The following is a 72089-nucleotide window of genomic DNA, read 5'->3' as shown; positions in this document are numbered from 1 at the left end:
AGGCCTATACCTGGTCTTGTCCTCGGTAAATGGTCATCCCACCAGTCAGCCTAAGCCACATGGGAACGGGCTTCTTGCAGTAAAAGTGGGGGCGCAGTTGTGGGGAAGGGGAATGTCTTAACCATCACTGTTTTGCAGGATCACAGGGCTCAGGCAATGTTCAGTATTATCACACACCAAGGTTTTTACAGTCTGAAGAAAACTACAGTCCTAAGGTGTCAGTTCTCAAAGTCCTTAAGTTCCTCCTGCTAAGATTCCCAGAGGGTCTCCACTTCTTGCACCGAACCCCAACTTGCACAGGCACCTGCGTCCTTCTCCTGCAGCAAATGCAGATAAGAAGCTGTGGCTCTGCTGCAGTAATGATGCCATGCAGCCCTAACACCACAGCAGAGCAATGGCTCTGGCCTGAATGTCCCCAAAACCTCATGCTGAAACCATCTCCGAAGGGATACATTAAGAGGTGTGGCCTTTGGGAGGTCCTGCTCTCAGGACTAGGGTTGGTGTCCTTCTTGGGAGGCCTGGAGGAGCCCTCCTGCTCCTCCACCACGTGAGTTCTGACGAGATGACCGCTGCCACGCAAGACCCGGCGAGATGCTGCCGTCTGTGAGCCACAGGCCCTGGGGCACCAGATGTGCAGGTGCCTTGACCTTGGACTGCCTTGACCTTGGACTTTCCAGCTTCCAGAGCTGTGAGCAATAAATGTCTCTTTACAAATCACCCAATCGACAGCAGCCGGACAGAGACAGTAATGTCACAACATGAGTCACTTTCTCAGTGGGCCAGAGGACTCCCCATGAGCCACCACTGTAAAGCAAGAACTCCCTGGAGGATGGAAAGGGGTTCACAAGGAATTCTACCCAGCACCAGGGTGTCTGTCCTTTCTTGCAGGAAGACAGCTGAGCCATGGCAGGAAACTACAGGGTGGGTGGGGCTGGACAGTAATGTGTCACCTGCTCATCTAAGCCTCAGTCTCCTGCCTCTCATCACGACAGTGGGGGTAACACCCCCCTCACCTGAGCTGTTGGGGGAGGTAAGAGTGCTGGGTGATTAACAATTGTTAGTTCCACAGAAATAAGGCAAAGAATCTGCCCCATGTCTTATAAAACCAAATCAGCCCAGGAATTCCACATCACTACTAATTTGCATGGGAAAATACCAGATTCTCCTAAGTTCTGGCATGTCATTTTTATTAATAAAGTTTGCAGAGTTTTCACATACTAAGTATATAAAACAGGAAAATAAATCATGCAATTTGGAGGCTGAAGCAGGAGACTCACTTGAGCACAGGCGGCGGAGGTTGCAGTGAGCCGAGGCCTCGCCCCTGTACTCCAGTCTGGGTGACAGAACGAGACTCCATCTCAAAAAATAAAAAAAAAAAAAAGATTTTGCTTCTTCATACTAGTAAAGTGGGCAGACTCTACATGCCAACTCTTATTCAAAGGTCGCCTAACACTGACTCAGGAACTCTGGCCCTGATGTGCTTGGAGTTTTAATCCTAACAGTGTTAAAGACCACTCCCCCAGGAGCTCTGAACAAGTACTCCAGGTATACGCTGAACAAGACCACACACTCTGACCGAAATCTAACTTCCCAGACCCAAACTACAGAACCACAGAAGACACTGCTTCTGTCCAACTTTTTGTTCTGCCATCGTTTGTGTCCATTATTTCCTACAAACCAACTCATTAGAATTTAGGGCACACAAAAGGCCAATACTACAGGGTTACTTTTCAAAGGTTTGGAGGTGAAGAACAGATACAATGCATTAGCTTCCTATTGCTGCTGCAACAAATTACCACAAATGCAAACCTCCTCTCAGCCCTGGAAGTCAGGAGTCCCAGGGCTGAAGTCAAGGGGTCAGTAGCTTGTATTCCTGCCTGGAGTCTCCCAATTCACAGAAGCCACCATGCAGCTTGACTCACAGCCCCACACCCCTCCTACCACTGCCCCGGCCTCAGCCCTGCACCCCTCCGGACCCTGCCCCTGCCCCACACTTGCCCTCACCCCCACAGCCCTCTGGCCTCTATCTCGTCTTCAGGTCTCCTCCTCTGAGACAGACCCTCGTACTGCCTTCTCAAAAGGCACATGTGAAGACACTGGACCCGCCTGGACAACCCAGGGTCCTCCCCCATCTCACTGTCCGTTACACTCACATCTGCAAAGCCTCTTTTGCCATGGAAACTTCATTATACTAACAATCATTTAACAAGTCCATTCTAATGATGTGAAAATTGGCATTGTTTTCCTCCTAATGAACAGATCAGTCACCCATGTAACCTATAAATATTTGACTATTAAATATACAATACTGTAGGAGACAGAGATGAGGAAGACGGTTCCTCCCTGAAAGACGACTGGACCCTAGACGGAGGGATAAACATTCTGAACAGAATCAACATAACTCAACATTTGAGTCGGAGAGGTCAAGCAATAAGACGTTCAAAAAAGCAACCAGAAAGTATGTACTGTGCCTGTAGTTCACATCTGCGCCTGGCGTCATGAGCACGAGCATGCGGACACGCACACAGGGCCCAAGTGTAAGATCAAATATAAGGAGCTTTCCACTGTAGTATTTAACTAGATCTTATTACAAAATAGCCTCCTGATTTTTATCCAAAAAGTTCTCTCTAATTAAGGAAATTAATTTTCCCCTAAAAGGCATTTCTCTAGCTATCATTCCATATAAACTAAATGGGCATATTAAAGAAAAAAGACAAATGTTTGACTTCGGGGGTTTGCCTACGACTTGAATAAGCATGATTTTCTTCTGGCCAAGCAGGGAGCAGCTGGACCAGACTGGAGGGAAGGAAGAACAAATTTCCACTCTGACCTCAGTTGGGCACCAGAGTCTTCCCTGTCAGAATGTGGGTGTGGTGCTTCCCACACACCAGCCTCTGACGAAACTCAGCCCAAGGGTGTGGGAAAAGGCTGTCTACTTCTGAAAAATCTACGAAGTGCAGACACATCAAAAGCTTCAGAAGACTGTAAAGGGCCAAGGAGACCACTACAACCTTGGAGTTTACAGAAAATGGTCAGCATCACACGTGCCTGAGGTCCAGGGTCAGCTCCCGGCTGCCGCGACGCCGTGAACGCAGCCCTGGCTTCCCCTCTGATGCAGAGAGCTGGTCACTCTGCCGGCAGCACTCAGAGCTCAGAACATTCTAGAGGAAAGCAACGTGTTCCTTTTAAAATGGGGAACCGGGGCAGCACAACTGAAGCTCTACGACTGTCTCAACTACTGGGTTTCGGGGTAGCATTAGGAAATCGTGAGAATCCAAATCTCAATTTCATACAGATTCCAGATTCACTGCAGGTTCCAGAATTTCCTGAGACATTCTTCCAATTTATCACTCAGGATTCCCTTGCCAAAGCTAATAAAGTCTACATTCCTTACGGAAAACCCACCATAAGCACCACCACAAATAAGATCAACTGACTGACGCCCGCCCTTCGCACCAAACATAGAAACTGTTACTCACACAAGACTGTGCTGGAGGCAGCTCTCAGCTGAAGCCGAATCCGTGAGACTTCATTATCCCCCATTTTGGATCGAGTGTGAAGACTGTCAGCAAACCAGGGCCCCAGTGTAAAGCAGAGAACAGATCCTCTGATGCCTGCCTGAACATTTCCTTCCCACCTCTGTCTTGGATATTGAACACCCTCAGAGCTACTGAGTCATCCACATTTGCAGGTCATTTATCCAGCCACCAGGATAACACAATTATGCGATAAAAATGCCTTCTCAGGGCTTTGCCATACTCAACAAAGAAGCTCAGAAGGCTAGGTAAGCGCAAGAAAGGGGGAAGCGTCCTCCAAACAGACAAAAACCAAGGAAAACCGTGCAGAGACTCGAGAGAGAGAGCAGAAACACAGCCCGCTGTAGCCTTTCAGGTCCTGCTGGCCGCAGCCCTGCGTTAGGTGGCACCATTTCCACAGATGCATCCTGCTGGGCCCACTTGAAAGGTCCCGCTTGCGAGACACTCACCCCCACTTCCAGCTCCTGCAAGACCCGCTGCAGCCCCACTCCATCCTGGGGGCCGACTGTGCAAGTCTTCCCGGCGAGACCCCTCAGAGCCTACTCAGTGTCTGAGACTGGGAAGCACCAAGGATCCAGAAAGGCACAATCCCGTTTCTCCTCGTGCTGCTTTCTGGGTTCCAAGTTGTCTAACGAGTCCTGCATAAACCCCGGGCTGGGGAGCCAGCCAGGGCCCAGCAGCACCCAGCTCATGTGCTCCACTCATCCCACAGAGGACCACGGAGGCCCCAGCATGCTCTGTCCGCGGGGCAAGACACCAGAAACAGCCACAGTTCAGGGTTCTGCCACCCGCCCCGCTGCCGTCATTACCTCCTGGGATCTGAATTCTCATTGGTTGCAAAGGCGATCCCACAGCTCCGCTGCCTTAATTACCTGCTGGGATCTGAAATTGTATTGGTTGGAAAGGGGACCTCATTGCTCAAGCACTCCCTGCTGCCTCCTTGCAAACAACATAAAAAATCCAAAACCCCTTGTAAAGAACGTTTACTATAACCTCAAAACAAGACACATCCCGAGACCAAGGAAGATACACACGCACATCTGACACCTGGTGGACATCAGTGACCGATGCCACGGCTTCCGTGTGGCGTGTGAAGCAGGAGGCCTGTCACGGTGACGCAGGCTGGGGTCTGAATGGGGGTCTTCCAAGCAACTAGGCAACCCCAAAACCCAAGTCCCCGCACTCATGTACCTGGCAGAAATGCTGCGTGGCCATCGACACCAGTTGTGAACCAAGACCGATCTGTGTCCTGTGGCCCTCACAACGTCCGTACATGCCTGGGCCCAGCAGAGGCCCGCACGGCACCCTGCTCGCCTCCAGTGGGGCTCTCTCCTGCCAAAGGGGATGGCCCTGAAGTCCGTTGAGATTTCCAAAGCTCTACAAAGTCGTGCTTCCTCCTGCTTGTTCAGAAGGCCTAAAGCCCTGAAGACACCAGTGAGAATTGACCTAGCCTCTTAAGGCAGCTCAAATACCTAAACACAGGAACGCTGGACCTCTCTGCCCTCGAGAGCAGCCGATAACACACTGGGCTAAGCAGAAGGTACAGATGTCACATCCAGAAGCCAGTGGCGCTCAAGATTGCATTCCAGCAGCCGCCCATGTGAGTCCCTCCAAGGCTTCCAAGTCCCACTTGATTGTTTTCATCGTATCTCTATAACATCAGAGACATTATATCTCACGGTATCTATGAGATCGTCTCCACTTTTATGAGCACATATGCTCCCCGACTTACCATGGGATGAAACTGTTCCAATAAACCCAGCGTAAGCTGAAAATATCCTAAATAGAAAGTGCATTTGACATCATAGTTTCAACTTACAACGGGTTCATCCAGAGGCAGCCCATCTTGGGCCAAACAATGCACTGAGTGTGACTAGTTCACACCATCACAAGGTTGAAAAAAAAAAATCAGAAATGTAACAATTGGGAGCCAGGGACCATCTGTATTGGGGCTCCTGTCTTCAGAGACAACAGAAACCTCTTCTTAGACAAGAATCACAATTTATAATCCTCAAAATGTTAAACTTAGTTTAACAATCTAGACGTTCAAACAAAGCCAAAGTAGGCCCACAAGGCCGTTTGTGCCCTTCACTAAGACGCACGACTCTGTAATAACCCTCACCACAGCCCCTCAGGGTGGGTCCCAGAGGCAGTTGACGCTTGTGGCTACGGACACTAACGAAACCAAAATCAGAGTACGCAGGTGCAGTCAAGTCATATGACTTCTCCACTAGCATATGCACAAATGTTCATCAGCAAATCTCATCTTCGCTTTACCTCCCTCCCATGACCTAAAAAGGAGTCCACCACACACACCCATACACACACACACCACTTCAAAAACATAATTAGTACTTGCATTCAATTCTGGGCATTCGAAGTAGACCTAATGGGTGATTAAATCTCTCCTCCAACCCATTGCTTAGTCTTCTTAGAGGATGAAGGATTTTGCATAACACAAGTCAACATATAAAAGATCTGCTATAGAAACAGACTTTCAAGTGGTCCTCATTAGAGTGATTCAACTAATATACAAAGGACCCAACACACAGCACAGTGTATATTAGAAGAATGATTAATTTGTTCCCCTAAAAATCCTAATATCTACACAGAAAAAATACCCAATACACATTTTATCATTCTTTACCAGTATAGTCATACAAAGGAGTATCACAAAAGCAAAAGAACACATTTGGTTTGACTCGCAGTTCTAAGTTTAATATAAAATTGCTAAAACCACCAAGACAAACATGACTATGAAATATTTAACGATCTTCACCTAAATTCAAGTCACCATTCAACCACCAATACCTCTGCTCTCCTTACGGGAACTTTCCAAAAGTAAATTCCGGAATTAACAGGACAAAATTTTCTGGTGATAGAAATTAGGAAGAAATTGGTTGAAGGCCGTTCCTTGGCTGTCAAACTTTTTCTCAATAATCTTTTGTAAAATAAAAGCGTCAAACAGATCTTGACATTAACTTACAATCTATCAAGCAATACTGGAGCAAGCTTTAAATATTAGCCACATTCTGTCAGGGCTGACTAACATTAAATCAGTATCAGTCTCATGTCTTGTAGGATCCACAGCTCATCTTCTTAAAACCACTTAAGATTTCATAATTAACTCAATTAAACAATGTAAGTCATCTCCTTGATCTTTGACATGAAGGGGTAATTTTCCCCCAAAATAGTACCTCTTTCCTTGACATGATTTAATCTGTGGTTAGAGTATTTAACAGGATTTCTTTCCTTCTTAGAAAATAAAATATACACCTTTCCAATATGAAAAACTCTAACTGATAATGCCATAGCTTACCCAGGTCAAAAGCATTTTTTTTTAAGTTAAAAAAAAGAACCTAACTGCATCTTTGGACCTTATGTGAGGTAGTGTCCAGGGTCACTGGGACCCCTACTTGGCCAGTGTAGCTGGGTACCAATTAAAGACAGAAACCCAAGCATTCACTCAAAGCCCCTTCCCAGCTGTTCATCCTAGTGGAAGAAGCCATGAGTACAAACGAATGCGGCTTTCTACGGAGGGCTTTGGGGATAGGCTGCTTGAGAACATCAAAGTGGCTCACGTCCCCCGAGTATAAAGCCAGTGACTGCTCTCAGCTTCCATCCACAGTAGCCAAGGTCTGGAATCACCTGAGTGCCCGTCAACAGGGGATGAAGGGAACGTGGCCCGAACACACACAGGAGCAATACTCCACCACACAGCGGAGAGCCCTGTCATCCGCGGCAGCGTGGATGGAGTTGGAGGACATTACGTTAAGCAAACGAGTCAAGCAAGGAAACGGCACATGTTCTCACTCATAAACAGGAGCTGAGAGCAGACCTCATGGAGGCCAAAAGTAGGTGGTCAACAGGGCCCAGCAGAGCCCACTCATAAGTAGGATGGGCAGAGGCTGGTAATGTGCACAAACACACAGCCTAATGGGAACACGAGACCTACTATTGATAAATCAGCAGGGGGATGGCAGTGGGTCATCTACTGTGTATTTCAAAACAGCTAGGAGAGAGTAACTTAACATAACCAGCACAAGGAAAAGAAACTATTTAAAGTGAAAGACATCCCAAGTACACAGATTTCATCAATATAGGGGTGAATCAAGGTATCACATGCACTCTGAAAATATGTACATATATTATGTATCAACAGAAACAAAAACCAATGACAGAACCATTTGCGAAGCACGTGCAGGAGAAGAATGGGAAGCCTGACATGGTGTGGCTGTGTGTCCCCACCCAAATCTCATGCTGAACTCTAACCCTATGTTGGAGGTGAGCCCTGGTGGGAGGTGATTGACTCATGGGGGTGGTTTCTAATGGTTTAGCATAATCCCCCAAGTGCTGTCCTCATGATAGTTCTCCTGAGATCTGGTTGTTTGGAGGTGCATGGCACCTTCCCCTTCACTCTCTCTCCCCTTCCAGCCATGTGAAGACATACCGGCCTCCCCTTCACCTTCCACTCTGATTGTAAGTTTCCCCAGATGTAGAAGCCTGTACAACCCACAGAACTGTATGCCGATTAAACATTTTTTTCCTTATTACCCAGCCTCAGATAGTTCCTTATAGCAGTGGAACAACAGTACAGCCCTCAGGACCAGCAATGTTTTCCTTCTACCCAGCGGCCAACAAGGTCCTACACCGTAGCTGGTTTTCCAAAGCTTTGCCAGAATGCTGAAGCTGTTTTGGGGATACTAACTTTCCCCATCTCTGGCAAACCAGATGGGGCATCGTATTTGGCTCTTACCACCTTTCTCAGAGAAACCCCACCTCTGAAACAGCCTCCACCAGGGGCCTCCTTCAGCAGCAACAAAGCTGAGTGTTCCTTGCACTTCCCTTCTTCTGAACAAGTAAACATCTTAAGCTTGTTTTTCCATCTTCCCAGCTCATTGAAAAAAATATCTTATGCTTTCTATTTTCCTAACACACACACATGGAAGAGAAGTGCCGTGAGGGCAGGGGCTCTTGTTTTCCCGGATCTGAGCCTGGCCCTCAAACACTAGCCTAATACTAACACGATACCCAGAGGCAGAAATGCAAATATCCATATGACTTCAAATACCCTAAGGACCTAACAGGCCGAGTGGCCCATGTAACTATGGTGTGCTGGGCCATTCAACTGGTGTCCAAATCCCTGTCCAAGTGAGCTCTTTAATTTCGAGACTTTTCAGACAGCTGTTTTGTTGTTGTTGTTGTTCTGTTTTGTTTTTATTAAAGGGATATGTTACAATTATAATCAAGAATATCCCAGGCCGAGTGTGGTGGCTCGTGCCTGTAATCCCAGCACTTTGGGAGGCCAAGGTGAGCGAATCATCTGAGGTCAGGAGTTCAAGACCAGCCTGGCCAACATGTTGAAACCCCGTCTCTACTAATACAAAAATGAACCGGCCATGGTGGCAGGCACTTATAATCCCAGCTACTCAGGAGGCTGAGGCAGGAGAATGGCGTGAACCAAGAGGTGAGGCTGCAGTGAGCCAAGATCGTGCCACTGCATTCCAGCCTGGGCAACACAGCAAGACTGTCTCAAAAAAATAAAAATAAACCAATACTCCCAGTTAGTTCTTCACCAATGTCAGATACATCAGTTTAAAGAAAAATATGAAAGCATGTTTTTAAATTTCAGTGTTGAATTTAACCATATCTTTTAAGAAGATATGAAGATAGAACTTCCTCAAGGATTGGGGGAGAAAAAAGCAGTTAAGAAAATCTTAAAACCTCAGGAGAAAAACAAGTATGGGTTAAGACCTCAAGGCAAAACTTTTTCTTTGCACTTTGATTTCAAAAGAACAGAGATGCCCAAATTATGAACTCTCCCATCTGCATTTTATATTCGTCTGTGTCCTTTGAAAGGCTGGAGATGGGATCCCAGGTTCCAAAGTGCCTGGCCGTGGCTCACATCAGGCGGCATCTTTCACAGCCGTTTACTCCCCTGACTGTGCCTAGAGAGCTCTGTGGCCCAATTTACCCAAAAAAAAAAAAAAAAAAAAAAAAAAAAAAGTCCTAATTTACTCACGTTCATCACTTTGAGCAGAGTCTCAAGAAATGAGACAAATATTGACACTCCACAGAAGCAAGTACTCTCTTCCAAAAAGTCAAGTGTCAGGTTCCCATGAGCCAGGTAGCTTGCTTACAGAAAGCACTGGCTGACTTGCTGGTTGAATGTTAAATGCATTTAAAATGTTAAGTGATCAAACGCCCCTCCTAGTGGGTGTGCGCGTTGAGCTGGCTGCAGTAGTGATGCAGACCACGTTCTTTCCTTTGGTTTTGCTTCAAGCAGAGCACCCCACACCCAGGAAGAGGCCGAAGGATGGCATCGAGGTCTAGGACAGATTTAAGGAGAGCTGCAGGCTGACTGCCTCATCTGCAAATAGTCTCTCATTTCAGAGAAAATCACTGAACAGAGTTCATAACACGTGAATTTTTAAAATTCATATTTCTAATTTCATCCCATTAGAACTTTTGAACCTCCACCTCCCACCTAGAGAACGTCAGCTCAAGCCGATCACAGCGCAGTGCGATTTTCTATAAATAATGTGCACGCCTGCATCTGAGCGGAGATGTGAATGTCTGGAATGTGCCTGCCAGGCCCAGGAGGAACTGCAGCAAGTGTGGGGACACAAGCCGCTAAGGAATCTGATTTGGAGGGAACTGGAGGCAACTAAAACTAGGTCCACTGGTTTTTCTTGGTAAGGTTTGACCAGGCAAACTGTTATCACTGTTGCTAATTTATGGTAATTGGGATGGGGACTTAACAGTAAGTAATTAGAGCAATTACAGAATTTGCTACTCAATTACAATGGCACAGATTCCTGAGAATGGAAGGACTGTTGCCCAGGAATAGAGTTCAAGAGGTCCTCCCCATGCTCCGAGGAGCATGGCATTTCCACGCACCCCTGCTTTGGTCCCTGGCCACCACCATCCTGATCTCGGCCATCTGATGGCATCAGTCCCCAAAGCTGGAAACACCTGACACCTCTTGTCACCCTCCCATCTGCCCTGCCTTCCTCCAGTCCAGGATATTCAGGGATGCCCACATACAGGACCAGGAAACCAGGGTTATCCCAAACCAGTGTCTGCATTCAAAGTCCTCCACGGCAGCACAATCACCAATGGCCAATACTCCCAGAACCTTCCACCTCAAAACGGGAGCACATCTGGATTCAAGCTGACAATGCTGCATTCTCTTTGCCATGTACACATGGAGGCATGTCAGGTTCCACCTAAAGGTATCAGGTTCCACGCTGGTCAGGAGCCCAAACCTAGTCACTCTGCATGATCTCAATTCACCACCCATAGAGAAGCCTGCAGTTTTCCTCTGGTGCACAGTGTGGATGCATTTCCCCTGAAGACTCGGAAACAGGAGCCTGGCCAAGGAGGCCAGTCACCCCAGCCCCTGCAAGGCCCGGACGTGACCCTCTGCTGTCTGCACACAGTACCCAAGTCTAGCAGTGCTGGCTCTGTGGTGGGATCCATCTGGGCCTGCAGAGGACCCGGGGCACAGGAACCGTGCAGCCTGGCTGCAGCCAGAGGCCTAAGGGATCCCCACGAGGCTCTCCAGCCTAGGTGCCCTCACCACAGGCAGAGCCATGCAAGAGAGTTGCCTGCTGAACTGGAAATGCCCCAATCTGCTCAGCCAACACAGAAAGACAACAGCCACCTACAGCTGCTGAGCCCCGAAACGTGGCCACTGGGCCTGAAGGGTTGAATCTGGAATTTAATCTGTGAAGTTCTTTTCAAATGTGTTTAGCTATGTAATCAAATCTTTATTCTAATTAAATTTAAAGGAGCCTCTGGCTATGGGCTCCCCTCTCGGGCTTCACAGCTCCAGGGAGTAAGAATGGGAGAGAGAGAGGCCCAGAGCCTCTCTGCATTCTCCACGTTAATTCAACAAGTCATCATAAGGAAAGGCACTCCAGCAGGAGAGGTGTACACGGGAAGAACTGGGTTGGCCCTGACAAGCATGACCCCCATGGCATCACAGCTGCCTCAGGCAACAGGCAAAAGACAATGATGCCCACCTGGACAGGCCACCGGATGTGATGATGCACCCCCAAGCCCTAGTCCCACAGCAGCCAGAGACCACCCGCTGCTCATCCCGGCTGAAACAGGCAGAGCTACCCGAGCTATCAAAAGCAGGAAGAATTAAGGAAGCGATTCCCACGACACACGTGACACTCCTTGGAGACAGACACAGGCTTCGCTGTGAAAGTGCAGAGGACAGTGGAGTCCCTAAGGCAGGCTGCTTCTTCCAACGATCGTGAAGAAACCAGGTCCATTTCCTTGTAGGAGAATCATCTGTACCGTGATTAGACAGAAGACAGAAGGTGGCTGATGTTATCAAATCATCAAGCACCTCACGGCTGCTTCTCCAAGGAAGGCCTGGAAACTTGCAGCCACCCGCGTAGGGGCCGCAGTGTTTACAATGGAGATACGGGTGACCGAGGTCTGGCTTCCTCAGGGAAGCTACATTTGAACTTTCACCACTGAGGAATCGGTCATTTACAGTCACTCACCCTCAATGCAGAAGAGGGCTCAAGACACTGCACCAGACTTCAACACTCAGGGTTGCGGTTAAGGTCAGGGTCAAATTCACAAGTTTTACAAGATGTATTTACTTGGGATGCCAGAAGAGATGCAGCTTCACACCCCCGACCTCCATGGTTTGCTTAGCCCCTTCACCAGTGGATCTCACCAACAGATGACACATCCACGCCTCATCCATGGCAGCACAGAAAACCACTTGGAAGACAGCCACTCCCACCAAGCTTCCTGATTTTGGTGTTTAAAATCTGCATCATTTAAAATCTGCATCTCATACGTGAGATTACACTCCTCCGAACAACGACATTGCCACTGTCATTTCACCCAAAAGGGCTTTAGGAAGTGACACGCGGTCCAGACGCCAGAGGTCGCCGGCCGCCTTACTCTAGCCTAATTCCTTTGTGCCTGTATGGAGGCTTCACAGCTACAGCCCATTAATGACCGGATGAGAAGCTCAGGGCACAGACGAACTCAGTGCTGAATTTTCTCCATTTATCACCCTTTGTTTTGTCCAGAAGACAGCTGAGAAAGGCGGGGACAGATCATCTCCTCGAGTGTAATGACTCTAGCCACTTCTCTTCACCCCAGGTCACCACTCAGTCAACACCCTTTTGAGAAACCAAAGCAATTCCGTTCCCTTCACTCTGGGTTCCAAGCACTAAATTCCTCCGTTTTATCAATTAGATTATCAAGCAGCTGTTTGTAATCTGGACTGCAATCTGATACGAAATTTAAAGCTAATTTAAGTTGCGGTAATAGCTCCTATTCACATTATAGATAAGGCATGAAAGAAAACTTTAATCTGTTCATAGGACCAACTTTGTAAACAAACCAATTATTCAAGCAATGATTGTCTTCAGTTAGATGCAAATTACTTTGCTCATAAAAGATTTTCCAGTAGGAATTTTTAAATCCATGGTCTGTCTTTTCTGAGCCTGTCTCTGCACCTTCCCCTGAGTGCACAGCAGGACTTCTCAGGGCATCCCATCAGCAGACCCACTGAAGAGAATAAGCCCGCAGCCCCCAGCCCAGGAATCAAGTCCGAGCCCCAGCAGCCCCTCGTCCAGCCGGGGCTTCCTCACCAGCACAGCACCCAGAGGTCTTCCAGGTTTAATCCCAGGTGTGCGTGGAAAGTAGAGTGCTGGAAGGAACACAATAGACATTCAACAATGCAAATTCCCCCCTGGAACAGCCCAGCAATCCTCTGTACCTTCCCCCAAAGTACCCATGCTAGGCAGGCGTAGAGTCCAATGGGGGTGCCTAGGAATCGGCATTTAACACTATTCTGATGAATAAAAGTTTGAGAGGTCGGTCAGCGAGAGGCTGTCGTGGCCTCCACTCATTTGCAGGCTCTGAAGAGACACAGATTCAGGTAACAGGCCAGACAGGACAGGACAAGGATGGGGAGGTGGAGGGCAAATTCCATGGACCACCATCCGCCCCGCCATCCCCACTGAGACTCCGTGATTTAAAGAGAGGCAAAGCCAGGGAGAAAAGATGCCCGCACCACACGAGCGACTGAGATTTCACCTAAAGCACGCAGCATGTGGCTGAGGGCCAAGGTTGGGCAAGCCAGGAACACAGAACGGGGTTCACTGGCCCAGAGGTGTCTCCCACACCCACACCCCGTGCAGACCTCCCAAGCACTGCCTGTGTCTCCTGCCTGGTTTAGTTCCTCCCCGCCTTCTACTGTGTTGGTTTCTCAGCCGCCACCCACCACCACACAACCCTATCTACAAGCTTGGTGGACTGAAAAGAGCGGGGGCGGGTAAGATCTGGGCTCTGGGGCCAACGTCCTGCCTGAGACATTAGTTCCAACCCACCTAGCTGTGATGTGAGCCCCCGAGATTTCTCAAATGTGAGATGGGAAGGTAACTGAACCCACTCACCAGGACGGCTGTGCAGACTGAGATTACATATAGCCACACCTCGGCATCCACCACACGTGGGACCCCAGTCGTGTTGCCCCTGATGGGAATCCCTCTATGCCCCTTCTGCTACCAGAGCCAACTCCCAGCAGTAGCTGTGGAGGGTGCATCCTCTATTCCCACTCCACTCACCTCCCATCGCTCCACGCAGTGACCTGCCACGCAGCGGCCACCAGCAAATCCGGCCCCACTGGATAACCGACCACCAGCCCCCCCTCACTTTGGGACGTCTTCCACTTGCAGTTCCGAAGTAGGCCGAGAAACCGCCCTCAAGGGCAGTCACCTGTTCCTTATTGCATGTAATGACCTGCCACGCAGGACCACCAGCAAACCCAGCTCCACCATCCAGGCTCCTGTGGATTAACCGAACCCCCACCCCCCACCTTGGAGCGTCTTCCACTTGCGGTTCTGAAGGGGGCCGAGAAACCGCTCTCAAGGGCACTCACCTGTTTCTTATTGCACGTAATGACCTGCCAAGCAGGGCCACCAGCAAACCCAGCTTCACCGTCCAGGTTCTGGTGGGTAACTGCCCCCGTCCCCCGCTTCCTCCTGGGGTGTCTGGGAGGCTCAGAAACTGCCCTCCACGGGCACTCATCTGTTTCTTATTGCACTAATACCTCATTTACAGAAATCCACTTTGACTTTCCAGCACTGCAGTTGTGACAATTTAGCAATCCTGCTTGCAAGCTACTAGAGCTTGAGGTCACGTCCACCTCACCAGTATCCCAGAGACCCAGCACTATCCCACTGTGTTTAAAATTCCAAAATACTCCTTCAAAATGCTACTGGCATTTGCTTTGCACATAAAATGTTAAAAACCTTCAAGTGAAACAAATATCTTCAACAGTTTGATACAACGACATGTGAGTTACACATCTGCCAAGTTGTAAAGCCTCATGCATTTATAACATTTTATGTACGGTGAAATGGTTCATTAATATAAATTATGAGAATCTCTAAGAAACAGGTTTTTTCTGGCATTAGATGACAAAAGGAAAACTGGGTTCTGGCTGGCTTGCGGGCCTGTAGAGGCAGACATATCTGCTGACACAACCAAGCTCCTTCCCACTGATGTGGCCTCATCCCAGGCCCCTCACCCGGATACCTGCAGGCCCCTGGAGGAGCAAGCTGACCTGTCCACATTTCTCAAATGCACAGCTGTTGCTCACACTGCAGATAGAGTTCAAGGCACGAGCAGGCCACCACGCTAAAAATACCACGCAGCGTCCACGCCAGGTGACGGTGGTTTTCACTCCATCCCAAAGCCCCAGGTATGAGTTTACAGCCATGATTACCACATGGATTTTTGGACCCTCAAGACATACTTTGTTTCCTTTTATGCAACAAAGTTCAAAGACTATCACTCAGATATAGTCTCTGAAACTGTGGAATAATTATTTGGGAACAGAGCCTCTGCCAGATCAGGATTAGCACTTGGGAAAACACCCCGTGACCTCGGTCCAAACCCATCCAGACCAGAAGCCTCCCACACTGTAATTTCTGTGGATTTCTGTAAACGAGGTATTACTGCAATAAGGAATAGATGAGTGCCCTTGGAGGGCAGTTTCTGAGCCTCCCAACCACACGGCCACGTTCAGGCTGAAGCCGCACCACCTCCAGAAACACTGTCCCTCGCCGAGGTGTGCCTGGCTTCTCCCTTTTTCCAAAACTTAACAAAACCTGAAAAGGATAGGTCTGTTTAGAAAAACACAAACTACTTGCGATTCCTCTTCCTAGTTCAGGCTGTAGGAAGCTCGTCTCGGCCCTCACCATGTTCTGACTGTGGCTTGGTTCCCATAAGAAATAAAGTCAGAATTCTAGTCCCTGTCTCCTGGGCAGTGCGGCAGGCATACATACCTTCAGTTATATGAGGAAAGGCGTGGCGAGCCCCCTTCCTTCAGTAAAACTGCACAGTTCCCAGAACCATGATGCCATCCCCCTCACACCACTGTGAACACCTGGACAGAGCACATTTCAATGCGTGCACCTTTGTGGGCTAGTTTTCTATTTCTCCACTAAATCACCCCAAATTTAGCGCCCTAAACACTGACTTATTTTCTCACATTTCTGGAAGCTGGATTCCAAAACAGGTCCCACCAGCTAACGTCGAAGTGGCGGCAAGGCTGGCTCTGGGGAAGCGACCGTCTCCTTGCCTCCCGCAGCCTCTAGAGGCTTCCGCATCCCCTGGTCCATATGGCACCCACTGTCTTCAGGACCCACAGCGGCTCTGGCGGCCCCTCAACTGGAAGACGCAGAAATGCCAGGAGACCGGGATCTAGTGCTAAGGCCAAGCCTCCCCACCCTCCCAGCTCCTCACACACTCCCGTGTGAGCTAATATAGATTCCACTTTAACTAGTGTCACCTGTGTAAGGGGTAAGTGACCAGCTGTGAACTGCTTAACCTCGCCCACACAAACCCCGAGAATAAACTCACAGGCCATGGACCACTCCACAAGCAATAAGTGACCACCTGCTCAGGGACCTCCATGCCCCAGCAGAGCCCTCCAGTACCTCCTTGTGAGCTCAGAATGGCGGCAGGGGTCTGCAGCGCCACAGGGCCCTGGATAAAAAAGACAGCTCCCATGTCGGGAGGCAACCGCCCGCGGTTGGGTTCCCAGTACTTTAATTGCCCAGGTGGACCAGCCGCGCCGCATGCAACCCCATCACCAGAATAACGGCTGCACGTGGCGAGTGCACGGGTGGCCACCACTCAGCCCAGCTGGCCGCGCTAAGCACATCACCACCGTGACGCCCAATCAGACTCAACTGCTGGAACAGTCCCGGCATCGGCCCCCAACAACATTCTGGATCACAATTCAGAGTAGTGATTGCGATCAGGGCCACACGTGGCTGAATGTTTTTACAGGAGCACGCCACAGCTGGACTGACGCCACAGCTGGATCTGGCTGTACTGAGAGCATTTCCCACTGGACATTCTTACAACACCATTTTATTTGCGCTTTATTAAACTTCTATGGCTTTTTTCTGCTTATCTACTTTATGGGAGTGTTTCTTGTTCTTATGACTGCGGTGATAGTTCAAGCTACAACTATCAATGTGTAAATTAGTTTGGAAGTCACCTTATCATTAAACATTTCACAAGCAAGCAGTCAGAGACACCTAACCCGGAGGCCTCTTTTCTTCTCTGAGCCAAACCTACCTTGGACTCAAAGAAAACGGCACATGGAGAGGGGCTGGATCTCCAGCGCCCATTCCTAGGGAGCCTCCTGGGGAGCAGATATGGAGGGAGAAGCCCTGGGTTATGGCACTGTCGTACTAAAGAAAAGTCTATTTGGGTAATGTAAGCACCAGACTTAAGAGATTAAGCAAACCATGAAAAGAAACCACTAACCACAGCTTCTCCAAAACAGAACTAAACTCCCTTTAGTTTGAATTGGAAAAGCAGAAGTGATGATCAGGATATTAAAAAAAAAAAAAAAAAAAAAAAAGACACAGTATCTGAACACAGGAGAATAATCAAGGGCCACTGTCTCTTCCTGTGTCAGTGGGAGCCTCGCATTTAAGCTGGATTTAGAAGGTTGCTACTTTGGACTGAAAGGTATCCCCAACCCTAGTTTGTAAGCAAGTGGAGCAGAATGCTTCGATTATTTCAAGGTTTAGCGGTAAAGCTCTGCAACTCTCACAACCATTTTAATTGGTGTGAATTTTAAAGTGACTCAATCTGTTGGCTGGAGTATCTAAAGGCTTAACCACGGGGTCACGTTGGAAAATTTTTCCAATTGCTTTTGTTTTTCCTACTGAAGATGCATTTGAACGTTCTTGTAGTTTGCAGTTGGCTGGTTCTGATGTTTGGTCCTGAGGAGGCCCAAGTATCCGTAGAGGAAGAATCTGAAACCTCAAGCCACTCGAGTGCTGTCTGGGCAGATGGAGACCCCAACCCAAGGGCCACTGACGGGCTCAGCATGGGCGCAGGGCCGCCCGACACAACGGGCCACGTATTTGCCGGTTACAAAACAACATAAGCACACACCCCCACGTGTGCATACACGCTCTGAACACATCTGTCCTTGTCAACACCAGCACACACCCCCAGGTGTGCACACACGCTCTGTACACGCTCACGTCTGTCCATGCCAACAACAGCACACACCCCGAGGTGTGCACACACGCTCTGTACACATCTGTCCCTGCCAATGCCAGCACACATCCCCAAGGTGTGCACACACATTCCATACGCGCTCACATCTGTCCCTGCCAACGCCGGCATACACCGCCAAGGTGTGCACACACGCTCTGTACACACTCACATCCCTCCCTGCCAATATGAGCACACATTCCCGGGGTTCACACAGGCTCTGCACATACTCATGTCTGTCCCTGCAGCCTGAGTCAAACAGTCACAGAGAGGCAGAAGAGAAGGAAGAAGGATGCGATGGGCACTAAGGTCCTGGGCCGATTCCCCTCCCGACCTCGGGAGAGACCCCTCATGTGATCCTGCCATCACTCACCCTTCCGCCTCCATCCTCCATCCTCCCACAGGGATCAGGAGGATGCCCACTGCACACAGCTGTGATGAGCATGAACAGAAGATGGCAAGAGCTCACGCCAAGGTGCTGAGCACGGGGCCTACGGAGTGCTTCTTTCTGCTGTGGCTGACATCATCAAACAAGAGACTGACACAGCTTCTGCAGAGAATGTCACTTGCTGAGAAACTGAAACGTGTGACCTAGGAGCCTGTGAAGGTCTAAGAACAAACCAACAAACCAAACGGTTTTGTTTGTTTTTCAAACACCATAGCCTGTTTTTTCTTTTTTTTCATGCTCTACCTTGGGTATCATTTAGTTAAATTTCAAAGTAAGACCAATAATTACACAAAGTCACAGGACTGAGCATGGAGCATTGTTTCACTTCATGTCCTCCAGCCTTTAGGACACATTAAGGAAAGACATGATTCCAGGATTCCCATTAGAAAGGCTGCCCTGAGGCACCTGCTGGGGCAGCCAAATTGCAGCTGTTGATGCTGCCCCCAAGCAGCTTGGATGAAGCAGAAGATTCCGGAGGTCTCCTCTCTTCTGCCCCTTGTCCAGGAGAGAAGGTGGGGGGAGAAAAGTGAGAGAAGATAGGAAGAAGGAGAGGGGAAGGAGGGAGAGAGGAGGGGAGAGGGAGGGAGAGAGGAGGGGGGAGGGAGGGATAGGGGGAGGGAGGGAGGAGGGGCATGTTCCATCCACCAAGGCAGCTACACTGCAGAGAGAATGGAGGGTGTGTTGTCTCTCAGGACAGCAAGTTCAAGCTGTTTATAATTGTTAGCGTAAACAGTGACCAGCTGAGGACAGGGCTGTCATTGGAGTTGACGTTTTATTTTCATAGTTGATATTGGGGACCTGGACCTAAAGCAGCGTGCCTTGCCCTTTTGCCAGATGGGCCTATGCTTCTCTATACTTGAGTCTATTTGACTAAATACCCGATATTGACTAGGAATTATGACGTGTGGGATACCCCTTACCGCAGTAACATCAAACTCATATTCTAAATGCAATTTATTCAGGGACTGGCTTCTAACTCTGGGTGGGAATGTTAAGCTCAGTCCAGTTCAATTCAGTAAGCATTTATCAAGAAACTCCTAGACCAAGAGCTCTGTTAGACACTGGGTATGGGGTGATGGGGATACGAAGATGTGGAATTAGAACTCGAGAAGCTTTATTGCTTCCATTTAATTCCCTAATGCAATTACTGAGCTTCAACCTGATGGCTGTAATGTCTAAATTCACTTTTTCTTTATTTCAGTTCTACATAACAAAGCATAAATAATCACAGAGGAGTGATTCTGTGTTGGACTATTCAGTGGACAGAGAAGAGCATTCTGACCGGCGTGAGACACTGTTTCCGTTCCCAGGGAGCCCGTGAGGTGGCTGCATGGAGAACACGCGTGAAGATTCAGGAGCACGAGCATCAGGTGATGGGAGGGGCACGGAGGCAGCACCAGAAAGATGCCTGCCGAGGGGCCGCTGCAGCCAGGCTGGCCGGGAAGGTCACGGGAGTGGGCGCAGGCATCTCCCTCCAGCCGCACTTGGTTTTCATGAGGACGCGTGCAGGGAAGGGGATGACACCGAAATGCTGTGGCGCTGAGGGGAGGAGGGGAGGGACACAGGGCCGACGGCTGGCCCTCACCACTTCCGTCCATGCCCCTATGAACGCTGCCAAAATCAGCCCCAACGGGGAGAAATGAATTGGCTGAAAGAGGTGGACAGACTTGGCTTCCATGGAATTCACAGATTCCAGTCATTAAAAATCCCTTCTGAGTTTTCATCTGGAAAACTTTGCAAATGTACTTAGGGACAAGAGGCAGAGGATGGGCTCAAACCGCAGCCCTTCTCCTTCTCTCTTCATCCACGACCCTCCCTGGGGCCCTGAGTGCAAGAACCCAGAGCTGCACAGCCCAAGGGCGCAGCCCCTGACCAGAGGAGGGAGCCGCACGGCAGGGCCTCCAGCACGCGGATGGCAGGATCTGTGCTATGTCAGTCCCAGGGCCCCAAGCAGAGAAGGCCTGGGGCTCCCAGCTGAAGTTTTGCTGTCTCCTCTCTCACCAAAGTCGAGAAGGATTGAGTGGGACTACTAACGCCGCACCTGGCGGCTCCTCGGTGGCTGCCGATGTGGTCCTCAGGCTGCGGGTGAGACCCTCTAGGGAAGCCCAGACAGTGGCGAGAATCACAGCCACGAGTGCTCCAGTTGCCCCAAAACTCAAGCATAGCCTGAGGAAGGCAGCGCCCGCTCAGATCCCCGTGCAGGCTTGTGTGGCACACTGGTGAGGCACACGGCACCAGAACATGGCACTTTAAGTGGCTTTGTGGGGTGTAGGAACACAAAGTGTGGTCTGGAGTGGCTCAGAAGTCACTCCCACCAGCCTGCGGGACCCGGACGGCCCCTTTGGACGTGGCTGTAGTCTCTCCAGGGCGGGCTCCAAAGTCCCAAGGATGAGGTGAGCGTCGGTCTTGCTCTGAGGAAGGCCCCTGACAAGTATCCTGAACATGCAGGTACACAGCTGGCTGACTCATCTGAAGGGACCTGCTGAGCTACGAGCCAGGGACGGCTAGAGAGAACTCAACTAACACACGAACCCTGCCCAGGCGCCCACCTGGGGCACCCACGAGAAAACTACGGAAGCTGTGAAGACGGAGGTGTGCACGGGGCTGGGAGAATCCTGGGAGGAGCCGCACTGGGGACCAGGAGGGACGGAGGGCTGGGCCCCACAAACAATCGAGGGAGGCGCTCGGTGCCCTGTAGACCCCTCTGCACCCACAGCTGCAGGCCTGGCTGGCAACACGACCTTGTCTGCAGGGGCCCAGGAGCACGTGTGTTTGGCAGGAGCTGCCCTCCTGGAGCCGCACTACGGGTACCGTCATTTTAGAGGCAGGTACCTGATATCAACGATGACAATCAACCATGCCAACCTAAATTACAGCCATGTCCTCAGCGGGTCACTCTTTATGCTGACAATCACAAAGAGCTTGAACTCGCTGTCCCAAGAGGCAACAAGCCCTTCATTATCACGGCAGCAAGCCTCTGTGCAGCCCTCCACCCACGCCGTTTCCTGTCGGGGCAACATGAAGTCCCATGACGGTGACTCAGAGCCAGCCCAGTAGTTTCAGTGCAGGAAAAATCACAAAAACTCAAACACATCCTAAACGTGGGCAGTTGGTAGGAGCCAATTCCTAAATTCAGCCTGTTCGGAGGCTTTCTGGGCTAGCACAGCTCTGATCACAGGCTTGAGCTTTCTGCTCCCAGTAAAGGGCGGCGAGGAAGCCAGGCTCTGCCATTCTGCAGGCTCCCCTACGTGGAGCCTGCCCTGTGGCCTCGGTGGCCTGTGCCAGACAGCTTGACCGTCACCCGCAGTGAACACTCGGCACAGCGCAGCAGGCTTGGGGAAGAACAGAAAGTGACCTCTAAGCCCGCAGAAGATGCTAAGCCACGCATGACCTCACGTGTACTGCGTGTCAATCACCACCGAAGCAGGAACAAGCTCTTAATAGTTCCAGTAAATGCAAAGGCCGCCCTGGAAAACTGCGTGAACCTTTCTGACTACTCACAGGTAGGTAGCTACTGCCTGAGACACAAAGGTAAAGAATTAACCTGAAACTGCATATTATAAAACTTATTTTTAAATGATGGCGCTTAATTGAAAAGACTCCCAAAGAATACTGTATTAGAAAGCGACAGAGTGAAACCGTGAGGCTGACCACAGGAGTCCCTGGAAATTTCACCAAATGTTGTGTCAAAACTGGGAAACAGAAGAACTGCACCTAATGAAACATTCGATTAATCACTCGAGTCCTCCCCACATACGAAGCTATGTAAAAAGTGTTCCCAGAAGGTAAAGTGAGCAGGAGGGCTGTGAACACACAAAGAGAGAGCCACTTCGTCCACGGACCACAACAAAAGAAACGCTAATGAGTGCTGACGACACGCTGGAGTCCAGGGCTCTGGGTGCAGCTGGGACGGGGACACTCAGGGTCCTACTGTCCAGATGGGAAACCAGGGTGGAAACACCAGGGAGCCTGTCCCAGGGTGCAGAGCTAGTGAACAGTGGTTCATACTGCGACAATCCCAGCTGCCAGGCTCTGGGGCTCCTCGGGACAGAATCCTGTTGACTTCACTCTGGGGTGCGAGAGGCAGCAGCATCCCCTAAAGGCACCTGGAGAAGTGGTGTTACCCTCCATCCCCTGTCCCCGGCGTTACCCACCATGCCCCTGTCTCCGGCGTTACCCTCCGTCCCCCTGTCCCTGGTGTTACCCTACGTCCTCTGTCCCCAGTGTTGCTCACCATCCTTCTCACCTCCAGGCCCCTCTCCCTGTCCTCCCTCATTTTCCTGTTCAGCCAGAGCACATCAATGTCTCTTCCCTTTTCAAGAGGCTCAGCTGCACCCAGAGGCATTCCAGCCTATTCGGGATGGGGCACACACCCTGGGGAAATGCCAGCACAGGGCCGGAAGGGCCTGAGACCCTCTCACTGTCGCCCAGGAAGGATGGAACAGCCCACAGTCACACTGATTGTCAGGCAGGATGAAAACTTCTGTGTCCGAAATGTTCTTTTCACTGGAACGGTTCGGACCATTCGTGAACGAATCAGTTAAATACCAGCAAGTGCCATTCCCACTTATTCTCTGGCTACAGTTTTCCACCCTCCAGCAACCACACTCCTAGGAATTCTCCCTAACGCAGAATCAGCGCCTTGTGCCTTTAGGAAAACCTCGTTCTCTCCAGCTTTGTCCTCCTTCCACAAAAGGTGCCTCTGACTGCCTCAATCGCCGTACCAGGATTTCACTCAGCTACGGAGGAAAATCTGCTTGGGGGTCAGAGGTGGGTGGTCCCTGCATGGGCAGCAGTCTGTGACATCCTCCGAGGAGCCTGGCCCAGGCTTGTCTCACACGCCAGGACTCTGCCTTCTGGCTCTCGGGCCCCCGAAGCTGCTTTCCCTCCAGGTGTCATGCCCCGGGCAACAAGGCCGGACAAGGGCCCAGGGCTGCTGTGGGGCGGGAAAGCCTCCTGACACCTCCCACTCCAGGAACCCCATCAGCATCCCAGCATCTGGACCTGTGTCACCAGCCGCTCCGCCGTGCAAGAGAATTGGATTTTCAGCTGGGTGTGCTGCTTCCCTAAACAAAGCAGGGTGTTGTTACTCAGGAAAAAGGAGAAAATTGGCATCTTCTTGGCAACCCCGCGACATCCAGCCACCGGTTCTCACCACCCCAGAGATGTCCATCCAGGGCAGATAGTGTCTTCAACCAAGCGCCACTGACCCAGAAGTACAGTAATTAGTACACTTTCACCAGAATCACCCACTCCTTCACCTTTACACCCAAGAAAAACATGTTTGCCAGGCAAATTAGATGTCCAGGAGGTGTAAGGAAACCCCAAGCCTGCTTTAAGCCTCAGACTTTTGAGACCGTTGAGGGCTGTGCGCACAAGAGCAAGGCTGCACCCGAAAGCTCTGCTCCTGCCGGACATCATGGACAGACCACATGGCTTAGCCACATGGACCCTTCCAGGACTTCACGAGAGGGACCTCCGTGGTACATGCAATGATGTGCGCTTCGTTCAGCCTCGAACAGACCACGCCCTCGTTACAGGGTCGGTGGTCCATCTCCTGCCTCAGCCCCCCACCTCACCGAGGGTCTGTGTCTGCATCTGAAAGAACTTTGCTGTTTTACCTGGGTACCAAAATGCGGCATCGCGATGTTTAAAGGTCTTTAAATATCAACACTCCGGGTGCAGTCCTTGTCACTTTAATGCAGTCACTCGATGCAGGCCTCACTCACAACTCTAAGGTAGCTCATACCTTCCCTACCTAACCAAGGAAGAAACGAAGGCATGGAAGGTGCAGCTCCTAAGGAGCAGATTAGGATTCAAACCAGTGATCTTCGTCACATGCTGACCTACCTCTCAAGGTGAGATAAGGTTGAAAATTAACCAGGTAGAACAGCGTTCCATAAATCAGCTGAAAATGGTCCTTGTGGATGGGCCTGTGGTTACTCCCTGAAGAACAAGACCATTAGCCCAAAAATCCACCTGTGTCACACTCAAATGTTTACATATACAATTATTTTTAAAATAACCCAATCAAGCATCTTCACAGTCATTTAGAGCCATAAAGATTGTCTGCTTCGCTGACAATCAACCCAAGACCTCTGTTGGCAAAGGGCACGGTGCCAGGTCCAGAGAAGGTGGGACAGAGACACAAGCAGGAACCTCTCCATCCCTGGGAGCCTCGCTCTGATGGGTCCGTGAGGACACGGTACAGACCACGTGGCACAGGCAGACGGCAGGCCAGGAGAAGGGGCTGCATTGCCGGGAGGCAGTGCTTTGAGCTCTAATGGATGGAACACTGCTAACCAGTGAAGGTGGAGAGTGGGCACCCGTCTGAGAGCATGTAGAGGCAGCAAAGCACAGCCAGCCTCGGGGAACCAGAAGCCACAGGGACATCAGGTTGGGTGCTGCTGTCTGCCGGCCACCAGCTGGGGGACTGTACTGGGCCTGGAGGGACATCCCTGACACTCCCCACCAGATGCCAGGGGCACCCACAGCCCCAGGTGAGAACCACGGATCCCATGGCGAATGAGGCCAGCCTGTGAAAAGTGGGGCTGGGACAGCTCTGTACAGCTTAATAGGAAAGTTGGGTTCTATTTTGTGGGGTTTTGGTCACGCCGATGGCTAGTCACGGCTGTCCGTCAGGAAGTGATTTGAGGACAGACTAGAGAAGGGGCTGCCAAGACCAGCGGAGCATTCGCTGCCTGGGTCCAAGGAAAAGGAAATAAAGGCTGGCGATGTCACAGTGGGGGGGGAGCACAGAGCGAAGGAACTGGTGGAGACACAGGGCTGGTCCCGCACAGGGCTTTGAGCAGCTACCCGGGGGTCGTCCTATCAATTGTCCTCATGGCCCCAAGAGGCGGCTGTGAGGATCCATCTCCTGAGGACAGAACTGCTCCAGAGCCACACAGCGAGGATCCACAGAACCAAGATCCGGGCCAGCTCCAAAGAGGGTGAACTTGACCCCTCAGCCATGGTCCTAAGACAGGGATCGGAGCCCCCTGGACACACAGACACAGGAACTGCAGGAAGGGGAAACGGATACCCCGGACCAGTGGCAGGACCCAGGGTTTCAGCCCTCCAGGGCCACTGGGACCAGCCACTGCACAGGTAGACACACGGTGCTTTAACCCGCGCTGGGGGAAGGAGCCCTCACTCTCAGGGTGGAGACCGCAGCTCGATCGGGCCAGCCTCCCTGCTGGGCACAGCCTGAGCCACACAGGATGCTGAGGTGCCCCAACGTTGGGGTGCTCAGAGCCACTCAGCTGAGATCGTGGTGCTTTCTGTAACCACCCTCGTTTCTTTATGGCATAGATCTGGACTCCATCCTTTGCAATGTGTGGGGTTCTAGGAAGAGGCTGGCCAGCCGGGGAAGTGTCCTGGGTTCTGTCCCAGTGATGACGAACTTGGCTCCCCACAAGGGCGGCCTGTTCACCACAGTGACCCCCGGGGACCACGCCCGCACCCACCTTGCTGAGGATAATTCACTTCTCATCCGTGAAAGAATAAAGCTAGACTAACTCAATTTCACGCTCACTTCCAACTTTAACAACTTGTGTTAGGAAATCAAAGACAAGGACTCTGACCACGTCACAAACCCAGGAAGCAAAATCCGAGACTAACGGAATGATGCCACCTTCGCAGGTCCGAGCTTTACTAGTTGTTTTTCTTTTCTGGTCTGTTTTTCTCTTTTGGTTTAAATAATTAAAGACTCTCGTTGACAAGAAAAAAAATTCTCTATGAAACTAAAAAAAGTGGTTCTAATTAAACATTTAAACATTCTTCCATATGCTTTATAAACAGTTGAAATTACAGCTCTACTTACTGTTAAGTACTTTAACCAAATGAAAGGTTAATTATACAGACTGGCAATTATAAAAAATAAGGCTACATATTCATGGTATCATGAATAATTAATAAGAACCGTTTGATTTCATTCAGACCAGGGATTCTGTGCTAATAGGCTCTCAGCTGTCTTGAAATAATGGTGAAATTTTAAAATTACTTTTGTACTTAAACATGTCCCCAAAGTGAAGCACAGCGGCTAACATCCATCATGGTGCCCTGCAGAGCGACCCACCCTACTATGGCCGACACCCTGATTCCCGAGGGCTGCATCCCGGGGCTGTACTAGTGCAGAGAATGTTCAGGAAACAGACCAGGTGGCAGGAGGGGGTCTTGTCCTCAAGGAACCTCATGAGTCTTGCTAGGGGGACAAACAGCGAGACAATGAAACCGGCAGCCACGGAATCCCGACAGCGATGCTCAGGCCTCGCCATGCATACCCCCTGGCTGGCACCTCCCTGAGACCCGTCTGGCACAGGCAGTGGCAGGTTCCGGCCCTTGGAGCGCAGGGATGGCAGCGCAGGGCCATCAAAGCGGGTGGCATGCCGACAGCAGCTTCTCCGCAAGAGCTCCTGGCTCTCGGGGAGCTGAGGGCTCCTCAATGGGAAATTCTGGCTGAGCTCCAGGGGAAAGCGGGTGGGAGGCCCGTCTCCTCTGCCCCCATCTCCTCTGCCCCAACCCTGGAAGAGGGTCAGATATCAATGCTAACTCTTGTGCTGACTCAATTAATTCAAACAATTCAGAAAACAAACTTGCTTTAAGTATTAATTTCCTAAAAAGAACTAACATGAGTTCAAATAATTCACATAATTAAGATGATTTTAATTGTTAATTTAGTTAAAACATCTCCATTTTCACAGCATCATGTACCTTGGTACTTTCTCCTTATTGCATTTCCCATCTTCCAGGGCAGGTTTCCTTCCACCCAGGGCAGCAGCGACTCTGGTGTCTCGGGTATTCCCAGGCTTCCGTCAGCCCCTGGGGGGCTTACAGTTCTGCAGCGGTCTCCATCCTCATTAATCTGCATAAGAACATCCGTCCGCAGGGATGACCTGTGGCCCCGTGGCCACATCTGACGCGCAGCTAAACGCTGGGCGTGTCGCCTGGTGAGAGCAGATGACACAACTGTGGGCAAGGTAGCACCTCTGGGCGCCGACACTCTGGATGAGTTTTTTACAAGACCATTCTTTAATGGGTGAACCCTGACAGGAAACACTAAACATTGTTTTTAACTATTTTTATATTGAGACAAATCTTTGTCAAACGTTCACTCAATGTTAAATGTCACTTCTCCAGCCAACCCCTTTAAGAATACCTAAAACTTAAGACTGGAATGACGCTTTCAAACACATACTCTACTCATGCATTCCCGGGAGCAGAGAGCAGCTTAATGTTTTCACGCTACACGGGCATGAAGTTTGGCGAAGGCATTTTAATATTTTTACCTGAATATTTTAATTAAATCAAAAGATCATTTTCACTCTAATACTCTACTTAGAATGTAATTTTCCATTAAATAAACAGTCAATGTTCAGTAACCCACGTGCTGATAAACTTTTGAAAACTTTAGAAAGTATTAAGTATAATCAAAGATTACCTTTAATTTTCGAGCTGGTAAGAGCCTGTGTCAGGGAACAGAGTTGAGATTGAAGAGATAAAAGCACGATTATTTTCTTAAAGAAAAGCGAAATTCGTAAAAGAGACCAGGTGATTATATAAAGAAACACAGAATCCGTTTTCAGAAATGGCAAACATTGACCACAGAACACCAGCGTTGCCCGTGATGAGAGAAACAGTTAAAAGGAAGAATTCACGGTGGCCCAGCATAGATCAGGTGTGGGAGGACAGAGAGGTGATGAAATGCTCCTCCTTCTAACTTTCCAGAAAGGCACAAATGGCCAGCACTGTAACTGAGGACCACGCAGGCACCAGTGTGAACTCAGATTCCATGGCCAGCACTGTAACTGGAGACCACATGGGCAACGGTGTGAACTCAGACCCCACGGCCCACACCGTAACTGGAGACCACATGGGCACCAGTGTGAACTCAGACCCGACGGCACCTGCCTGGGCTGCTCCAGCCAGCACCAGAACCTGTTCTGCAGCTGAACTGGAAGCTGATTCTGGAAGGAACTGAGGAGCATGAGGACGAGATCCTTCTACCTCAAAAGGGATCAATTTTTTAATGATTTATCCTCTGGTAAAGGGCAGAGGCTGGAGATCGAGTTGATAACAATTATGCCTACTAGATGAACACTTTGTAAAAATCCCTGAATGGTGGGATTCAAAGAGCTTCTGCATGAGCGAAGAGCCATCCACATGCTGAAAGAATGGTACATGCCAACTGCTTGGAGACAGACCTCCTAAAACTAAGACCCTTCCAAAACTTGCTGTATGTAACTCTTTAGCTGGCTGTTCATTTGTAATATTTAAAATGTCCTTTGTAATAAATCAGCTAAGCAAACTGTTTTCCTGGGTTCTGTGAGCTGCTAAACCCTAGCAAATCTAACATAAAAAGGAGTTCTTGCCGGGCATGGTGGCTCATGTCTGTAATCCCAGCACTTTGGGAGGCCAAGGCGGGAGGATCACCTGAGGTCAGAAGTTCAAAATCAGCCTGGCCAACATGGTGAAACCCCCTCTCTACTAAAAATATAAAAGTTAGCTGGGCGTGGTGGCAGGCACCTGTAATCCCAGCTATTTGGGAAGCTGAGGTACAAGAATCGCTTGAAACTGGGAGGTGGAGGGTGCAGCGAGCCAAGATCACACCACTGCACTCTAGTCTGGGTGACAGAGCAAGAGTCTGCCTTGCGGGGGGTGGCGGGGAAGGAGTTCTTAGGAACCTCCAATTTTTAGCAAAGTCAGACAGAGGTTCTTCACTTTTTAAAAGATTCTTTTTCTTTTTGCTCTTCTGATTGAATAATTTCAAATAACCGGTCTTTGAGTTCACTGGTTATTCCTTCTGCTTGATCAAGTCAGCTCTTGAAACCCTGTATTGATCTAGTTCAGTTACTGTGTTCTTCAGCCCCAGAATCTACATTTCTTTTATTATGGTTTCTCTTTGTTGATATACTCATGTTGTTCATGTATTCTTTTCCAGATTTTACTTGTCTATCAGTGTTGTCTCACAGCTCATTGAGCTCCTTTAAGGCAATTTATCTTTAATTCTTATCAGGAAATTCAGAAACCTCCATTTCTTTTTCTTTCTTTTTTTTTTTTTTTTAGCGGAGTTTCACTCTTGTTGTCCAGGCTGTAGTGCAATAGCACAATACCAGCTCTCTGCAACCTCCATCTCCTGGGTTAAAGCAATTCTCCTGCTTCAGCCTCCTGAGTAGCTGGGATTACAGGTGCCCATCACCATGCCCAGCTAATTTTTTTTTTCTTGTATTTTTAGTGGAGCTGGGGTTTCACCATGTTGGCAAAGCTGATTTTGAACTCCTGGCCTCAAGTGATCTGCCTACCTCGTCCTCCCAATGTGCTTTGATTACAAGTGTGAGCCACTGCACCCAGCCAAAAACCTGTATTTCTTTATGGTCAATTATTGTAGATTTATTTTGTTCCTTCAGTAGGGTCACATCTCCTTGATTTTTCAAGGTTGTTCAATATCTCCCAGTCTCACAGAGCTGTGCCAGTTGCCATAAGACACCCTGTATTTCTCCTTAGAGCTGTGCAATGATAGCCTGGGATGCTAAATGCATACTTCATTACTCTCTTTTCCTCCACTAGTCTCACATATTCCTCTGGGGGAGAAGTCTAAGGGGTCTGTGCCTTCTACCAGTCTCACAGAACCATGGGGGTCACCATAAACCTCCATACAAGCCTCCTCAAAATTCTCTACCTTGGCTTAGGAGTATGGGAGTCACACTGCAGACAATGGAGGCATAAGAAAGACATCAAAGACCCCTGTGAGCTTCTAAATATCTACAGGCATCAGTAAAGATGGGTGCTAGACTGTGAGGCATGCCCATCCTCATGGGCAATCTCAGGATTCTCTAAGTCCTCCAAGGAGCCCAGCAATGGCTTATGTGGGCCTGGGCCACCCTTGCCAGCAGGGAGTAGTACTAAGGATGGGATCCACCAATGGCCACTGCTGAGTTATGCCAAATGAGATGTCCAGACCTCACAGTGCCTAGGAGGACAGATGGCAGAAGCTCAGCCAGGCCACGGAGATTAAAACAGTGCTAGGGGCTTAATGTATGTTTTTAGTGGGTCTGCTACATGTCGAGTTTGGATCTGGAGTCCAGCCTATAATCCTAGCAAAAATTAAACACCAAATATGATATTCAAAAAAGTGTATGTGGCTAAAAACATATGTTGGAAATACACATGACTAGAAACGTCTGGATTCAAAGAGAAATTGCCAATTCCATAAATATGATAGAGGAATTTAATAACAAGATCACACTTACATAAATAATAAATATCAACTCTATATTTATCTGAGTTGTAAAGACTTTTTTTCCCCATCTCAGTACACTAGTGGGTATATGTCATCAGTAAAATCAAAGGAGTATTCCAATTACATTCATGATATTAGTAAGTCTGATAAATAAAAGTAGCCAGAACCATAGAATTGGGGCTACAGCTGTGATCTTCAAGGAAAGTAAAACTTTAAAAACACTCATAAACCAAGATAAAGAAAAATAAAACAGTAGTTACTTGACTTTCCAAATTGTTACAAATGCAGTACATAATAATAAAAGTTAAAAAGTTAAAAGAATTTAATAAATAATAAAATAATGTAATGAATGAACAGATTTGACAGAAATCAATAGTTTAAAAGTTTTGAGAGCAAGATCATGAAACCAAAAAGACTCATGGTGGAAAGAAAAAACACAGGTAAATAAAAGAGACTGTATTTATTTAAAAGTAGTAATTCAAAATCTAAGAAATCAGAACAATTGTATTCTAACATGAATACATGATACATTGATTAATTTCCATGAAAATAGAGTTAAAACTTTCCCTCAGTAATCAGCAGAAAAAATCTGATTAGCTAATTTTAATGTTTAAGTTATACATCAGAGTTCATGTCAAATCACTTCTACCTCCTTTGTAATGTAAATGCTTTTGAAGGAGAAAAATAAGCCTGTCCTCATTAGTTTATTATGCTAATCAAAATGAACATAAATGCAACAATAACTAGAATTTTAACCAACAATTTTCATTAATTATATTTGCAAAAATCATTAATACACTTTTAGCCATTTGGCTATTTATTTTGGTCACCTGGCCATCACTGGTATGGTTAAATAATACCAGAGCATTGTAAAGTGGAGTTAATTGCAATAATAAAAGGATAATTCCATACTAGAAAACGTATTACTTTCACATATTAATTTTAAAGATTAAAAACAATCACATCAACTGATGTTTGAAAAAACACTTTCAAATAATTTAAATCTTTAAAAATAATTTAAAATCTTTAAAAATCATATCGAATTGTGAGGACTAATTATTCTTAATCAATAAAATCTAAACTATATATTGAAGGGTTAACTAAAGAACCATTTCCACTTAAGGTAAGGCTGGAATAAGGAGGCTGGCTGGGGCTGATGCCATTCACCACTGCACATGATGCCTGAGGTGGGACCAAAACAAGACGGAAAAGGAGAGGGACAACAAAAATGGAGTCAAAGACATGAGACTGTAGTTATTCTCAGATGATGTGACTGTAAACTTGAAAAAGTAGAATCCATTCTAATTATCAATACTAATAAGAACATTTAAAAAGTGGGCAAAACTATTCTGAATAAGCTGAAATCAGTATTTCCTGTTTAGTAACATTAATCTTTAAACAAAGCAAACACACAAAATCAGTCTCTATTTACAATAGCAAAATATTATGAGGAACATTTGAAATAAATTTGTAGGCCCATGTAAAGAAATTTTAAAACTTAATGAGGACATTAAAATGACATGAATATAGCCTGAAAATAATATTATTAGATTGGAGGACACACTGACATAAAACCCCGGTGACTGCAGACTCAGGGCAAGCTAGACTTAAAAGTCACATGTAGTCTTTCACATGTAAAAAATGAGAATTAGTCTAAAAGCCTATTTTGTCTAAATTTTGATTTTTGGTGAGGATATAGTCAAAATAGTTGTGAAAAGAAAAAAATAAAGATGTCAAATTTCATGTAAATCTATGTTAGTTGGAAATTTAAAATAAGTCATGTAAATATTCATAATATTAAACAATATCATAAGTGGACTCAATAAAACATAATATTTTATCATATAAAATAGGTCCTGCCTTCCTGAGGAAAACATAAAGTCAAACGGCATGAAGGAAGGATTTTGGTTTCGCTACAGAAACATAATAAGACACCTAAGTGTGTATTTGTGTGTGTGTACATACAATTAAACTACAAAATATAAAATAGCATCTAAAATACATCAAAAATGAGTCACGCAGAAAAATTCATTTTACACATACATCTATAAAATAATAAAATGTATTCAGCCTCACAATTACTTTGTGAACTGGAAATAATAATGAATTGTCATTTTATCCAAATCTACAAAAAACATACATACAGTATCAAGTTCTGGTTAAAGTAGTATATGAACTTTATGTGGTAGTTAAGAGTATCTACAGTTTGTGGGCTGCATCTTGCTATATTACAATATAAAATGTACCATTTATTTACTCTGCGATCAAACCCCCAAGTTACCCAAGTGGAGGAACCCTCAGACATTTGCAGATAAGTCAGTGTGCTAGTAAGCAGCATTCTTTACAAATCTATGAACATCAAGGTCTCCTTGGAACAGACGTGCTGTGAACAATTTCTAAAATACCCTCCTGTTAGACATTTACGTTGATTCCATTCTTAAAGCAATTACTGAATAAACAAACTCCATCGTGTGGATGAAATGCTACTTTAATTTGTCATAGCTATCATTTTCTAAAGTCTTCCTTCTAATCCAAATCATTAATATTTTGAGGCTAGATCAATACTGATTCATTGTTTTAAGCTTCAAATGCATTATACAATTGGGCAGAACAAATTTCCTCTCATTAATCTTCTTTTCCAGGATTTGTCAGGTATTCCCAACATTAATTCACTACTAATATGCACAGTGTTTCTAATCATGGTCAACAAGATCTGACAGTGCATCATCCCTAAACGATCCATACTTGCCTCACTGACATTATGTGGCCCACTTCCACACCACGTCTGGGTGTGAAGGCCTTCCCATATGATCCCCCGAATGGAACTTCACAAGTTAGAAATCACTGGGTCACAGTGTGATACTGTGAAGATGGGATGAAGTTAAGGGAAGGCTATGAGTGAGTTAGGAAATGTGTTAGGCAGGGTCAGATATTACGAAATCCTAAAAACAACATTTAAGGAGGGAGATGACAAAACAATCAGTGAATAATATGACTTTTTCCAGTGAAAATGTCATATCTAATTGTTCTCCATTTTTCTTCTCTGAGCTTCTTTCTAAGGCAAGATGTGTCTTGAGAAGTCCCTGCTGAATGTTAGGAACATGCATTTCAGGACTTCCCATCGACATACCCTCTTTCTTTACCACAACCACATATATGGGGGCATAACTCAACATGTGAAAAAGACAGTCTTCTGCTTTTCACTGAACCTCCAGGAATTCGGGACAATAAACTTCTACCTGGAGACAAACAGGTGAGTTTTTCTGCCCCTTTCTTCATAACACCCTTCTTCCCTAGTAAAGTCCACACACATCCTTACATGGCAGCTGTGGGTATATGAACTGGTCTGATCCCTTTTAGTCACAGAGCCTGAAGTATCTGCTAGTACCTGCTGAACACAGTGTCATGGGTGTGAATGGGCAATGCTTTTTCTTTCTCTGGTTCCTGCTGAAGTCTCTGCTAGTACCTGCTGAGCACAGGGTCATGGGTGAGAATGGGCAATGCTTTTTCTTTCTCCGGTTCCTGAGCTTCCCAAGCTCTCTCTCACTTCTGGATCCTGAATACCCAAATCTTATTGCCCTTTCTCCTCCAAGCTTCCTTCCTGGAACCAACAGCTCCTCCTCATTAGAAAGACACCTTTGTTCTGTGCTTACTTTAAAAAGTCTTGCTCTTTCCCTATCCACTGCCTTATGTCACTATGTGTATGTCTTGGGGCAGGTGGAAAGGTGAACAGAAGCCAGTAGACAGTAACCAGCACCAGCTTAACAGGAATGACATGATCTGGATGCGACAGTGGCAGTTTTCCCTTAACATCCCTGCCCCCTAAAGATTTGAGATCAAATTTCACACTCTTAAGTAACAGCAATTTGTCTTTCACGGTTTTAATCATATTGACTAAAAGCATTTGTCTTTTCCAGAACATCACATTAAGTCATCCAAAAATATAAAAATTAAAAAGATGTAATTATTGGCAATAAAAAACATAAAAGGTGAGCTTTCAAAATATCTTTGAGTAATTTATTCATTATGAACACATGGAATCTGTTGGAACAAAGTTCTAGGACAATTCAGCCCATCCTTCAATAATTGCATAAAACAGCACAAAGAAAACTTGATATTTATACTTAGTTGGAAATTTTATCCTACAGTCATTAAATACAGAGATCATATAAAGGAATAGAGGAAGATGTTGAAAACTAAACTAACTCAAATCATCAATATTCTTACAAAGTGCATACTGAATTAATGTAAAAGTATTTACCAAACAAAAAGTATTTTCAATACATAATTAAGACTGAAAAGTATTGAGGCCTCATAAACTGAACCTGATACAACAAATTTCAAAGGGAAACTAATTTGGAAATCAGAAAATCATCTAAGGAATTTGAGAATTAGGCTTCTGTTGCCCCCTCTGCTACTGACAGTCAGGGCCCCCTCATTGTATTCTGTCCTCCACATCTCTGCTGATTGCCGTTTTGTCTATTTCCATTTACCCCACTACTACTTGCTCAGGTCATTCTCCTTCATTCTCAGTGTTTGTTCAAATTCCTCACACCCATCCACTTCCCATCTAAATTTCCCTCCCCTTTTGTCCCTCGCTGGCCCTACCTCCCTCTTCTCTTGTTTTCTCCTCACGATCCTGCCCCACCTCGACATCCACAGCGATACAGTGAAGAAGCCCCTGCCAAGGAAGAGCCCACTTCTCAGTGGGGCACCGGGAAGGTCACCGCTAGTGGGAGGTGACTGTCAGAAGGACGCGGGCTGTCACAGGATTGGGCAGGTCCCTTACCCCAGGCCCGGACTCAGCTTCCTGTCTGAAGCGGTCACCCCGAAGCGGGGGGTTTGCGGAGACGTAGGGCCTGGCGGAGGGAAGGATGGGGAGACATCTCAGGGAGGACTGGCGTCTGCCAAATCCCAGGGCTGCCCTGAGCTGCCAAGAGGGGCAAGGGTGGGGACGACGGGAGACAAGCCATGTGCCGAATGGGGACCCGACGCGGCGCGCGATAGGATGGGCGGACGGTGAAGAGAACTAGGGTAGAAGGGCTGGACGGGGCGACCTCAGTGACGGAACCGGACACAGACGCAGATCTGGCAGCTGAGCGACAGGCTTCGGAGCATTTCAGGGCGTCGCGGGGCTCCCCGCCTACAGTGGGGCTGTTGCCGAGCCTGTGACGTCCGCGGAGACCCACAGACCCCGGGTATGGAGGATGGCGCAGGAAGGGGACTGCGTGGCTGGGTTTGGCCAAAAAGCGGAGGGCACTCACCCGAGCGGACCTTGGCTCCGGAGAATCCGTTTCCGGGTCAACAAAAAACGCCGCGCGAAGGGCGGGGCCAGTACGTGCCGGGCGGGGAGGGGTGAGGCAGACAAAAAGGCGGGGCCGGGCCGGGGCGGGGTCTCGGGCCGAGGCAGGGCGCATTCTGAGCTCCCGCACGCGCTGCTTGCTTTTCCGACCCTGCCAGTTTTTCCCCTGGGCTGAAAGCGCGTGTCTGCGTCCGGTTCTGTTTGAGTGCGTTCATTGCACCGTGGGGGCGCGCTGCTTCCAACTTCCTGTTAGGTAAGAGGCGCGTGAGCCTCTTGTGCCGGGGGCGGTGCTGCTGCCTAGTCGGCGCCCGGCGGGGACGCGAGTCCGTACGTGCCGGCGGGAGCGAGAGGCGGGTGGGCACCCTCGCGATCCCGCACTCCGCCTCTGGGTAGCAGCCTCCCCGGCCCCACACGTTGTGACGCGCGCTCGGGCTCCGCGTTAGCGTGGAGTCAGAGGCGTAGCAGTCGTCGGGCCCAGGGCCGGAGGGGCCTGGACCGGGCAGGGTCTTGCCCTGGACACCGCGCCGGCCGCTGCTCCGCACGGGTTCATTGCGTTCCTATTTTCAACCTGTCCTGCACCGCATCTGAGATGATTTATAAATTCGGTACCTTTGGGACAGGCGTGGATGATCTCCCATAATTTGCTTCCGTTATTAATTTCTAAATGTATTGTAATACCACTATCTAAAAGTATTTTTTATTTGAAATATATTTTTATATATATACATGCATATATTTATTTCTGAAACTTGTTTCCAGTACGTATAATGAGGCTTGTAAAGTGGATACTGTTCAGGAGATAGGTGGATTTTGCTTTTAAGTAGTAAAGACTTAGTTGGTGACTATTGCTGGGGCTATTTGATAAAGATGTCTTTTTTTTTTTTTTAATGAACATTAAAAGCAGTAAGATTGGATTTCTGGATTTCATTATCTTGATTTATATCTTAATTTGTGAAAAATGTAAGTTAACTCATTTTTATTTCCTTTGCAGAATCTGAAGTTTGTGCTACCGATGATTATTTCCAAAAAAGGCACACTTCTGGTTTTCCCAGAACTAATGCTATCTTTTCCATCTTTTGAGTTTACTTGATATTAATGTTTGACCTTAAATCATGTTACATTTTGGAAGAAAACTTTCTCTTAGCCAATGGAATATAAACCACCCTGGAGTTCATATAAAGGAGGCGTTAAATGCCTCTGACAGTGTCATGTGTTAAAACTCATGACCAAACCCAAGGTCACATAGTTTTCTGTGTTTTATTCTAGAATTTGTATAGTTTTGTCACCGGAAAAGGGATCTTGTCTCAGACCCCAAGAATGGGTTTTTGGATCTCACATTGGAAAGAATTTATGGCGAATCACAGAGTATAGTGAAGTTAAGGTAGTTTATTAGCGACTACTCAACTACATAGCAGGGCGTCCTCAGAAAGCAAGAGGAGGAATGCACCTGTTTTAAAAAAATTATTTTTTGAGGCGGAGTTTCACTCCTGTCACAATGGCATGATCTCGGCTCACTGCAGCCTCTGCTTCCTTGGTTCAAGGTTTCTCCTGCCTCAGCCTACCAAGTAGCTGGGATTACAGGCGCGTGCCAACACATCCGGCTAATTTTTTGTATTTTTGGTAGAAACTGGGTTTCACATGGTGGTCAGGCTGGTCTGGAACTCCTGGTCTCAAGTGATCTTCCCGCTTCAGCCTCCCAAAGTGCTGGGATAACAGGCATGTGCCACCGCGCCCGGGCTTAATGTTTGTTTATATAGGTTATTATAAATAGTGTTGTCTTTTATAAAGGCTTGTGATCAGTTTGTGACAGGCTATTAATATTGTTACTTGTCTATGTTACTGTGGATTTTAACAAGAATTTATGAGTGTATTATTACCTTTAAAGTAAAACTTATTTTTAAACTAAGAATGCTTTTTTGTTCTTAAAGTCCTGGTACATTTTTATAAGTTTTATGTCTTTATTTATTAACTTGTTCCCGCAACCATAAATATTTTATAACCAAAAGTACTCAACCCCCTAAATATATAATCCAACAAATTTAACTTGTGTGTGTGTGAGGCAGGGTCTCACTCTGTCGCCTAGGCTGGAGTGGAGTGGTGTGATCATGGTGGGCTAACTGCAGCCTCAAACTCCTGAGCTCAAGCAATCCTCCCGCCTCAGCGTCCCGGGTAGCCGGGACTACAGGTACGTGCCACCATGCCAGCTAATTTGTGTGTTTTTTGTAGACATAGGGTTCTCACAATTTGCCCAAGCTAGTCTTGAACTCCTGATCTCAAGTGATCTGTCCGCCTTGGCCTTCCAGAGTGCTGAGATTACAGATATGAGCCACTGCGCCCTGCCCAGATTTAACTTTTTTAAAACCTTTATTTAAAATAAAGTCACTGTGGTTAAGAGGCCTCTGACAGTTTCACGTTTTAAGTCTGAGGTCTATGTTGAGTAAATTTTTGCATAAGTTGTAAAATGTGCATTCATGTTGATTTTATTTCCTATGGTTTCCAATTAATTGTGCCTTCTGCATTTTTAGAAATTCACGGGCTAGTGGGCTCTGTGTCAGTTTGCATTTCTAGAACGATAGCGCCAAACACTCCGTGCTGTCTTTAAGTGGTGCAGCGGGATGTGTAGCAGCGGGCACGGGGCTGCCGACGCGCAGTGAGCTCTAGGGCGCTGCAGTGCCCCCGGCCGCCAGCAGAGTGCGCGCGAGCCCGGCTTTTCTGAGCCCTGAGGCGGCCGAGTGCTACCTCCTCGCCTGAGTCCTGCGAGAGCGGGAGCCGCGTTCTCCTCAGCACATACTGGGATACGCCCCTCGCTTTTGGACAACTCGAGCTCGCGTCCGTGGTGAATAAAATCCTTCCTTTTTCAGCCTTGGCAGCTGAGGGGCAGAGACCCTTCCTGTGGAAAATTAGAAACCAAAAGCCCCTGTGAATCCAGCACACTTGAGGTTCGTTCTCTGCACCCAAGGCGAGGCAGCCACGGAGCCAAGCCACTGTCTCGGAACAGAAATGTAGCCTCAGGAAAGCAACTGGAACACCCACCACAGTGATAATAACCCCCGTAGTACTAATAACACTCCATCTGTGATGCTGGTGTTAGCACCCGTTGTATACAGAGATCACACCGTCAGGGTAACGTGACAGCTGCTGTCCAGATCCGACCCTAGGAATGCGGATGTGTCCCTCAGAGCGCACGTAACGCCCAGAATGCGGGGATGAAATCGTGTGCCTAACGCCACACCTGTCACACTTATATAACCCCCGGAACACGCATCTGTCCCTCCGAGCACACACGTAACCACTGGAATGCCCGTGACACCGTCAGACTAATGCCACACCCGTCACACTCATATAACCCCAGGAACATGCATGTATCCCTGAGAGCTTACGTCCTGTCCAGGATGCGGCCATGGCCTTTGCAGCCCACAGGAGAGCGTCTGCAGCTCCCAGGATGGGACCCTCTGGCTCTTGCTGGGGCGCTGGGTTGACAACCTCTGCCGGACTGGGTTTGGGCTAGATTTGGCCTGTCATGAAACTTCATGTTGTTGTCTGTGCCTTACTGACGTGGTATTGACACAGTTGATTTAAGAAGCAGTTTACTTCCCAATAATGTCATACTTCTGGGAAACTTGCAACAGCAGTTAGTATGCCTTCTCTTTTCTCTCCAATTCCCCAGTGGTTATTGCTGTGCCATATTTGCAGCTTCACAAAGAATACCTCCCTGTGTTTCACCAAAAGCAGGAACAGTCCTCCAGATGATCCCCACATAACTCACAAATTAGGAAATATACGGTCTCTATGTGAAAGTCCAGTCCGCAGACCTATTTCACTTCATTGCCTGCCCCAGCTGGGAGAAAAATGTGTTTTCATGTGGGCCCAATTTCTTTTTCGGGAACTGTTCATGAGACTCAGTTTTCTGGGGGTTTTTTTGGTTGTTTTTTTTTAAGACAGAGACTCACTCTGTCATCCAGGCTGGCATGCAGTGGTGCCATCTTGGCTCATTGCAACCTCCGCCTCCCTTGTTCCAAGAGATTCTCCTGCCTCAGCTTCTGGAGTAGCTGTAATTACAGGCATCTACCACCACGCCCGGCTAATTTTTTGTATTTTTAGTAAAGATGTGATTTCACCATGTTGGCCAGGCTGGTCTTTAACTCCTGACCTCAGGTGATCCACTCGCCTCAGCATCCCAGAGTGCTGGGATTACAGGTGTGAACCACCGCATCTGGGCGACTCTCAGTTTTCACAGCCTTGACAGATGTAAAGAGCAGAGATGACTCTAAGCTGGGTCTGCCCAGCGTTTCTTCCTAAACAGGTGCAGATCCTGCATTCCTGGTAGGAACACCCTGGCCTGATGCCATGTTCTCCTCACTGTGGCCCACATGGAGGAGCACCTAACCACTGGCGATCTCACTTGGTAATGGCAAATATTCATTTACAATCACAAATTTCATCCTGTCAAGCTCTGGATTTAAGTTTGCCAATGATTTCCTCTGGCCTTAGAACCATGGCCTCCAGACCCTGAGTTCTCCTGCCTGCTGTCCTCTCCCATCCAGTCTGCTACAGCTGCCTGCAGTCCCTCTCATGGGGTCATGGGCTTCCAGATGTCTTGGGGATTTTGTGTGGGTTCCCCCAACCCATTCACCCACTGCCCACCCTAGTTTTTTAAGGCTTTGTTGAGATAAGTCCTTCAAGTCACAGCAGTTACGATATTTAAAAGTAGAAAAGTTAATAATGTGAATTTCTAAAGACAAAGCATTATTTATTAGATCATCTGTGAGATGACCCTCTTTTTTTTTTTTTTTTTTTTTGGAGATGGAGTCCCCCTGTGTTACCCAGGCTGGAGTGCAGTGGCATGATCTTGGCTCACCACAACCTCCACCTCCTGGGTTCAAGAGATTCTCATGCCTCAGTCTCCTTAGTAGCTGGGACTACACGCACCTGCCACCACAGCTGGCTAATTTTTGCATTTGTAGTGGAGACAGTGTTTCACCATGTTGGCAAGGCTGGTCTTGAACTCCTGACCTCCAGTGATCTGCCTGCCTTGGCCTCCTAAAGTGCTGGGATTACAGGCATGAGCCACCATGCTCAGCCACCCTCAATTTATAAATTAAGGAAATACTAGTTCCCTGGAACCAAAATTCATGTTTGAAATAATTAGGAAAGAAAAATAAAATCTCGGTGCTGAAGGAAAGGCAAATCGCACAGTTGATTGTCGAAATTGCAGAAGAAGACTGGGCGCAGTGGCTCACTCCTGTAATCCCAGCACTTTGGGAGACTGAGGTGGGCGGATCACCTGAGGTCAGGAGTTCGAGACCAGCCTGGACAAGTTGGTGAAATCCCGTCTCTACTAAAAATACAAAAATTAGCCTGGTGTGGTGGCACACACCTGTAGTCCTGGCTACTTGGGAGGCTGAGGCAGGAGAATCGCTTGAACCTGGAAGGTGGAGGTTGTATTGAGCTGAAATCGTGGCACTGCATTACAGCCTGGTTGACAGAGTGAGACTCTGTTTCAAAAAAAAATTTTTTTTTCAGAAGAATTTACTGGACAGACTATTACCTTGCTATATTCTCTAGCCCTGTGTTAGCAGTTGCAAGGTATTTTACGTTTAAACACTTATATTTTTCTTTTCTTTTTCTTTCTTTTTTTTTTTTTTTTGAAACAGAGTCTCACTCTGTTGCCCAGGCTGGAGTGCAGTGGCACTATTTCTGCTCACTGCAAGCTCTGCCACTTCCCAGGTTCACGCCATTCTTCTGCCTCAGCCTCCCGAGAAGCTGGGACTACAGGCGCCCACCACCACGTCCGGCTAATTTTTTTGTATTTTTAGTAGACACGTGGTTTCACCAAGTTTGCCAGGATGGTCTCGATCTCCTGACCTCGTGATCCGCCCGCCTCGGCCTCCCAAAGTGCTGGCATTACAAGCGTAAGCCACCACACCTGGCCTTAACACTTATATTTTATATAGTCATTTGGTATAGTTATCAAAAAGTCCTGTCCACATCATGACGACCTATATGAAATTTGGAAACCTCTTCATCAATACAATGGAAAATTGGTAAAGTAAGTGTAGATATTTAAGCGGATAAATTATTAATATTTAAGTATTGAAATGGAATGTAATAATGTCATAGTTCTGGCATGGGACTTGGGGGGCTTCCTCTGTTGCCTCTTGCTGGATGGCAAATTCTTGGCCTGTGGAGACTGAAGGATAAACTGTCACCTTCGTTGGAAACCCTAGTCCAGAATGAAAGTCCTCATTTCAGGATATACCATTTCCTCCCATGTATTTTCTTTTTTGAGACGAGTCTTGCTCTGTCACTCAGGCTGGAGTGAAGTAGCCTGATATCGGCTCACTGCAACCTCTGTCGCCTGGGTTCAAGCAATTCTCCTGCCTCAGCTTCCTGAGTAGCTGGGGTTACAGGTGTGCGCCACCACACTGGCTAATTTTTGTGTGTGTATGTGTGTGTGTGTGTATATATATATATATATATATATATTTTTTTTTTTTTTTTTGGAGGCAGAGTTTTGCTTTTGTTGCCAAGGCTAGAGTGCGATGGTGCCATCTTGGCTCACCGTAACCTCTGCTTCCCAGGTTCAAGCGATTCTCCTGCCTAGGCCTCCCGAGTAGCTGAGATTACAGGCATGCACCACCAAGCCCAGCCAATTTTGTATTTTCAGTAGAGATGGGGTTAGTCCATGTTGGTCAGGCTAGTCTCGAATCCCAACCTGAAGTGCCCCGCCTGCCTTAGCCACCCAAAGTGCTGGGATTACAGGTGTGAGCCACAGAGCCTGGCGCTAATTTTTGTATTTTTACTAGAGAAAAGATTTCACCATATTGGCCAGGCTAGTCTCCAACTCCTGACCTCAAGTAATCCATCTGCCTTAGCCACCCAAAGTGCTGGGATTACAGGTGTGAGCCATCATACCTGGCCCTTTCTTTTTTTTTTTTTTTTTTTTTGAGACAGGGTCTTGCACTGTTGCCCAGGCTGGAGTGTAGTGGTGCGATCTCAGCTTACTGCAACCTCCACATTCTGGGCTCAAGCAGTCCTCCCACCTCAGCCTCCCTAGTACCTGGGACTGCAGCTGTGTGCCACCATGTCCAGCTAATTTTTGTATTAGTAGAGACGGGGTTTTGCCATGTCATCCTGACTGGTCTTGAACTCCTGGACTCAAGTGATCCACCTGCTTCAGCCTCCCAAAGTGCTGGGATTACAGGCATGAGCCACCTTGCCCGGCCTATTTTTAACTTTTTGATGAAATACCAAACTCTGTTACAAATAGGCTGCACCATTTTATATTCTGCATACCGTATTTAATGGTTGTGATTTTTCTCCGACTTTGCCAACCCTTGTTATTTTACATTTATCGGATTATAGCCTTTCTAGTGTGAGTGAAGGAATATCTGGTTGTGGTTTCAAGTTTGGATGGCCATAATGATAATGATATTGATCATCTTTTCATGTGCTTCTTTGTCATTTGCATGTCTTTTTGGCAAAGTGTGTGTTCAACTCTTTCTCCATTTGTAATTTGGTTGTTCTTGTTGCTGAGTTATATAAATTTTATATATATTGTAGTTAACAGACCGTTGTTGGACATATAATGGGCAAATATTTTCTTCTTTTCTGTGGGTTGTCTTTTCTCTTCCTCTTTTTTTTTTTTTTTTTTTTTTAGGAGACCAAGTCTTGCTCTGTTTCCCAGGCTGGAGTGCAGTAGTGCACTCTTGGCTCATCATAACCTCTGCCTCCTGGGTTCATGCGAGTAGCTGCGATTACAGGCATGGGACACCATGCCTGGCTAATTTTTGTGTTTTTGGTGGAGGTGGGGTTTCTCCATGTTGGTCATACTGTTCTCAAACTCATGATCTCAGATGATCCGCCTGCCTCTGCCTCCCAAAGTGCTGGGATTACAGGATTGAGACACCGTGCCCGGCCTTTATTTATTTGTTTGTTTATTTATTTATTTATTTATTTTATTTTTGAGACAGGGTCTTGCGCTGTTGCCCAGGCTGGAGTAGTGGTGTTGCCTCGGCTTACTGCAACCTCCACATTCTGGGCTCAAGTGGTCCTCCCGCCTCAGCCTCCCTAGTAGCTGGGACTACAGGTGTGTGGCACCATGCCTGGCTAATTTTTGTATTTTTAGTAGAGACGGGGTTTTGTTATGTCCTTCTGCTGGTCTTGAACTCCTGCACTCAAGTGATCTGCCTGTTTCAGCCTCCCAAAGTGCTGAGATTACAGGCATGAGCCACCATGCCCATTGTGTTTTTAACTTTGTGAGGACATAACAAACTATGTTACAAATAGGCTGCACCATTTTATATTCTACATATAGTATTTAATGGTTTTGATTTCTCTCCAACCTTGCCAACACTTGTTACTTTACATTTGTTGGATTGTAACCTTTCTAGTGTGTGTGAAAGAGTATTTGGTTGTGGTTTCAGTTTGGATGGCCATAATGATAATGATATTGATCATCTTTTCATGTGCTTGTTTTTCATTTGCATGTCTTTTTGGCAAAGTGTGTGTTCAACTCTGTCTCCATTTGTAATTTGGTTGTCCTTGTGGTTGAGTTATACAAATTTTTTATATACTGTAGTCAACAGACCGTTGTTGGATATATAATGCGCAGATATTTTCTTGTTTTCTGTGGGTTGTCTTTTCACTTTCTTTTTTTTTTTTTTTTTTTTTTTTTGGAGACCGAATCTTGCTTTGTTCCCCAGGCTGGAGTGCAGTGGTGCACTCTTGGCTCACCACAACCTCCGCCTCCTGGGTTCAAATGATTCTTCTGCCTCAGCCTCCCGAGTAGCTGGGATTACAGGCATGTGCCACTAAGCCCAGCTAATTTTGTATTTTTAGTCGAGATGGGGTTTGCTTTTCTTGGTCAGGCTGGTCTTGAACTCCCGTCCTCAGTTAATCCTTCTGCCTCAGCCTCCAGAAGAGCTGGAATTACAGGCGTGAGCCACCGCTCCCGGCCCTAATTTTTGTATTTTTAGTAGAGACAAGGTTTCGACATGTTGGCCAGGCTGGTCTCCAACTCCTGACCTCAAGTGTTCCATCTGCCTCAGTCTCCCAAATTGCTGGGATTATAGGCGTGAGCCATCATACCCATTCTTTATTTTTTTAAGATAGGGTCTTGCACTGTTGCCCAGATTGAAGTGTAGTGGTGTGATCTCAGCTTACTACAACCTCTACGTTCTGGAGTCAAGCAGTCCTTCCGCCTCAGTCTCCCTAGTAGCTGGGACTGCAGCTGTGTGCAACCATTCCTGGCTAATTTTTGTACTATTAGTAGAGATGGGGTTTTGCTCTGTCATCCTGGCTGGTCTTGAAGTCCTGGACTCAAGTGATCCTCCTGCCTCTGCCTCCCAAAGTGCTCGGATTGCAGGCGTGAACCACAGTGCACAGCCAACTTACTTGATAATGTCTTCTGATGCATAGTTGTTAATTTTGAGGAAATTATTTCTTTTGTGGCTAGTGCTTTTGGTTTCAGATCTGTAACACCTTTGCCAAATCCAAGGTCATGAAGATATATCCCTGTTTTCTTCTAGAGTTTCTATTTGTAACTCTTATATGTAGGGCTTTGAACCATTTTTAGTTACTTTTTCTGTGTTGTGAGGTAAGTGTACAGTTTGTTACCTCTGACTCTAGGTAGTCAGATGCTAGCAGCGTTTGTTGAATTTAGTGGTCTTGGCTCGTGTCAAAACTCAGTTGGCCGTAGAGGTATAGTTTTATTTCTGGACTGGACATTCAGTTCCATTGATTTATATTTGTCTCCTTATGCCAGTATTATGTTGTCTTGATTACTATTCCTTTGCAGTAATATTTGACAATGAGAAATGTGAGCCACTAAGTGGGCTTTTCGTTTTCAGGAGTGTTTTGTCTATTCAAGATCACTTGATATTTATACAAAGGGTTACGGTCAGGGGTCAGGGTTACAGTTGTTAGGTTTAGGGTTGCTAACATTAGGTTTGTTAGTGTTGTTAGGGTTAGGGTTGTTAGATTTAGGGTTGTTAGGATTTTAGGGTCATGGTTTTAGAGATGGGGTTGGGTTAGTGTTAGTATTAGGGTTGTGGTTGGGTTTGGGGTTGGATTTAGGGTTTGGGTTGGGGTTCTGTTAAGTTTAGGGCTAGAGTTAGGGTTAGGGTTTAGGGTTAGGGTTTAGGTTTAGGGTTAGGGTTAGGGTTTAGTGGTAGGGGTTAGGGTTAGGGTTTAGCAGTAGGGGTGAGGGTTTGGTTCAGGGGTTAGGGTCAAAAGAAAAGTCTTGAAAATCGTAAAAATCTCCAAAAATATTGGTGAGAAAAAAGTTTTAGCCCTCATATGAAGAAGATAAAAACTTGTTCCATTTTTTCCAGAAACACAGTTATAATACAAATATAAAATGGGGTAAAGACAAAACCCAAGTCCTCTATATAAGCTGGTGAATTTTGTATTATTATTATCACATTAGTCAGGGTTCCCCAGAAAGGCACAATCCGTCGGATTTATGTAGATAGACAGATGAGAGAAGATTCATTAGGGAAACTGGTTCACATAATTATTGAGGCTGAGAAAGTCCACAATAGGCTGTCTCCAAGTTGGGGAACTAGGAAAGCTGGTAGCATTGCTCAGTCCATGTCCAAAGGTCTCAGAATCAGTTCAGCCAATGGTGTAACTCTCTTTCTGAGGCCAAAGGCCTGAGACCCTGAAGTTCTGATGTCAAAGATAAGAGAAGGATGTTTCAGCTTCAGAAGGAGATAATTCACCTTTCCTCTTCCTTTTTGTTCTATCTGGGCTCTCAAGTAATTGGATGGTGCCTTTATTAGTCCATTTTTGTATTGCTATGAAGAAGTACCTGAGGCTGAGCAATTTATAAAGAACAAAGAGGTTTAATGGGCTGACAGTTCCACATGGCTGGATGGGCCTCACAATCATGACGGAAGGGGAAGCAAAGATGTCTTTCTTCACATGGCAACAGCAAGAAGTGCTAAGTCAAAGGGGAAAAGCCCCTTATAAAACCATCAGATCATGAGAACAGCATGGCAGTAACCACCACCATGATTCAATCGTCCCCCAGCGGGTCCCTCCCACAACATGTAAGGATTATAGGAGCTACAATTCAAGAGGAGATCTGGGTGGGGACACAGTCAAACCATATCAGTGCCCATCCACATTGGGTCAGAGTGGATCTTCCTTATCTCAGTGTCTTCCAGAAACACCCTCACACTTATGCCCAGAAACTGTGCTTTACCAGCTATGTTAGTATCTCTTAATCCAATGAAGCAGACATCTAAAATTAACCATCAGAATATTTATGCCTGATTCGTGGCTAAAATTTCAGGATGAAAGCTATGAGATCTCTATTTGTGTTTATATGTCTATTAATGTATGTTTTGTATATTTGATTTTTCTTAACTCTGGATAGCATTGCAAATTTCATTTATAAAATCCTCTAAAAGTGCTCTATTCTAACTTGGCTTGGAAAAAAATCATTTATAAATAAATATTCCCAAACTCCTAGAAATATAGGAACCGATCCAAATGTTTTTCAGGTTAATGTGATTTGGATAAAACTTAAATAAAATAAATTTAATATTTTTTGTGTAATAAAACAACTATGTCTTCAGAGTTATCACTATTAAATATAAAACAAACAAGTTTTTTTTTTTCCTTGAGATGTAGTCTCTCTCTGTCACCCAGGCTGGAGTGCAGTGGTGCGATCTTGGCTCACTGCAAGCTCCGCCCCCAGATTTATGCCATTCTCCTGCCTCAGCCTCCCGAGTAACTGGGGCTACAGGTGCTCACCACTACATCCAGCTAATTTTTTTTTGTATTTTTTTTAGTAGAGACAGGGTTCCACAGTGTTAGCCAGTATGGTCTTGATCTCCTGACCTTGTGATCCACCTGCCTCAGCCTCCCAAAGTGCTGGGATTACAAGAGCGAGCCACCGTGCCTGGCCCCTATAACAACTCTTGATGTCTGAGTGGGTTCCCACACAGTCATCTGTTGTAAGACTTTCTGATTCCTTTTTTTCCTTTGGTCATTATGAATAGGGCTTCTGTACATAATTGCATGGTAGCTTTTGTTTGGAAATAATATCAAAGTAGCGGTCAAAATACTTTACGAATATGATTTTTGGATTGTAAGGTGAGACTTGTTTAGCTTTGGGGAAAACTGCCCAACTACTAATAGGGGAGGAAAAATAATTTTCTCTCTACCTTTACGGAATTCTTAGATGGGACCCTCTGTAACAAATTACAGATTAAAATGAGAAAAAAGTAGACGAGTTTAAAAACATGTATACCTTATGGATACATGGGAGATACTCAGGGAAAAATGAGTAAATCCCCAGTAGGTGGCTTTCAATTCAAGTGTAAATGCTATCTTCAACTTAAAGAAAGAAGATTTGAGGCTCAGTAGTGGGGACATAGCAAGCAAAAGCACAGTAGACAAGGGTAAGTTTTCTTATACAGACTTAACTCCATGCGTTCTCTGTTGATAAGACTCTTTTAATGATTTAGTTATCCTCTTCTTGGTTAGTGCTGAGAGAGAGAGAGAGAGAGAGAGAGATCTTTTAAACGGGGATTTCCTTTATAGATGTAAATTTTCCTTACACAAGGGTAACTTCTCTGTTTTCAGAACTTCCTTTTTTAGCATTTTTTCAAAGTAATCAGCTCAGAATAATTCTTATGCCAAAAGGGACATATTTTGGGGTGGCATATTCTGGTCTTACACACTGTCTTCTACCAGCAATGAAAAGAGTTCTTGTTTTTCCTCCAGCAATTTGTCATTTTTTTAGAGTTTAGCAGTTCTAACAGATACAGACCAACTGTGCTATCTCATTGTGGTTTTCAGTTATCTACTATGTTGAGCATCTTTTTGTATGTTTACTTACCATCTGTAGATTGTCTTTGGTGAGGTGTCCAGATCTGTGTGCATTTTTAATTGGGCTGTTTAACTTACTGTTTAGTTTTAAGAATTTTGTATGTATTTTGAATACAAATTCTTTCTCAGATCTGTATTTTGCAAATTTTTTTTCAATATGTGGCTTGTCTTTTTGTTCCCTTAACAAGGTCTTTCCCAGAGTATAAACTTTAAATATTAATAAATCCACATTGTCATTTCTTCTGTGTATATAAACCTTTTGTGTCATTTGTTAAAATTCATTACCAAATCCAAAGGCACATAGCTTTTCTTCCATAGTTTCTTCTAGAAATTGTATAGTTTTGCATTTTTAGTATAAGGATGATTTTGAGTGATTATTTCTGTAAGTTGTAAAGTTTTCATCTACGTGCATATCATTTCCTATGGTTTCCCATTAATCTTTCCCTCACTATTTTTGGGAAAGACACAGGACAGTGGGCTCTGTTAGAGCACATAGATAGCTAGACATGAACAGGAGGGGGAGCTCCTGGAAAAGGGAAAGTCTGGGAAGGCTCACCTAGAGGGACCACCAAAAATTCACATATTAATGGCATCTCTAATGCTGGAGTGGATGAGCACTTGTCAATTGTGGGTTGGAGGGAGAAGAGGTACCTATGCAGAAAGAAACACCCTACAACTCCTCTTAAGATGCCCCAGTCATCATTCACTCTGCAGTAATAATGTCACAATACTGCTGGCTACATGCTGATAAGGACAAAGGGGACATTCTTAAAAGAAACCTGGCACCATAAGTACAGATTAGGGCAGAGAAGGACATTCAAAAGAGATAGGCACAGTAGATACAAATGTGACTGCTGTCAGCCTGCCTGGGATGGCGGGAAGGAGCCTGGTGCCAGAGTGAGTTCGGATTGATCACCACACATGTGCCTCAACCAACAGTGAGGAGGTCCCACAAGCCTAAGTGGGGCAAGTTGGGGACCTAAGGCAGTAGCAGGAAAACCAGACAAAGAAAACAGGTGGAGACTTGAGACAGAGGCAGGAATGTGAAGAAGTCCAAAATAAAATTCCCTGCACAGGACTCTTAGGCTTCTTTCCTGCACGATCAGCCTACTCCTTCCTATTTTTCTACAATAAGCTCTTCACACTGTATTTTTTTCAATGAAGTTATCTGCCATCTTTGTATTGCCTCTTGGTGAAAATACTTCTTCCAAGTTAGACAAGAACTGGGACATCAGCTCTCCCCAGTAATAGCTCCGTTTCAGTTTGAATTTCCAGAACTGATGGCGCTTAATAACTGGCGCTCCAACGTTAAGTGGTGCAGAAGGTGGCCAGTAGGGGGCGCCAGCCATCACACCTGGAGCAAGAGGGCCCTGCATAGTCCCCATCTGCCTGCAGGTGTTGTGCTGCGACGACACTGCCAGCAAGAGGGCCCGGCAGTGTCCACAGCTACCAGCAGGGGGCATACGACGACTACATCGTGAGCAAGTGGATCCTGCAGTGTACTTAGCTGCCAGCAGGTGGCGCACGGGCACCACACCATGAGCAAGAGGACCCTGCAGCGTCCTGGTTGGCAGCAGGGGGCGTGCTGCCACCACACTGTGAGCAAGAGGATCCTGTAGTACCCCCAGCGGCCAGAAGGGGGCGTGCCCCCACTACAAGGCAAGCAAGAGGGCCCGGCAGTGTCCCCAGCTGCCAGCTGCGGAGCCAGCCGCCACTTCACTTGGAGCAAGAGGGCCGGGCAGTGTCCCCAGCTGCCAGCATCGGGAGTGCTGCCACTACACTGTGAGCAAGAGAGCCCTGCAACGTCCCCAACTGCCAGCAGGTGGCGTGCCATCACTATACTGCGAGCAAGAGGGCCCTGCAGTGCCCCGGCGCCAGCAGGGGGCGCTGGCCACCACTGCAAGAAAGAGGGCCCTGCAGTTGCTGTAGTCGCCAGCAAGGGGCGCACTGGCACAGCACTGTGAGCAAGAGGGCCCTGTAGTGCGCGGCTGCAAGCAGAGGTCACCGGAGCCCGGCTTTTCAGATTACTGATGTTTCGCCCGTCTCCGCCGCTCCCCTCTAAGCATGCGTCTCTGCGCCTGCGCCGCGACCCCCCCACCCCCCTCCCCCCCACCCCCCTCCCCCCCACCCCCTCCCCCCCACCCCCCTCCCCCCCACCGCGCAGGCGTGCGACTCTGCGCTTGCGCCGCGCTGGCCTGCGACTCTGCGCCGGCCTGCGCCGCGCCTGGCGCGCGACTCTGGGCCTGCGCCGCGCCAGCCTGCGACTCTGCGCCTGCGCCGGCCTGCGCCGCGCCTGGCGTGCGACTCTGTGTCTGCGCCTCGCCGGCCTCTGACTCTGCGCCTGCGTCGGCCTGCGCCCGCGCCTGGCGTGCGACTCTGCGCCAGCGCCAGTGCTGTACGTTTGTGAGGGCGGAGCTGAATTCTCCTCAGCCCAGACACTGAGAGCATCGCGAGGGTGGAGCTGTGTTCTCCTCTGCACAGACCTCGGGGGTACCGTGAAGACAGAGCAGCGTTCTACCCTGCCCAGACCCTGGCGTGGGGGGCACCGCGAGGGCGGAGCTGCGTTGTGCTCAGCACAGACGTTGGCGGCACCGCCTCGCTTTGGGACAACTCGGGGCCGCATCCACAGTGAATAAAATGCTTCCTGTTTCTAGCCCTGAATAACGAAGGTCAGAGACTACTTAGAATGGTTCAGTGTGGAAAACGGGAAACCGAAATCCCCTCTGAATCCTGCGCACAGAGGTTCTCTCCACCCAAGGGTTAGGGTTAGGATTTTAGGGTTAGGGTTTTAGGGCTATGGCGAGGGCGAGGGTGAGGGTTAGAGGGTTAGAGGTTAGGGGTTAGGGGTTAGGGTCAGGGTCAGTTTCGGAGTCGGGGTCGGGTTAGGGGTTAGGGTTAGGGTTTGGTTCCATGTTAGGATTAAGATTCGAGTTAGGGTTCGGGTTCTGTTTTGGGTTAGGTTTAGGGTTAGGGTTCGTGTTCGGGTTAGGGTTCAAGCCGTTCTCTTGCCTCAGCCTCCCGAGTAGCTGGGGTTATAGGCACCCACCACCATGCCCAGCTAATTTTTTTATTTTTGGTAGCGACAGGGTTTCACCATGTTTCCCAGGCTTCTCTCGAACTCCTGACATCAAGTAATCCACCTGCCTCCGCCTCCCAAAGTGCTAGGATTACAGGCATGGGCCACTGTGCCCAGCCTTCACTTTCTTCTCTGAGTCAGAGATCTCTAGCAAGATAGCCTTTTCACAACTTTTATTGCAACGGAAGTATTTCAGAACTTTGTCAGGTTAAACTGTTAAGGGTATGTCTGTTTTTCTATGATACACTGAATTTAGGAATATATGACTCAGTAATGAAAGTTGATCTGGCATCACCCTTGGCATTTGAGTTGCTAGATGGAGAAGGGTCTGTTTTTCTGGCATGATCATATCTTACAGGATGCAGCACCCCAAGAGGACCCTAGCAATTTGGAGAATTTTGTTTACATGACACTAAACCCCAAATAACCTTAAATTCTAAATAAAAGTTCCAAGGGTGATTTGTATAAGGGTCTTGTTTTTTGTTTTTTGTTTTGAGATGGAGTCTCACTCTGTCACCCAGGCTGAAGTGCTGTGGCATGACCTTGGCTCACTGCAACCTCCACCTCCCGAGTTCAAGTGATTCTCCTGCCTTAGCCTCCAAAGTAACTGAAATTATAGGTGCCTGCCACTATGCCCAGCTAATTTTTTGTATTTTTAGTAGAGACGGGGTTTCACCATGTTGGCCAGGTTGGTCTCAAACTGCTGACCTCGTGATTTGCCCGTCCCAGCCTCCCAAAGTGCTGGGATTACAGGCGTGAGCCACTGCACCCAGCCAGTGCCTTGTTTTTAAAGAAAATAAATTATATGACAGGTTTGTTTCATATACATCTATATATATAAACTATACTCGTGAACATTTTACTCAACATTTAAAAATCTTTAAGACCTTTCAATACATAAATCTTACATAACAAAATCTAGCAAAAGTGTATAAAATCTAAACACATTTCTAAAAGAAAGGGTGAGGCTTTCAGGGTGGCTATGCTGTGTTGGATATGGGCAGTGTTCTCTCTCTCTTGTGGTTCTGCTTATATGGCAGTTCCAGCTCACAAGAGCCCTCGGAGCCTGTCTGTTGGCCTGCATCCTGTGGCATTTGGCAAGTGAGATCTGTTTAATATAAGGTGTCCATAAAGCCAAGATTATGATATCTAAAAATAATCAACACTAATTCCCCAGAAATTTTGTCTTTTTTGACCAAGCCACTGGTGCAATGTGGAGTCACTGCATTATATGCAAAAAGAATAATGCCCTCACTCCAGAGTCTGAACCAGAACTGACCCTTGGTGGTGATTCCCCCTTTATTCTAGGAGGTGTTAACATTAGCTATGGCAATGTAAAAACGGTGTTTCTGGACCTCCCGGGTTCACGCTATTCCCCTACCTCAGCCTCCCGATTAGCTGGGACTACAGGCGCCCGCCACCTCGTCCGGCTGGTTTTTTTTGTATTTTTTTAGTAGAGACGGGGTTTCACCGTGTTAGCCAGGATGGTCTCGATCTCCTGACCTCATGATCTGCCCGTCTTGGCCTCCCAAAGTGCTAGGATTACAGGCTTGAGCCACCGCGCCTGGCCTTGCTTATTTCTTTTATAATAACTAAGTCATATAAATTGAGCTCACAAAAATATTTATATTAATAAAATTATAATTTATCATTTGTAATGTTTGAGTTTTTCTTGTACATTTTTATATAGCAAGAAAAACAGTTTTTACTTTTAAAAATGGTTTTTAAAAAATCAGAGCAAGCCTAAACCCCTTCATTTTATAAATACAATAACCTGAGGCTCTTCATTGCTGATGACTCACACAGGCACACACTCAGCATTGCTGGATGTCAGCTCAGGATCCAGAATGCATTTGAACAATTCATGCTAAATTAATAAATGCACTGTAATATAGGCCCCTATTAATCCCAAAATAACTAAACCTGTGGAATTTGTAAAATAAGATGTTTATGAATGAGGACATGGCATTTTGACTTAGTTCTGATTCCCCCCTTTCTGAAAGCAGAATCTACAGTCTATTTTCCCATTGCTAGATTTCAGAGGAGAGCCTGGTGTCACTTACAGCAGACATTGCAGATGCCTCAGCATTTCGGATGAAGACGGTAAAGACCTTCTTTGTTTCAAAAAAACCTTTTTTTCCAGGGGAGAAAACACAGGTTGGATCTAAACTCAGTCCTCCTATTGAAATATTTTAATGACACTGAAAGAGGTTGTTGCATTTGGCAGGTGCAGGTGGAGCTGTGCAGTCCTGCACTGAAGCCCTGCAGTCCTGACTTCTCAGTGGAGCTAGAGGAGAATTATATTAATGTGTTTGCACTACTTGCTCAATTGTAAAGCATAACAAATATATTTAAGACATGTTTTTAAAATGAGAATAAAATAGTTTAACAATGTTTATACACCTATTTTAGTTATTACATTCTCTAATCTATTTTTATCCTCACAACCATGGAAGCGCTCCACCATCTCCATTTCAGAAAGTAGACAGTAACTGAACAACACTATCTTCTTTTAAAAAACATTTATTTCATTATGAAAGTTTATGGTTTATGTAATTAATACCTTTTTGTGGTCTGAATTCAATGGGTGTGGGCATCTGCACACTGTCGTGGGTCCACTATTGTGAAATCGCACACAGTGGTCTCACTGCCCTAAACAGCCAAGGCTCTCTGCCCATCCATCCTTTCCTCTCCCCAACCCCTGTCAACCACTGATTATTTTGCTATCTATGTAATTTTCCCTTTTCCAAAATGTCACATAATGCCCACAGCAATGAATGCGAGTTTCTTTTGCTCCACATCCTCACCAGCATTTGCTATTTTTGGTCTTGTGGATTTTGGCCATTCTAATAGGTATGTAGTGGTATCTTACTGTTGTCTTAATTGGCAATTCCTAATAAGACATTATACAGAGCATCTTTTCATATACTTAATTTCCATCTGCATAAATGTTCAGCTTTTACCCATTTTTAATTGGGTTGTTTGTTTTCTTATTGAGTTTTAAGAGTTCTTTGCATATTTCAGATATGAATCCTTAGATATAGTTTGCAAATATTTTCTCACAGTCTCTGGTTTGTCTTTTTATTCTCTTAACAGTATCTTTCACAAAACTAAAGTTTTTTTATGTTAAAGTTCAAGTTCCCAATATTTTTCTTCGTGAATAATGCTTTTGGTGTTGTATCTAAAAGAATCACCAAATCCGAGGTTATCTAGAGTTTTTCCTTATGTTATCTTCTAGGAGTTTGAAAATTTTGCATTTCATATATTGATCTAATATCTACTTTGCATTAACTTTTGTAAAAGGTGTAACGTCTGTTTATAGATTCTTTTTTTTTTTTTTTTTTTTTTTGCACATGGATGTCCATTTGTTCCAGCATCATTTGTTAAAAAGACTCTCCTCTCTCCATTGAATTGCCTTTGCTCCTTTGTCAGAGATCAGCTGGCTGTATTTCAGTCTGTTTCTGGGCTCTCTGTTTTGTTTCTCTGACGTATGTGTATATGTCTTCTGTTTTGTCTTCAGTTTAAAAAAATGTAATTGCTACCTCAATTTGCTTATGAATTCTCATTTGTAAACAGAAGAGCGTAAATTAATGCCTGAGTATATTTTAGGGTAGATGTTGCCTTGAATACAATGAGCAGAATGAGTTATAATTTTAAAGTGAATATAAAAATTTGACCATAGTGGTAACAGATTTGCGAACTAGTGATATCAATGACAGAGTCCATTGCAATATTGCTTCATCCTTTGGCTCAGCTCTGCTTCACACCAGGTAACTACCAATCCCTTTTGTGATTAGTTCAAGGATTTCTGTGGGGTGGAAAGTAGAAATACGATATCAGTGGAGGGAGAGAAGGCAGTTTCCCAGACTGGGAGCAGTCAGATCTCCAGTGGGTCCCAACACTGCTCTGTGGCAATATCTAGAGGGTGATGGAAACAGAGACAGGGTGCAAATGAGGTGGGTGCTGGCCCTAGGGTTCCCAGTGTTTCCTGGTTCCCATGGTCTATAAGACGTCTGAAATGAGACCTTCCGGGCTTTGGGGGGCCCCTGTGGAATTGGAAAATGAGGAAGTGAGCAGTGACAATCTAGACTGATTATTAGAGGTACGTCTCTCATTTTTCAGTAACCAAGGAGCCTTTGATTAGTAGTGAAATTGTGGCACCCCAACAATGGTGGAGTGGAATATCCTGCTACTCTGGAAGGGTGATGGCTCAGGGTCAAGACTGAACTAATTAGAAAAAGAAATGCACTCCAGGAATATCAAGTCCAAAATGAAGCTCTTCAAACCATCTGGGAAGAGAAAACAGCATGACAAGGAAAGGTATATTTGTCTGATCCCAGGAATCAATATAAACATCCATGATAACCCCACCTATTTTTTAAATATATGATTTGGATGAAACAAGAGAAAGAGACTGATTGTTGCTGAGTCCCTGCTGCAGTCCCGACACAGCTGGAGATGCCCTGCTCCCCTGCTCCCCTGCTCCCCCGCTCCCCCGCTCCCCCGCTCCCCCGCTCTCCTGCTCTCCTGCTCTCTTTATTTTGTTGATGCTCATGAGGACCCTGATGTCTGAGGAAGAAGGTTCCCATCCAGCTCTGCCCCTGGTGTGTCACGTGCCGGCCTTGTCAACGCACAGGAGAACCTGACAGGGTGAGTGTTATAACCCCAATCATAGAAAAGGAAACGTCTCTAAAGTCTTTAGCATCTTGCCCGAGTTCGGACACTTAGCAGAGGCCTGAGTTTAGATGCAGCCCCGTCTTGCTCTTTGACAGCCTCAGCACCACGTGCCCTGGGTGACCCACGCAGAGTCACTGACAACCCTCTTGGTTGGCTCATGGCACAGCGTGGAGCGAAATGGCCCACTGACTTTTCCAGACACTTTGACAATTCGTGATATAGTTTATGCGGTCACTCCCAGTGAGTTCTATTGTTCAGTTTAATAGAATACCTAATTCTGTGTTTATTATGAATAAAGGGAGACTTCTTGTGGTTTTTAAGAATATGAAGGATATCTATTTTGTATACAAGTTGGAAGTTCCAATACTATAGGAAGCATAAGTGCAGGTTATAATGATGGGCCTTTTATTATAAGACTAAATTCACATCAAACTGAATCAGTAACTCCGGCTGTATGAACAGGGTGAGACATTAAACATTTAATGAAAAGAATTCCTCTCTTAGGTTACAGCAAGGACTAAATATGTCTAATTATCATTCCCGCTGAGAAGATGTATTGTGATATTTGCAGTTAATCACTCATTCAGTTCCAAGGGTATTTATTAATTGTCTGCTCTGGGCATAACAACAATTGGAAGCAGTATGTTCACATGAAAAAAAACTTACCTTAGGCTCTAAGTCACAACTTTCCATGACCAGCACACATTTCTGATTTGAAATACATTATCTAAAGCTTCAAATGCATAAATAGATATCCCAATCTAGAACTAAGTTAATAGTTGCTTAGAATTAATTGTTTAAATTATCCTGGGAACCAGAAAGATATGTCTACATGAAACAATAAAGGTTATATTAGAATTAATAAACTTTAGAAGACCATTTTAATCTTAATATATAAGCATACTACCTAGGCACACTGTTTAAATACATCTGCAACCTACTATTTTTAGATTTAGGTAAATCATTAATCCTTAAATTTGGAAGATTCCAGTGTTAGAGCTCTAGACTATGAAACTTGGAAGTTTTTCTAAAATTTTTGAGTTTTTATCCAGAAATACATATTTTCCTGGCACTGAGAACTGCAAGAAATTTCACTTGGAGTCTCCAAATAGTCAGCCATGTGTGATGTCAACATCAGTGTAATAGATACTATCACAAACATCCTGTGACTTTTATTTTTTTTTATATACTTTAAGTTCTGGGATACATGAGCAGAACGTGCAGGTTTGTTACACAGGTATACACGTGCCATGGTGGTTTGCTACACCTGTCAACCTGTCATCTATGTTAGGTATTTCTCCTAATGCCATCCTTCCCCTAGGCCCCGACCCTGCAACAGGCCTCCGTGTGTGATGTTCCCCTCCCTGTGTCCATGTGTTCTCATTGTTCACCTCCCACTTATGAGTGAGAACATGCGGTGTTTGCTTTTCTGTTCCTGTGTTAGTTTGCCAAGAATGATGGTTTCCAGCTTCATCATGTCCCTGCAAAGGACATGAACTCATCCTTTTTTATGACTGCATAGTATTCCATGATGTATATGTGCCACATTTTCTTTATTCAGTCTATCATTGATGGGCATTTGGGTTGGTTCCCAGTCTTTGCTATTGTGAATAGTGCTGCAGTAAACATACGTGTGCATGTGTCTTTATAGTAGAATGATTTATAACCCTTTGGGTATATACCCAGTAATGGGATTGCTGGAGCAAATGGTATTTCTGGTTCTAGATCCTTGAGGAATTGCCACACTGTCTTCCACAATGGTTGAACTAATTTACAGTCTCACCAACAGTGTAAAAGTGTTCCTATTTCTCCACATCCTCTCCAGCATCTGTTGTTTCCTGACTTTTTAACGATCGCCATTCTAACTAACATGAGTTGGTATCTCATGGTGGTTTTGATTTGCATTTCTCTAATGACCAGTAATGATGAGCTTTTGTTCATATGTTTCTTGGCCACATAAATGTCTTCTTTTGAGAAGTGTCTGTTCATATCCTTCACCCACTTCTTGATGGGTTTTTTTTCTCCTTGTAAATTTGTTTAAGTTCCTTGTAGATTGTGGATATTAGCCCTTTGTCTGATGGATAGATTGCAAACATTTTCTCCCATTCTGTAGGTTGCCTGTTCACTCTGATGAGAGTTTCTTTTGCTGTGCACAAGCTCTTTCGTTTAATTAGATCCCATTTGTAAATTTTGGCTTTTGTTGTCGTTGCTTTTGGCGTTTTAGTCATGAAGTCTTTGGCCATGCCTATGTCCTGAATGATATTGCCTAGGTTTTCTTCTAGGGTTTTTATGGTTTTAGGTCTTACATTTAAGTCTTTAATCCATCTTGAGTTAATTTTTGTATAAGGTGTAAGGAAGGGGTCTAGTTTCAGTTTTCTGCATATGGCTAGCCAGTTTTCCCAACACCATTTATTAAATAGGAAATCCTTTCCCCATTGCTTGTTTTTGTCAGGGTAGTCAGGCATCCTAAACTTTAAAATTTAAGAACTTACATTTTTTTTAAAGTAACTGGCAACTGACAATCATTTAAAAATCCGTAACCTAAAAAAATAATAATTCCTCCTAAGTTTTCAACCAAGAGAAGTGAAAATCTGTTGACACAAAGGTCTGAATATAAGTATTCATAACAACTTTCTTCTTAATAGCCAAATATTTTTAAAATAGTCTATCACTGAAGAGTAGATAAGCTGTAATATATTCCTACAACGGTTACTGCCCAACATAAGAATGACATATACACTGGAAATCACATGGACGTATCTCAAAAGCATTAGAATACATGAAAGAAACTAGGTATAAGAGAATATTCTATATGATTCCATTTATATCAAATACTTCTTTTTTGAGATAACATCTCACTCTGTCACCAAGGCTGGAGTGCAGTGATGTGATCACAGATCACCGCAGCCTTGACCTCCCAGGCTCAGGTGATTCTTCAGCCTCCTGAGTATCTGGGACCAAAGGGGTTGGGACCAAAGGGGTGTGCCACCACACCTGGCTAATTTGTGTGTGTGTGTGTGTGTGTGTGTGTGTGTTTTAAGAGATGGGGTTTTGCCATGTTGCCCAGGCTGGTCTCAAGTTCCTGGGCTCAAGTGATCCCCGCTTCTCAATCTAGTGCTAGGATTACAGACCTGAGTCATTGCATGTGGCCTGTATCATATTCTAAGACAAACAAAACTAGAGTGAAAGAAAGCAACTGCCGGAAGCTGTGGTGTGGGGCAGGGGTCACTGACTACAGCAGCATGCAAGAGAATTTTGGGGGTAATGAAATGTATTTTAATGGTACTGTTGTGTACATGACTATATGTATATTTGTCAAAATGCATTGATTTGTACACTTAAAATTACTAAATTTTGTTATATGTAAATTAAACTCAATTAGATAATAAAAAATAAACTTTTGATCCTGAAAAAATACCTACCTACATACAAACTACCTCTGAAACAAACTACTTTTTCAGAATTTCTAATTTAAATATTCAGAAATATGAATGATGATGATGAATTTTAACAAGGCTTACATAATTCAATTCTGTTTTGGATCATGTCTGAGAGGCATATTAGCTGCTGGACTTATTTGGATTTCCTTACCTCCTTTGCATATGAAAAAATAAGAGGTTGAGACAGAAACAAGATATGTAATTTATGTACAATGAAACTTTCTACTGCCCAGGAGATGAGGCTTTCTATTGTCCAATGAATTGTGCCTGGCAGCACAATTCACTGCTTCACAATTCATCGTTCTTTTTACCCTCAGAGCATCCTTGAAATGATTGACTCAACCATGAGAGAAACACTGTAAATATTCTCAGATGCAAACTCACAGTACCAGCTTCACAGAACACCTGCAGGTGCAAGTAACTAAAAATCCAGCTCAATTTTACTTTAAATACAAGGGAATTTATTGACTCAGGTGGGTAGTTCAGAAGGAGGCCAGGCTTCAGTGTGAATCTGAGCACAGAAGCTCATGGATGCTACCAGGACTCAGTCTCTTCCCAATTTTCTGCTCTGCCTTCAGTGAAGTCAGAATAATTCTGCATGTGGCAAAATCTCCAGGAACAATTTCTGAGGTTGCATTCTTCACCAAAGAGGGAGCATGAACAAGCACACCCTTGTTCCTAACAACCTAGCGCAACTTGTATTTGACTCTAATTGGAACAACTCAGACCCCGCCCATCCCAAAGTCCATTAGGGGGACCAAGGGAGTGCTGTGTGGCACCCGGCATGAGCCTCAGTTATGCACTCACTTTGGAACCAGTAACTGTGACACAGGGTGAGACAGTGCTGGTTAAGTCAACCGGGACCCACCCCATGTTTCAAACCACGTGACTGAATAATTCAGGGCTCTGTTAGGAAGGAGAAAGGGGGATGCTTCTTAAATAGCACCCACCAGTCAACTACAATTTAATTTGACAGGAACCCGGAGGCCCTGCCATAGAAATCTCTCACAGTTGCTTGGAATGAGAGCACTCAATACAAAAATCCTACGGTAGCAACCCTATGGCCTCAAGGGCGCCACGCAGTTGGTGTGGAGGGTGGGGCAAGGAGGGTGGGGAAGGGCTCAGGGTCTTCTGAAGATGAAGCCAAAGAACAGATGGCACTGACTTAGCAGAGTGGAAAATGTTTAACCCCAAGAGATTCCTACAGAGGCAGCTAAGCCACACCACAGACTCCTAGAAGGGCTTGTGTTAGGGTTCCCAAGTGTCTAGGTAAGCTGAGGAGATGGTGAGGCAGACACAGAGGGTCGGTTCAAAGCACATTGGGAAGACTGATCCCAAGACCCCTCAGTCCACACTGGCAGTCAAATGCTCCTCCCTGACATCAGAAAAAGAAACAATTTATTTTCTTCAGATACTGAAACAGAACTTTTCTAAGCTCCAGGACACTGGATAATGCTGCTTATGCAAAGACAGTATTTAGTGAAAGCCAATTTACTGAGCAGGGAGATCAGCGGATTCTTTCTCCCTCTTGGCTCCCAGAATGCTGGGATCAGCTTGTAGTCTTAGGAGATTGGCGACCTCTTTTTGGAGAGGATCTGCAGATACCAACATTTTCAGGGTTTCCTCAGGTCCAGGAGTGCCAGGCTCCTGTGGACTCTTCCTTTGGGGAAGCAAAAGAAGACTCCATCTGTACACACAGAATGCATTAATTATATTTTCTTATTTTCTGTTTTCTTGACGCTCTAGCATCTAGTCTATACTGGGAAAAGATTGTCTTTCCCAGGACCAGCCAATTAAACTACCAATTCAGAACCCATACTCCTAACCACCTACTTTATCTAGCTCTGATACTGTAGGAGACAATACCGCCCTTCCTTAATCACCACAGGGTGAGGTACTAGACAACTAGAAATGGCCCCTATGCCCCAGAACCTGCTGAAGCTATTAACGCTGGGCAGCCTAAGCCTGCCTGCCCTGCCTGCCCTTGCTGTCCCACAGAGACTACAGCAGAGGATCCTGCCCGTGCCTTCCCCTCTCCTGCCTCTGCCTGGGGCGTCCCTGTGCCTCCTATTTCTAGGGATCTATGAGTTTGAATGGGACAGTCACTTCCATGTCTCCAGGTCTTAACATCCCTGGTTAAAACAAATTCTGAGTACATTTTAAAACATAAAGCTTCCAATGTAATCTTTAAAACCCTTATATGGACAATTTTAAACATATATGTAAATAAACATGAATATAACCAACCCCTGTATATCTATAACCCTTCAGAACAACAAGAAACACATGGACAATTCTGTTGTATTATGGCTAAAAGGTAGCCATGGACACGAAATGAAGACAAGAAGTCTTTGGAATAAGTGATCCCATCACAATGAATCAATTTTCCATTGGAACATATTTTTACGAAGTCACTGTTTTGAAAATATTTAGCCATGAATTGAAACAGAGTCTGTAAGGTTTTTTTTCCCGGTCTAAGGTGAACAGCATTTTAAAGAATGAACCAGGACACAACTACAGCACAAGAAAAAAGTATGATAATTAAGTTTACACATATGTGTGACTACTCTAACAGAAAACATGTAAAGAGCATTTGTTTTGATTTATATATCAATCTGTACTGTTTAATTTTTTGTGTCATAAATGCTCTTATTTAAAAAAACAGGACTAGTTAACAGTGTCAATTACTAGTAATTCGTGGTATAAATAATTAAACAAAGAAGTATTCAAAAATTATAACTGTTTTCAATAAAGTTTTATTTTACATCATTTTTTTTTACTTACTCAGAAATTGCCCCCCAAAAAATGCAGAGATTTCCCATGTAGCTGCAACCTAGTTTCATCTCTTATTAACATCTTCTATCAGTGTGTCTCACATGGCTTATTAATATCTTACATAATTTGTCATAGTTAATGAACCAATACTGATAGACTATTATTAACTAAAGTTTATATTTCATTTGGATGCCCTTGGTTCTGTCTTACTCTGACCCAGGATCCCATCCAGGATCACGCATGACATGTGGTCATCACGTCCCTGTGGGCTCTTCCTGGCTGTGACAGTGTGTCAGGCTTTCCATGTCGTGATGACCTTGATAGTACTGAGGAGGATTGGTCAGGAATTTTGTAGAATGTCCCCCATTGTCACTGCATGTTCTCAAGGTGAACTGTCACCTTTTATGTTCACTTGAATCATTTGGAAGAGCTACTGTTTGTCAGGTTTCTCCACTGTGAAGTTATTTTTCCTCCTTACCCATACTGCATGTGTTCTTTTGGAGCAAGTCACTGTGCAGAGCCCACACTTACGGAGTGAGGAGTTGGCTCCACATTATTGATGGCTGAGTGTCTACATCAATTACTTGGAATTCTTTTGCAAAGGAGATTTCTATGCAACTCTGTTTTCTTATTCACCTGTGTATACAAATACAGATACCTAGATAATTACTTTCAGCTTTAATTATTATTCAACACTACAATTCATTCCTGTGTTGGCCATCAGTAGCTGTTTTTATTGGCTATTATTTTTCTTTGATATATTTTAATTTTTTTTAGTACTTACTTTCTGATACTTCAAGATTATCCCGACTCCTATATTTACTGTCCCAGTTCTAGTATCAGACATTTCTTCAAAGAGCCTCATTCCTTTCAGAATGGTAGGAAAACTTACATCTGGCTGCCGAATGAGCACATTGTTGAATGAGCACTTGTTCCTCATTAGCAATGCTAGGAAGTATATGTGTGTGTGTAACCTACCTATACACACCTAATTATAAAGTTTTCTATGTAGAACTGTGTGTATCTATATTAAACTAAACATAAGTTTACATTCATATCTCCACCTCTGATCTAATAGCACATGAATCATTCTAGCCTTCTCCCCGTGCTAATTTGTAACCTCCCACTTCAACAGTGAGAAACCTGGTTACTACCATCTGCGACTTATGTAAGTCATTGTTTTATTCCAGATACAGATACTGTGGTTTTACAATTGTTCACAATTGCTTCTGTTGGAAAGAATTTTATAAAATAGAATCCAGTGATGAAGTATAGTTTGTTTGCCTTCAGCATACGGATTCTATTAATTTTCAAAGTGACTTAGGTCAACACCATTTTCCCTACACCTTCAGTGAGTTTTTTCCTACATTTGTGTCTTAGTCTGTTTTGTGCTTCTGTAACAGAATACCTGAGGCTGGGTAATTTATAAATAAAAAAGGTCCTTTTGGCTCACAATACTGGTGGCTGGAATGTCTGAGATTGGGCAGTTGCATCTGGTGGAGTCTCAGTCTTTTTCACCTCATGGTGGAAAGTGGAAGGGGAGCAAGGGGTGCACCAGAGATCACATAGCAAGAACGAAAGCAAGAGGGAAGCCAAGGAACCCAGACTCTTGTTAACTACCTACTCCTGCAGGAATTAATCCATTCCTGTGAGAGCAGAACTCACTCATCCCCATGGAGAACATTAATCTATTCATGAGGGATCCGTCCCCATGACCCAAACACCTTCCACTAGGCCCCACCGCCCCACACTGCCACATTGGGGGTCAAATTTCAACACGAGTTTTTGCAGGGACAAACCACATCCAAACCACAGTAATTTGTAGCATAGTTAAATTATTTTTCACATGATGTATTCTGTCCTGGGATACTCCACATCCTGAGTAATTTTATTTAATTTGAATAGTTTGATTTACCCATTTGGTTGTAAAATTCTGCGTATTTTGACCAGTGCATTGTGGTAGGTATCCCACTATTAAAGTATCATATGAAATGCTTGAAACCCCCACCCCATGGACCCAATGGTTTCCCATCTGTGTAGTTTGCTTTCTGCAGTGTCTCATTAAATGAGGTCACACTGTGTGTATTCTCCTCAGACTGTCTTCTTCCACTTAGCAATGTGCATACAAGATTCACTCATGTCTTTGTGTGAGTTGATAGCTTGTTCCTTTCTATGGCTAAATAGTATTCCATTGCATGAATGTACCACAGTTTGGTTATGCATTTTGGGGAGCAAAACCTACCTCTTCTAACTTTGTTCCAGGGTTGGAGACCTTCAAATTAACTGACAATAGATACATTAGTAGGAGAGACAATACTTGGCTTCTTATTCCACAAGTATTATTGTGGGACAAAATTCATCAGATGGCAGGATCCAGTTTACAAAGAGGTAAAAATAGCCCAAAAACAAGAAACAAGACTAGAATCTGATAACCCACAATAACTATAGCTTTTCTTAAAAAAAAATTTTTTTTCAAGACGGGGTCTGGCTCTGTCACCCAGGCTGGAGTGCAAAGGTGCAACAATCTCGGCTCACTGTAACCTCTACCTCCTTGGTGCAAGTGATCCTCCCTCCTCAGCCTCCTGATTAGCTGGGACTACAGGCACATATCATCGTGCCCATCTAATTTTTATATTTTTGGTAGAGACGGGGTTTCCAACATGTTGCCTAGGCTGATCTAGAACTCCTGGCCTCCCAAAGTGCTGGAATTATAGGCATGTGCCACCATGCCCGGCCAAGTTATAGTTTTCCATTGAAACATAAAGTTATTCTCTGTAGTAATCATCATTTTTGACCATAATCAAAGTAAGACTATTCTTGTTTTAAATTTAAGTATAGTTTTGTTAGATTTTGCTTGATTATTTAAGTAAGGGCAGCAAGAACAGGAGACGACCACATAGGTGCTTTCAAGTTTCTTTGCTGGAAGTTTTCATACAGAATCTCAGATTTGACTTTTAAAGGCCTCATTCAGGCTAAAAGCCAAGCTAAGAACATACTATCAAATTTCAGCTGCAGTCCTTATAGCTTTGTGTGAATTCCTCTTTTCTTGAGTCCCCCCAAATATCCCTAAATTCCTGGGCCTACCAGGAAATGACCTTCTTTACTAACCTGTAAGTCTGTGAACCCTGTAATGTAAGTATCAGGCTGACTTTTCTCAGAGTGCTGTTGGGAACGAAGTTTTTGGTGTTCTAAAAAAAAAAAAAAAAAAAGAATTAACATGGGAACAAATAATCTCTTAGCAAGGCGAGCTTTACTTTCTGCAGAAAGGGTGCTACTCAATAGCTGTCCAGCCACAAGAGCACACCGAACAAAGGAGACAGAGTTACTTATAACCTGATGTGTCTACCCTACTGCTGTGTCCAGTTACCATTGGCTGGAATAGGACCTCACATTTTACACTTTACCCAATTGGCTATTAGTTTAAAACTTTCTTAATTAGGTAAGGGGAATAGAACAAAGAAAGAAAAGGAAGTTGCCAGGGATAGTTAAGGAAGCATCTCCAAATAAGGAATGGCATACACTATGGGCTGGGGCTTGTCTAGTTCTGTCCAGGCATGCCGGAGCAAGCTAGGACAACTGATTTGGAACACACACACACACACACACACACACACACACAAAAATAGTGGATAGCAATCTTATAGTAAGAAATTGTGACTTTTTACAATCTTTGAAGAAGAACTTTCCCATTTCTCACAGTGCTTTGTAAGCATTGTCTCCATAATAGTCAACCTTACTTCCTTAAAATTGCTGGTCATAACTGATCTTAGGTACACTTCTAAAATATGATGTTCCAGTAAAAATCTTGATAATATAACCAAATTTTCCAATTATGTCCTGTTATAAGGTGAACAGATTCTCACTGGACTTTTGCTAATAACTATATCATCATGAAAAAAAGAGTATTCAGTAAGAATTTCAAAATTCTGGAGAGATTAGGCAGGGAAAAAAATGTAAACGCTTCATTTCTGTTTACAAAAGTATAATCTACCAAATTGTTGTAAGTTACAGTTAAATTAAGAGAAAGAGATTTCTTAAATTCAGAACTAGAACATTAAAGAACCAGCAATGCTCTAAAAAGCTATAAAATTATAATCAATTTTCATCAGTTCATTCAGTGCCACGTAATCAATTCCAGTCTTGCTGGATCTTGGGTTAGCAGTCTCATGACCCCATCAATTTCTCCACCAGGCTTCTGGAGATCTTCACTGAGTCAAGTGTATGGTCTTAAAGTTATTTAAGCAATATCATCAGAAGTCTTTAACCAGAGTACCTGTCATACTCTTTTCCATGAGTCTCAGAGGGAGTCCTGTATCGGAGATGAACATTCTGACCTGTAGCTGATCGCAGGAGCTTTCAGGAAAGCATCAGGGGGAAATAATATCTAAATGACAAAGAGTATGAAATGGCTGTGATTATACCACAGTTGACAAGGATATTTGATTTTTTCTGTGGCATACAACATTTATTTATTTATTTATTTATTTATTTATTTAGAAACAGAGTCTCACTCTGTCACCCAGGCTTGAGTACAATGGCGTGATCTCAGCACACTGCAAGCTCCGCCTCCCAGGTTCACGCCATGCTCCTCCCTCAGCCTCCCGAGTAGCTGTGACTACAGGTGTCCGCCACCACGCCCAGCTAATTTTTTGTATTTTTAGTAGAGATGGGGTTTCACCGTGTTAGCCAGGATGGTCTTGATCTCCTGACCTTGTGATCCACCCACCTCGGCCTCCCAAAGTGCTGGGATTACAGGCATAAGCCACTGCACCCGGCACAACATTTAAAATAATAATTGGAATTATGACTCATAACTCTATACTGCCACATAGCATGGATAAGGAGGACATTGACAAATTTCCAGGAATTTTATATAATTTCTGAAAACAACATTTTACTGATACAAATATAACACAGGGAAGGTTAGATATCTCTTTTTATTTGTATTTTTTGTAAGGTATTCCTTATAAAAAATACATCCTACTTTACTTGTGAATCATGCCCTACTTTTCTTGCATGCTTTGCATAGAGTTGTTTCTAGTTATTCTATTGCTTCTAGTAGTTTTATTTACACATATTGATTATAATTTTAATACTTAGTAATCTTTTATTTTCCAGAGAAAACTAACAAGTAAACAGTTATAAACTGTCATATATTAGCATTCCATAGTAGGTTAGAAAATGTATGAGTATACCATCTCCCAACATCTACATGGATGTGTTTCCTCATCGTACAATTTCTCATTGTGGTAGACAAAAACATGTTTATTAATGGTCCAAAATATCTTTAGTCTTTCTGTAAAAATAAGAAGCGAAAATTATATAAACTTGAATTATTTATGTTCAGTAATTAATGTTTTAGTATTGTATCTTATTTATAAATGGTCTAGATATTTAATGCAAATCTTTTACTTAGCTTAACTTTAAGTTTAAAAATTACCAAAAGTATTTTGGAAACTACTATTAAGCAGATTTACAGTAAACAAATTATTTTTGAAATAATGTTTTTCGCCTTTCACAAGGTGTCACCGAAAGTGAAGAAGGAAGTTCCTGCCCCTCCTAAAGCCAAAGCCAAAGCCAAAGCTTTAAAGGCCAAGAAGGCAGTGTTGAAAGGTGTCCACAGCAACATACAGAAAAGAAGATCCGCATGTCATTCACCTTGAGGTGGCCCAAGACACTGCGACTCCGGAGGCAGCCCATATATCCTCGGAAGATCACCCCCAGGAGAAACAAGCTTGACCACTATGCTATCATCAAGTTTCCGCTGACCACTGAGTCAGCCATGAAGAAGATAGAAGAAAACAACATACTTGTGTTCATTGTGGATGTTAAAGCCAACAAGCACCAGATTAAACAGGCTGTGAAGAAGCTCTGGGACGTGGATGTGGCCACAGTCAACATCCTGATTCGACCTGATAAAGAGAAGAAAGCATATGTTCGACTCGCTCCTGATTATGATGCTTTGGATGTTGCAACAAAATTGGGATCATCTAAACCGAGTCCAACTGACTAACTCTAAATATATGTATATCTTTTCACCATAAAAAAGAAATAATATTTTTCATAAGAATGACAACTTAATTAGAATCAAATTTAAAAGCTTTAAGATTTTACGTTTCTAGTAAGTATAATATTAGCTTATTTGAGTAGAACTCAAGCAGAATAGGAATTTATGTTTGTTTTTTATTCGATAGTGGTAACTTTGAAGACATAGTTGTTTTATTACACCAAAAATATTATATTAACCTTATTTAACTAAGTTTTATCCAAATCGTGTTAACTTAAAAAACATTTGACCAGTTCCTATATTTCTAGGAGTTTGGTGAATATTTATTTATAAATGCTTATGTTTTTGCAAGCCAAGTTAGAATAGAACACTTTTAAAGAATTTTATAAATGAATTTTGCAACGCTAACCTGAGTTAAGAAAATATCACATATACATAACACACATTAATAGACATACAAACACAAATAGAGATTTCATAGCTTTCATCCTGAAATTTCAGGCATGAATCAGGCATAAATATTCTGATGGTTAATTTTAGACATCTACTTGATTGGATTAAGAGACACACAGCTGGTAAAACACAATTTCTGGGCATATGTGTGAGGGTATTTCTGGAAGACACTGAGATAACCCTGACCCAAAGTAGATGGGCACAGATATCGTTTTGCTGTGTCCCCACTCAGATCTCATCTTGAATTGTAGTTCTTATAATTCCTACATGTCGTGGGAGGGACCCAGTTGGAGGTGATTGAATCATGGTGGTGGTTACTGCCATGCTGTTCTCATGATAGTGAGTGAGTTCTCATGATCTGATGTTTTTATAAGGAGCTTTTCCCATTTGGCTCAGCACTTCTCCTTGTTGCTGCCATGTGAAGAAGGACGTCTTTGCTTCCCCTTCCACCATGGTTGTGAGGCCCCTCCAGCCATGTGGAACTGTCAGCGCATTAAACCTCTTTGTTCTTTATAAATTGCTCAGACTCGGGTATTTCTTCATAGCAGTGTATAAATGGATGAATACAGGCACCATCCAATTGGTTGAGAACCCAGATAGAACAAAAAGGAAGAGGAAAGGGGAATTATCTCCTTCTGAAATGGAAACATCCTTCTTCTCCTGCCCTTGACATCAGAACTTTAGGGTCTCAGGCCTTTGGCCTCAGAATGAGAGTTACACCATTGGCTTCCCTCATTCTGAGTCCTTTTGACCTGGACTGAGCCATGCTACGCTTTCCTAGTTCTCCAACTTGGTGATAGGCTATCGTGGAACTTCTCAGCCTCCATAATTATGTGAACCAATTCCCCTAATGAGTCTTCTCTCATCTATCTATCTACATATATCACATTGATTCTGTCTTTCTGGAGAACCCTGACCAATGTGATTACAATAATACAAAATTTACTAGTTTATACAGAAGACTTGGTTTTTGTCTTTGCCCCATTTTTTATTTGTATTATAACTGTGTTTCTGGAAAACGGAACAAGTTTTTACCTTCTTCATATGAGGGCTAAAGCTTTTTTCTCGCCAATAATTTTGGAGATTTGTAAGATTTTCTTTTGTTTTGACCTACAATCTTACAGAGGCTGAGAAATAATTTTTTTTTCTGTTTTATTTTTCAGCCCCAGGTGTTTGCTTTTGCAGATTCTTGAGCATGTTGAGAGCCTCCAAGGCATGGAGCAGGGTGCCTAAAGTTTCAGTGATTGTAGGGAGTTGAGAGACTCAAATGGGAAGGGAAAGATCTAAAAGGAGGCAGTTTGGAAGATAAAAATTTTCTCAAAGGAGCCATTTAAGTTCTAAATAATTCTTATTCTTAGTAAAGTCATGCAAACAGGAAAGGAAGTAGACAGAATTAGCTCCATATTGGTGGAACACATAGGCAGCAGAGGTTTGAGAAGGGAGAATTTAGTCAACTGAGAAGTTCCCATGAAAAGAGCAAGATCAAGATCACAGAGATACCATGAAACAAAAAGCCAGGAATAACTTCCAACCCAAGAGGAGAACACAGAGGCCTCAAAACCAAAGCTAGGATAAGAAACTTGTATCCCAAGAGTTACCTTCCAGACAAAGAAGCCTGAGATTCCAACCCAGCTTCACAGAGTACTCACTCAAAATGTTACTGAAACTGTAGGCTTTTCAATGACTTAGCCATGCATGCAAAAGGCATTCCTTAAGGTGGTACAGAAGATGGAGCCCCCCTATCCAAAGATAGCCAAGGAGAAAGAAAGACCCCTGTTGGCAGAGCCAGTGGGCAAAGGCAACAGAAAAGGAGACAAGAATCCTAATGGGATGAGATTCTTTCAGATTTAGGATCATACAAACTCCTGAGAATTGGCAGGTTGACAGCCATAAATGGGCTACCAACATTTCTACTCATTGGATTACAAGTTCTTCAGCATCCAAAATGATTAATAAAATGACAATTTCATAAATTTGGAAAGGAGACATTTCTTTATTTTTATGGTTTTTTTTTTTTTTTTTTTTTTTTTTTTAAGAGTTTCACTCTTGTTACCGAGGCTGGAGTGCAATGGTGCGATCTCGGCTCACTGCAACCTCCACCTTCTGGGTTCAAGCGATTCTCCTGCCTCAGCCTCCCAATTAGCTGGGATTACAGATGCCCACCACCAAGCCTGACTAATTTTTTGTATTTTTAGTAGAGACAGGGTTTCATCATGTTGGCCAGGCTGGTCTCAAACACCTGACCTCAGGTGATCCACCTGCCTTGGCCTCCCAAAGTGCTGGGATCACAGGCATGAGCCACCACACCCAATGAGAGATTTATTTCCTATAAAGAGTTGCAGCCTGCAGGATTGTCCTTCTCACAGACTGGGAAGCATAGCCTCCAGCCAGAAGCCAGAAACAGATGCTTCAAGGGAGATGTAAAGGAAATAGTAATTTATGCTGAGTGGAATTGGCAAAAACATATATTTAATAAACTCTAGGAGGAGTCATGAATATTTATGAAAGGAGAAATGCATGCTTGTGCAACTGAGTTTCTTGCTTCTTCATGGGTCCCATGTACAAAAGATGGCAGTGTTAGCACAATCCCAGGGTTGAGTTTTCAGCCCTCTGACATTAAAAGGTGAAGCAGAGGACATGAAAACTCGCTCTGTGCATCCTCTGTACACAGGCCAGAACCTCTCCATCATGGGTGGTCTCTTATTAGGCAAGAAAGGAGA

The 72089-nt window shown here is 45.1% G+C and overlaps 1 long non-coding RNA gene across 1 annotated transcript; it reads left to right on the top strand.

Moving 5' to 3' along the window:
* The first annotated feature begins 36189 nt into the window (after positions 1 to 36189).
* Positions 36190 to 69887, top strand: LOC135969573 (uncharacterized). The gene is made up of 4 exons (XR_010584814.2): positions 36190 to 38283; positions 54052 to 54120; positions 56140 to 56667; positions 68432 to 69887. It is a non-coding gene; the product is annotated as an uncharacterized lncRNA (long non-coding RNA).
* Positions 69888 to 72089: the final 2202 nt, after the last annotated feature.

This window comes from Macaca fascicularis, chromosome 2, assembly GCF_037993035.2.
Source record: "Macaca fascicularis isolate 582-1 chromosome 2, T2T-MFA8v1.1".
Lineage (NCBI taxonomy): Eukaryota > Metazoa > Chordata > Mammalia > Primates > Cercopithecidae > Macaca > Macaca fascicularis.
The sequence above is the reverse complement of the archived record's forward strand: the minus strand, read 5'-3'. Positions and strand labels throughout refer to the sequence as shown.